A 72,089-nucleotide genomic window follows, 5' to 3' on the forward strand; every position below is an offset into this window, starting at 1 on the left:
TTTGGTTGCTATGCGGGTGCACGTAACTAAGGGTGTTTTGTTTTTCTTTTAGGAAATTGTCCCTATAGGAGCTCTGTATTGCCCTTGGCACATGCGCAGTTGCGCTGAATTTACACCATGGAGTCCAATGGTGGCTTTTGCCGGTGATGGGAAACACTTATATATGGGTGAGTATTAATGCATTTTAAAATTGATAAGTCTGAGGACAAGGGTGACCCCGAAAACATTTAATTAAATAAAGGATATGTTATATAACGGAGAGTGCCTTCTGGATTCAATTATTTTATATATATATATATATATATATATATATATATATATATATATATAAATATTTTTTTATACAGTATCTATAATAATTTATTATTAATATTTTTTAATATTTCAATAACACATCTTAAAAAAACTAATTCTTCATGTGCGCCAAACCCAAAGTGTGTTACGCGTATTTTACATTCCTATGTTCTTTACATATAATTTTTTTTATTTTATATATATATATATATATGAAGAGAGGAGTATGTGGGGGACCTCTAGTCTCTTGAAAGGAAGAGCAATAGAGAAGCACACCACACACACCAGGATTGGCGCTGTGTGTGTAGTTAGCTAAGATAGTGGTGGGGGATCCTATATAAGCAGCTGGTATCTCAGAAATTGGAAAGATGTCTCACCTGAGAAAGGTGAGAACATCTTAACAAGAGAAATAGGAGGAAGAGGATGAGAAAAGCGCTATGTGAGGATCAGGTCCCAGAATTCACTGTTATTGGATAATTTAATATAAATGTGTTATGATATGTATTGTTCAACAGAGACTGTGGTAAAAATTAGTGTTTCAACCACATTAGATAATCACTCCTTAAATAAAATCATATAAAATAAAATTAAAAGAGGTTTTTTGTTAAAAGAAACCAATATTCAAAAAAGTCCATTTAAAATATGTATAAAAGATAATGGTAATTAGGTTTATCACACTTTGATATCCGGTAGGTGTTACACTTACTAGAACAAACCTCAATCATATGAGGTAAGTTGCCGCCTCTGTAAGTGGGAAACTTCCAAAGATCTGGAGTGGCAAAGTGTACTTGGCTTTGTTTTTTGTTCTTCTCCTCTCAGAGTATGGAGTTGAGATCCAGATCGATCCAGATAGGAGACTGGTGGTGAATTTTTCTCCAAAAATCCAGCAGGATTATGCAGAATAAGAAACAGAAGAAAAAAAATACATAGTGTAATACTGTTTATTTAGATAAACGAAATATATTAAAACAGACAAGTGGCCACTCACATTTAGAATCCTCAAACCTATGAGGTATGTAAAATACACTTAGCAGTAGCCTGTGATTGGAGAGCTGTGTCTATGGGAAACCAGTAGTGTTGTGTCTCTGTCAGAAGAGAACAGTTCCTCCCATATGTAGATAATCGTTCCGTAATAAAGCACAAAACCCAAATGAATGTTTCAAGTGTGCATATGCTATACACAGTCCGAAGTGTATAAATAATATAAAAACACTCCAAATGGAGCAAAAAGTAGTCCCTTACGCGTTTCAAAGGTGTATTTCTCCTTCTTCTTCAGAGGGTATTGTGCCAAAATATCTTGATTTTTTTGAGCTATTCATTATCCCATCTATCTTGTTAAGAGCCCCTAACCCGACTGAAGAGGAGCAGCCCCTAAATATGATGCTACCACCACCATCCTCCAAAGTCAGTATGGTGTTTCATGGATAATGAGCTTTATTGGCTTTGCACCAAACATATCTTTTTTTTAATTTTATTTTTATTTAACCCCTTAACGACACGAGTCGTACAGGGTACGTCGCACACAACCTGGTCTTTAAAGACCAGCGACGTACCCTGTACGACTTTGGGGATTAAAGCGGCTGGAAGCGATCCTGATCGCTTCCAGCCGCTTTACGGTTATTGCAGTGATGCCTCGATATCGAGGCATCCTGCAATAACCTTTTTCCCCCATCCGATGCAGAGAGAGCCACTCTGTGGCCCTCTCTGCACCGGCATCGATGGCCGCAATCGTTGGTGGGTGGGAGCTGACCGTGGGAGGCGGGTGGGCGGCCATTGATGAAAAACTGAAGAGAGAGGGGGGCGGGATCGGGGGCGGGATAGTCGGGAGCGCGCACGGTAGCGCGCGCGTGCACGGGGGTGGCGGGCGGTTGCGTGCACGGGGAGGGAGCGGGTGGGAACCGCTACACTACAGCAAATACATGCTATATGAGTGGCAGTAAGGGGGGATAAAATCCCCAACAAAAGTAAATCTAAGGGATCTGGGAGCGGGTGGGGGATTGGTCTGTCGGGGGGGGGGGAGCTACACTACAGAAAAAATAAAAAAAAAATAAAAAAAACACATTTGTATTTGCAAACAGGGTACTGGCAGACAGCTGCCAGTACCCAAGATGGCTCCCAGTGAAGTAGAGGTGAAGGGTTAGAGAGCTGTTTGGGGGGGATCAGGGAGGTTGGGGGCCCTACACAGCTGCATATGTAAATATGCTATACAATTTTTTTTTAAAATTTTAAATATACCTTTTATTTTAGTACTGGCAGACTTTCTGCCAGTACTTAAGATGGCGGGGACAATTGTGGGGTGGGGGAGGGAAGGGAGCTGTTTGGGAGGGATCAGGGGGTCTGATGTGTCAGGTGGGAGGCTGATCTCTACACTAAAGCTAAAATTAACCCTGCAAGCTCCCTACAAGCTCCCTAATTAACCCCTTAACTGCTAGCCATAATACACGTGTGATGCGCAGCAGCATTTAGCGGCCTTATAATTACCAAAAAGCAACGCCAAAGCCATATATCTCTGCTATTTCTGAACAAAGGGGATCCCAGAGAAGCATTTACAATCATTTATGCCATACTTTGAAAAGTTGTTTGTAAATAATTTCAGTGAGAAACCTAAAATTGTGAAAAATTTTACTTTTTTTTTTATTTGATCGCATTTAGCGGTGAAATGGTAGCATGAAATATACCAAGATGGGCCTATATCAATACTTTGGGTTGTCTACTACACTACACTAAAGCTAAAATTAACCCTAGACGCTCCCTACATGCTCCCTAATTAACCCCTTCACTGCTGGGCATAATACACGTGTGATGCGCAGTGGCATTTAGCGGCCTTCTAATTACCAAAAAGCAACGCCAAAGTCATATATGTCTGCTATTTCTGAACAAAGGGGATCCCAGAGAAGCATTTACAACCATTTATGTCATAATTGCACAAGTTGTTTGTAAATAATTTCAATGAGAAACCTAAAGTTTGTGAAAATATTTGGGAAAAAGTGAACAATTTTTTTTATTTGATTGCATTTGGTGGTGAAATGGTGGCATGAAATATACCAAAATGGGCCTAGATCAATACTTTGGGTTGTCTTCTAAAAAAATATATATACATGTCAAGGGTTAATCAGGGATTCCTGAAAGATATCAGTGTTCCAATGTAACTAGCGCTAATTTTGAAAAAAAGTGGTTTGGAAATAGCAAAGTGCTACTTGTATTTATTGCCCCATAAATTGCAAAAAAAGCAAAGAACATGTAAACATTGGGTATTTCTAAACTCAGGACAAAATTTAGAAACTATTTAGCATGGTTGTTTTTTGGTGATTGTAGATGTGTAACAGATTGTGGGGGTCAAAGTTAGAAAAAGTGTGTTTTTTTCCATTTTTTCCTAATATTTTATCATTTTTTTAAAGTAAATGATAAGATATGATAAAAATAATGGTATCTTTAGAAAGTCCATTTAATGGCGAGAAAAACGGTATATAATATGTATGGGTACAGTAAATGAGTAAGAGGAAAATTACAGCTAAACACAAACACCGCAGAAATTTAAAAATAGCCCTGGTCCTTCAGGGAAAGAAATTGAAAAATGGCCTTGGTCCTTAAGAGGTTAATATTGTTTTTATTTAGACTTTGAAAAGAAATAACATAACCTTTGGGGACTCGCAGGACCCCTTTACAACGGAAAAATCAAATACAGTATCGGGCCTTCTGGCCCTATAAAACAAGCTTTGTTCATTAGAAAAAGAAAAACAAAACAAGTTGATCTCACCATGTGTGAAGTTAAATTGTAAGCTATAGTGTGTAGAGATGAGAGGATCAATGATTGCGTAGTAGAGCACTTCAACTTAAATGTATTGAGTACGGGGGGGGGGCACATATGTGGGGAATAGGGGGGAAGGGAAAATCATGCCTCAGTCAATGTTTCTGAGTATCAGCACACACTATCAGGGAAGAAAATTGGATGAGTCGTTAGTTATTAGGTTGGGCGTCATTCGTCACAGTAGGCGGATGCCATATGATATTATCTTTTACAATTTAGGCCCAAACGTTCAACCTTTGTCTCTTCAGACAAAGGCACATTTCCCCACATGATTTGTGGTGACTGAATGAATCTTTTGTCATAATTGGTGGCCTCCTTGATAAGTTTTCTCCTCGCCCTCTAATCAACTTTGGAGGGCCATCCTGATCTTTGAAATGTCTCTATGGTGCTACATTTTCTCCACTTATTGATAATGGTTTTGACCGTGCTAAATGATATATCCAATGTCTTCAATATTCTTTTATATCCCTCTCCTGATTGGTACTTTTCAACATTTAACTATTGCAGCTTCTTTGGCAACTACATGTGGATTATGGCTTTCCTAGTAGGATGCAACCACAAACATTTAAGCAAATACTACAGCAACATTTCATTTTAATCTGGGTCTAATAAGAATTACTTTAATTGATGGCAGGTGTATGCTATATACCTACAGGCATGCAGACATGTAGGGGCCAATTTATCAATGTCTGTCCGACATGATACGCTATAGCGTATCATGTTCGACAGACATCGCTGAATGCCGACAGCATACACTGTCAGCATTTAAAGAGACACTGAACCCAATTTTTTTTTCGTGATTCAGATAGAGCATGAAATTTTAATCAACTTTCTAATTTACTCCTATTATCAAATTGTCTTCATTCTCTTGGTATCTTTATTTGAAATGCAAAAATACAAGTTTAGATGCTGGCCCATTTTTGGTGAACAACCTGGGTTGTTCTTGCTGATTGGTGGATAAATTCATCCACCAATAAAAAAATGCTGTCCAAAGTTCTGAACTAATAAAAAAGCTTAGATGCCTTTTTTCAAATAAAGATAGCAAGAGAACAAAGAAAAAATTATAATAGGAGTAAATTAGAAAGTTGCTTAAAATTGCATGCTCTATCTGAATCATGAAAGAAAAAATTTGGGTTCAGTGTCCCTTTAACATTGCACAAGCAGTTCACCAAAACTGCTTGTGCAATGCCGTCCGCTGCAGATTCGCGGCCAATCAGCCTCTAGCAGGGGGTGTCAATCAGCCTGATCGTATAGGATCGGGCGCATTGCAGACCGCAGCCTCAGAGGCAGCGGACTAGTTATGGAGCAGCGGTCTTAAGACCGCTGCTTCATAACTGCTGTTTCCGGCGAGCCTGAAGGCTCGCATGGAAACAGGGGCATCAAGCTCCATTCAGAGCTTGATAATTTGGCCCCGTAGAATGTGATTTATTAACTGAGAACACTGCTCAATGTTCCTAATAATTAACTATTTTTATTGGAAGATCACTCTACAGATGGAAAAAGTGGAAAATATTAACGTTGTTATTTCTGTCTTTACATCAAAATAGATTCATTAAAAATGAAAGAAATTAAGGCATTCATGAAAAATGGTCAAAACACCCACAACATATGTTTGGTTTCTTTTTATTTATTTTTTTGTCTTGTTAAATGTCATGTCATGCTTGAATGAAAACTAAAGTACTTTTCCAATACATGATGAATATGAGATCAGAATATGAGCAGTATAATTGTCCTCTACACACGTAACCATAATATCACAAGGTTTCACATGACAATACAGAAGGGATATCTAAGCCAGCAACATTCTTCTCCAAGAAAAAATATGTATGAGAGATTGCTGTCACAGTTATTCCCTTCTACTACCACCAGCACGCACACAGTTTGACATATTCTGGAATAATTCCTAACAAAGTAAACAGTATGAGTTTATTGAGGGATAGTTACCCTGCTGATGGAAATAACTCTAAGGAAGCCAGAGAAAAAAACCCAGTAGGTAAGCCAGCTAAGCATGTGGTTATCTGGACAAGCAAAACGTCCTTGATTGCATGTTTCCAATCCCTGTTGCTAAAAGTGTATGTTGCTGTATAATAAAAGGAACGTTTTATGTAGAGAAAAAAAAAATCACTTCTTGTGGTTTTTTTTTATAGATGTAACTTTTCAACTTGTACAAAGATAAAAAAAAGATGTCTGTACTTACAGTATTATATTGCTTGACATGGGGAAGTTTAATAATAGGTTGTAGGGGATGCCTGGATCTTGTAATTGTGCACAGTGCTACCAATTAATACCATATTGCTGGCATAGGGGAAAGAACTTTTTTGTTCCATACTTGAACCATGCACTCAGGTTAACTAGCTTCCACGTGGCTATGCATCTCAGCATACCTGATATTCTTTAGGACTGGCATCCTAGAAACAGTTAGATACATTCCTTCGGGGGCGGTGAGTATGCTGTGTGCTGTAGGTGTAAAAGAGGCTAGTTGGGTAGGAACTGTCTTGATGTATATTTACTTTAACACATAGTCAACGGGACAGTAAGATTGATAAGTTACTCAGATAATTAAGACCACTCTGTATTATTACATATTCCTATATAGGCGCATATCGATAGTTGTAGTTCCTTGTGTAAATAGCGACTCACAATAGACTTGCCCAGAAGTCTTGAAGGCTTGTGTATCTCTCTTCCTGGGTGACAGCAAAAGTATGTTTATAAGGTTATGAGTGACTAATATGCTAACCCCTAAGCTGTTTTTCATGGAATATGCACTGAATACTTTATGTACCAATCTGCTGCTATCAAGAGAGAGTTTCCCTTCTGTTCCTGCTGAACTCTTATATAACTCACTAGTATATCATATCTGAAGAAGTTTTCAGCGAATCTGCCCTATTTCACTCACTCAAATTCCCTTCAAGTTTGCGAATATACACATTCATAAACCTAGTGTAGTAATGATTAAGTGATTTATTCCCTGTTTTATTCCTCCATCCCTGATTTGGCAGAGTTACGTAGTCTCTGCCCTGTCCAAAGAGTCTTAAGCGCTCTTTGGATCTTAACAAAAATAATATAGTTGTATTTACATAAATATTCTTCTCTGCATATAGTTTGTCAGTTATTGTATTCTTATTTCACTTAACCTTTATCCTGAAGATGCTTTCAAAATGAGACTTTTTTTTTTAACTATTCAGTTTCCTTAATGTTGTATGAGATATCACTGTTTTTTCTTAAAGAGTTAATGATGTGTCCTCAACTATACCCTGTTTTAAGATCCCTTGGGCGGATCTCTGTAGCATTGATGACACTATGTAGACTAAGTAATAAAATGAGGCATAAGGATGAAGGGTAGTATTTCGACCCGACTAGGCACATTGGATTTCCTATTATCTGGTATTTTGAAATATGTAATCAATGTTTCTTGCATTATTGTACTTGTGATGTTGCCCTTCAATGTGTAACCTTTTTGTGAATGTTTTGACTGCCTCAATAAAAATATTAAAAAAAAAAAGGCCTTGGAAGTGAGGAGGTTATGTGGGACTAGCTGCTCTGCTCTTTATTACAAGCTGTCGATTGTGATTTACAGCCTTTAGGGCACTTTGACAACAATGTTTGTAGACTGTAAGGCTATTGCTATAAATGAAGAGCTTGATTACTAAACGTTAACTAGCAAAATAAAAATGTGTATGTGTGTAAACCACTCACATGGCATATTTGTCTGTATATATATATATTTCTTTCATGTAATTAGCAAGAGTCCATGAGCTAGTGACGTATGGGATATACATTCCTACCAGGAGGGGCAAAGTTTCCCAAACCTCAAAATGCCTATAAATACACCCCTCACCACACCCACAATTCAGTTTTACAAACTTTGCCTCCGATGGAGGTGGTGAAGTAAGTTTGTGCTAGATTCTACGTTGATATGCGCTCCGCAGCAAGTTGGAGCCCGGTTTTCCTCTCAGCGTGCAGTGAATGTCAGAGGGATGTGAGGAGAGTATTGCCTATTTGAATGCAGTGATCTCCTTCTACGGGGTCTATTTCATAGGTTCTCTGTTATCGGTCGTAGAGATTCATCTCTTACCTCCCTTTTCAGATCGACGATATACTCTTATATATACCATTACCTCTGCTGATTCTCGTTTCAGTACTGGTTTGGCTTTCTACAAACATGTAGATGAGTGTCCTGGGGTAAGTAAATCTTATTTTCTGTGACACTCTAAGCCAGAGCTTTCCAAACTTTTCATGTTGGTGACACACTTTTTAGACCTACATCATTTCGCGACACGGTAATTAATTCAGTTGTATTAGCAAAAAGGATGTTAAACTAACTTGTTTTAAAATATACGGACACATACATAAATTATATAATAATATGTATTTACAAGTAACAGTATGTATGTGCAAGAATTAAAAAAAAGTTTAATAACACCAATAGCTACTTACTATTTTAATGGGATGTATGAGGTTGATGGGATGAACACAATTTCTGAATATTTGGTGGAATATTAGATAAAGACAATCACATTTCATCATCAAGCATTTTTAAGCTTCCACTTCCTATCCATATATCAAGAGCAGGAACAGCAATGCACTACTGGGAGTTAGCTGCAAAAAAAACCTCTGACTTCAGCTCAGCGTTTAAACTGCCGCCCTTAGAGCTCCGTGAGCCCTACTGACTACTGCCCGCGCTGCAAACACACTGCTGTCCCACTCACTGACTACACATGCAGTCACAAGCCAATTAAGGAGACTACACGTGCAGTCAGGAGCCAATGTGCCGCCAAAGCCGCCAATGGGAATAGTTTCAGTTCCCACTGAGCTGTGTTAATTGGTTAAGATGATCTGTGACCCACTAGGTATCAATCGTGTCAACCATGTGATATGCATAGCAGGCGGAAAGTCAGAAACCAAAAAAAAAATAAAAAATTAAATTTAAAAAATATTGTGCTGAAGCAGGGACACACCTACACACTGCTGCCGACACACTAGTGTGTCCCGACACACAGTTTGGAAAGCACTGCTCTAAGCTATGGTTGGGCACTTTGTTTATAAAGTTCTAAATATATGTATTCAAACATTTATTTGCCTTGACTCAGAATGTTCAACTTTCCTTATTTTTCAGACAGTCAGTTTCATATTTGGGATTATGCATTTCAATTATTCTTTTTTTCTTACCTTCAAAAATTTGACTCTTTTTTCCCTGTGGGCTGTTAGGCTCGCGGGGGCTGAAAATGCTTCATTTTATTGCGTCATTCTTGGCGCGGACTTTTTTGGCGCAAAAATTCTTTTCCTTTTCCGGCGTCATACGTGTCGCCGGAAGTTGCGTCATTTTTTGACGTTATTTTGCGACAAAAATGTCGGCGTTTCGGATGTGGCGTCATTTTTGGCGCCAAAAGCATTTAGGCGCCAAATAATGTGGGCGTCTTATTTGGCGCTAAAAAATATGGGCGTCGCTTTTGTCTCCACATTATTTAAGTCTCATTTTTTATTGCTTCTGGTTGCTAGAAGCTTGTTCTTTGGCATTTTTTCCCATTCCTGAAACTGTCATTTAAGGAATTTGATAAATTTTGCTTTATATGTTGTTTTTTCTCTTACATATTGCAAGATGTCTCACGTTGCATCTGAGTCAGAAGATACTACAGGAAAATCACTGTCTAGTGCTGGATCTACCAAAGCTAAGTGTATCTGCTGTAAACTTTTGGTAGCTATTCCTCCGGCTGTTGTTTGTATTAATTGTCATGACAAACTTGTTAATGCAGATAATATTTCCTTTAGTAAAGTACCATTGTCTGTTGCAGTTCCTTCAACATCTAAGGTGCAGAATGTTCCTGATAACATAAGAGATTTTGTTTCTGAATCCATCAAGAAGGCTATGTCTGTTATTTCTCCTTCTAGTAAACGTAAAAAATCTTTTAAAACTTCTCTCCCTACAGATGAATTTTTAAATGAACATCATCATTCTGATTCTGATGACTCTTCTGGTTCAGAGGATTCTGTTTCAGAGATTGATGCTGATAAATCTTCATATTTATTTAAAATGGAATTTATTCGTTCTTTACTTAAAGAAGTATTAATTGCTTTAGAAATAGAGGATTCTGGTCCTCTTGATACTAATTCGAAACGTTTAGATAAGGTATTTAAATCTCCTGTGGTTATTCCAGAAGTTTTTCCTGTTCCTAATGCTATTTCTGCAGTAATTTCCAAAGAATGGGATAAATTGGGTAATTCATTTACTCCTTCTAAACGTTTTAAGCAATTATATCCTGTACCGTCTGACAGGTTAGAATTTTGGGACAAAATCCCTAAAGTTGATGGGGCTATTTCTACCCTTGCTAAACGTACTACCATTCCTACGTCAGATGGTACTTCGTTTAAAGATCCTTTAGATAGGAAAATTGAATCCTTTCTAAGAAAAGCTTATCTGTGTTCAGGTAATCTTCTTAGACCTGCTATATCATTGGCTGATGTTGCTGCAGCTTCAACTTTTTGGTTGGAAACTTTAGCGCAACAAGTAACAAATCATGATTCTCATGATATTATTATTCTTCTTCAGCATGCTAATAATTTTATCTGTGATGCCATTTTTGATATTATCAGAGTTGATGTCAGGTTTATGTCTCTAGCTATTTTAGCTAGAAGAGCTTTATGGCTTAAGACTTGGAATGCTGATATGGCTTCTAAATCAACTCTACTTTCCATTTCTTTCCAGGGTAACAAATTATTTGGTTCTCAGTTGGATTCTATTATCTCAACTGTTACTGGTGGGAAAGGAACTTTTTTACCACAGGATAAAAAATCTAAAGGTAAAAACAGGGCTAATAATCGTTTTCGTTCCTTTCGTTTCAACAAAGAACAAAAGCCTGATCCTTCATCCTCAGGAGCAGTTTCAGTTTGGAAACCATCTCCAGTCTGGAATAAATCCAAGCCTGCTAGAAAGGCAAAGCCTGCTTCTAAGTCCACATGAAGGTGCGGCCCTCATTCCAGCTCAGCTGGTAGGGGGCAGGTTACGTTTTTTCAAAGAAATTTGGATCAATTCTGTTCACAATCTTTGGATTCAGAACATTGTTTCAGAAGGGTACAGAATTGGTTTCAAGATGAGACCTCCTGCAAAGAGATTTTTTCTTTCCCATGTCCCAGTAAATCCAGTGAAAGCTCAAGCATTTCTGAATTGTGTTTCAGATCTAGAGTTGGCTGGAGTAATTATGCCAGTTCCAGTTCCGGAACAGGGGATGGGGTTTTATTCAAATCTCTTCATTGTACCAAAGAAGGAGAATTCCTTCAGACCAGTTCTGGATCTAAAAATATTGAATCGTTATGTAAGGATACCAACGTTCAAGATGGTAACTGTAAGGACTATCTTGCCTTTTGTTCAGCAAGGGAATTATATGTCCACAATAGATTTACAGGATGCATATCTGCATATTCCGATTCATCCAGATCATTATCAGTTCCTGAGATTCTCTTTTCTGGACAAGCATTACCAGTTTGTGGCTCTACCGTTTGGCCTAGCTACAGCTCCAAGAATTTTTTCAAAGGTTCTCGGTGCCCTTCTGTCTGTAATCAGAGAACAGGGTATTGTGGTATTTCCTTATTTGGACGATATCTTGGTACTTGCTCAGTCTTTACATTTAGCAGAATTTCATACGAATCGACTTGTGTTGTTTCTTCAAGATCATGGTTGGAGGATCAATTTACCAAAAAGTTCTTTGATTCCTCAAACAAGGGTAACCTTTCTGGGTTTCCAGATAGATTCAGTGTCCATGACTCTGTCTTTAACAGACAAGAGACGTCTAAAATTGATTGCAGCTTGTCGAAACCTTCAGTCACAATCATTCCCTTCGGTAGCCTTATGCATGGAAATTCTAGGTCTTATGACTGCTGCATCGGACGCGATCCCCTTTGCTCGTTTTCACATGCGACCTCTTCAGCTCTGTATGCTGAATCAATGGTGCAAGGATTACACAAAGATATCTCAATTAATATCTTTAAAACCGATTGTACGACACTCTCTAACGTGGTGGACAGATCACCATCGTTTAATTCAGGGGGCTTCTTTTGTGCTTCCGACCTGGACTGTAATTTCAACAGATGCAAGTCTCACAGGTTGGGGAGCTGTGTGGGGATCTCTGACGGCACAAGGAGTTTGGGAATCTCAGGAGGTGAGATTACCGATCAATATTTTGGAACTCCGTGCAATTTTCAGAGCTCTTCAGTTTTGGCCTCTTCTGAAGAGAGAATCATTCATTTGTTTTCAGACAGACAATGTCACAACTGTGGCATACATCAATCATCAAGGAGGGACTCACAGTCCTCTGGCTATGAAAGAAGTATCTCGAATTTTGGTTTGGGCGGAATCCAGCTCTTGTCTAATCTCTGCGGTTCATATCCCAGGTATAGACAATTGGGAAGCGGATTATCTCAGTCACCAAACGTTGCATCCGGGCGAATGGTCTCTTCACCCAGAGGTATTTCTTCAGATTGTTCAAATGTGGGAACTTCCAGAAATAGATTTGATGGCGTCTCATCTAAACAAGAAACTTCCCAGGTATCTGTCCAGATCCCAGGATCCTCAGGCGGAGGCAGTGGATGCATTATCACTTCCTTGGAAGTATCATCCTGCCTATATCTTTCCGCCTCTAGTTCTTCTTCCAAGAGTAATCTCCAAGATTCTGAAGGAATGCTCGTTTGTTCTGCTGGTAGCTCCGGCGTGGCCTCACAGGTTTTGGTATGCGGATCTTGTCCGGATGGCCTCTTGCCAACCGTGGACTCTTCCTTTAAGACCAGACCTTCTGTCTCAAGGTCCTTTTTTCCATCAGGATCTGAAATCCTTAAATTTAAAGGTATGGAGATTGAACGCTTGATTCTTGGTCAAAGAGGTTTCTCTGACTCTGTGATTAATACTATGTTACAGGCTCGTAAATCTGTATCTAGAGAGATATATTATAGAGTCTGGAAGACTTATATTTCTTGGTGTCTTTCTCATCATTTTTCTTGGCATTCTTTTAGAATACCGAGAATATTACAGTTTCTTCAGGATGGTTTAGATAAGGGTTTGTCCGCAAGTTCCTTGAAAGGACAAATCTCTGCTCTTTCTGTTCTTTTTCACAGAAAGATTGCTATTCTTCCTGATATTCATTGTTTTGTACAAGCTTTGGTTCGTATAAAGCCTGTCATTAAGTCAATTTCTCCTCCTTGGAGTTTGAATTTGGTTCTGGGGGCTCTTCAAGCTCCTCCATTTGAACCTATGCATTCATTGGACATTAAATTACTTTCTTGGAAAGTTTTGTTCCTTTTGGCCATCTCTTCTGCCAGAAGAGTTTCTGAATTATCTGCTCTTTCTTGTGAGTCTCCCTTTCTGATTTTTCATCAGGATAAGGCGGTGTTGCGAACTTCTTTTGAATTTTTACCTAAAGTTGTGAATTCCAACAACATTAGTAGAGAAATTGTGGTTCCTTCATTATGTCCTAATCCTAAGAATTCTAAGGAGAAATCGTTGCATTCTTTGGATGTTGTTAGAGCTTTGAAATATTATGTTGAAGCTACTAAATCTTTCCGAAAGACTTCTAGTCTATTTGTTATCTTTTCCGGTTCTAGAAAAGGCCAGAAAGCTTCTGCCATTTCTTTGGCATCTTGGTTGAAATCTTTAATTCATCTTGCCTATGTTGAGTCGGGTAAAACTCCGCCTCAGAGGATTACAGCTCATTCTACTAGGTCAGTTTCTACTTCCTGGGCGTTTAGGAATGAAGCTTCGGTTGATCAGATTTGCAAAGCAGCAACTTGGTCCTCTTTGCATACTTTTACTAAATTCTACCATTTTGATGTATTTTCTTCTTCTGAAGCAGTTTTTGGTAGAAAAGTACTTCAGGCAGCGGTTTCAGTTTGAATCTTCTGCTTATGTTTTTCATTAAACTTTATTTTGGGTGTGGATTATTTTCAGCAGGAATTGGCTGTCTTTATTTTATCCCTCCCTCTCTAGTGACTCTTGTGTGGAAAGATCCACATCTTGGGTAATCATTATCCCATACGTCACTAGCTCATGGACTCTTGCTAATTACATGAAAGAAAACATAATTTATGTAAGAACTTACCTGATAAATTCATTTCTTTCATATTAGCAAGAGTCCATGAGGCCCGCCCTTTTTTTGTGGTGGTTATGATTTTGTATAAAGCACAATTATTCCAATTCCTTATTTTATATGCTTTCGCACTTTTTTATCACCCCACTTCTTGGCTATTCGTTAAACTGAATTGTGGGTGTGGTGGGGGCTGTATTTATAGGCATTTTGAGGTTTGGGAAACTTTGCCCCTCCTGGTAGGAATGTATATCCCATACGTCACTAGCTCATGGACTCTTGCTAATATGAAAGAAATGAATTTATCAGGTAAGTTCTTACATAAATTATGTTATATATATATATATATATATATATATATATATACAGTATATACATACACATCACATTAAAAATGGTTCATCTGTTCTTTTGTCAAGTGAGTGTGAATTTTCTGGATTATTTACTATAGATCTATATACAAATACCACTGTCTGGGTCCTAAAAGTAGAGCTCCTAAATATTCTTACTGCCTTCTAATTTTAAACACATTTGTTGGATTACATATAATCTACAACATTCCATTTTTTCCTTTGAGAGCAAAATCATATCCTATACTATAAAAGTCCAAGTGTGTTTGTCCGAAGCTGTCATGCGTAGTAGAGATAGCACGAGGACAAACACACCTGGCCTTAGATTCCCTACCTGATCTGCCGAGTGCCGCGAGAAGAAGTGGGCGTGGCGAAGCGTGCGTGGGGGTGTGGCCGAGCATGAAGGGGGCGTGGTCTATCACGGGTGGCCGTGAAGGGGCGGGGTCTAGCGTGAAGGCCCATGAAGGGGCGGGGCCAAGGGCAGGGCCATGAAAGGCCATGGAGAGAGCTCAAATAGCTCAAAAGAGGGGAGAGAGAGATAAAGAGGGGGGAGAGAGAGAGGGGAGAGAGAGAGAAAGGGGAGAGAGAAAGAGGGGAGATGTGGAGAGAGAGAGAGGGGAGAGAAAGAGGGGAGGGGGGGAGAGAGAGAGAGGGGAGAGGGGGGGAGATAGAGAGGGGGAGATAGAGAGGGGAGAGGGGGGAGATAGAGAGGGGAGAGATAGAGAGGGGGGAGAGAGAGAGGGGGGAGAGAGAGAGAGAGAGAGGGGGGGGAGAGAGAGAGACAGAGGGGGGAGATAGAGAGAGGGGAGAGAGAGGGGGAGGGGAGAGAGAGAGGAGAGAGAGAGAGAGAGAGGGGAGAGAGAAGGGAGATGTGGGGATAGAGAGAGAGGGGGGGGAGAGAAAGAGAGAGAGAGAGGGGGGGGAGAGAAAGAGAGAGAGAGAGGGGAGAGAGAGAGGGGAGAGAGAGAGAGAGGGGGGGAGAGAGAGAGGGGGGGGGGAGAGAGAGAGGGGAGAGAGGGAGAGGGGAGAGAGAGAGAGGGGAGAGAGAGAGAGGGGGGAGAGAGAGGGGAGAGACAGAGAGAGGGGAGATGGAGAGAGAGAGAGGGGAGAGAGAGAGGGGGGAGATGGAGAGAGAGAGAGGGGGGAGATAGAGAGAGAGAGGGGAGATAGAGAGGGAGAGATAGAGAGGGAGAGAGAGAGAGGGCGAAAAAGTGGGTGGGAGAGAGAGAGTGCAAAAGAGAGGGGGAAGAGAGAGCGCAAAAGGGAGGGGGGAGAGAGAGCTCAAAAGAGAGGGGGAGAGAGAGCGCAAAAGAGAGGGGGAAGAGAGAGCGCAAAAGAGAGGGGGGAGAGAGAGAAAGCAAAAGAGAGTGGGAGGGAGAGAACGCAAGGGGTGGGACCACTGTACTGCAAAAAATGGCCCGTGTGAACGGGCTTTAGGACTAGTTATATTTATATTTCAGAAGAAAATACATCTGTGTGTATTTGTACCAAAAATATCACAAGATTTTTGTGATGTGGTGGAAAAAAGACCTACATTTTATATTTTCTTCCACTGGCTGCAAAGGTTGTTGATGAGCTTGAATGCTGCTAGTTTTAATATTGCTATTGTTTACCCAAAACTGTGTTTAACTCCAACAAAATGTTAAGCACATAGTCAAAGTCATCTCCAGAAAAGCAATACACTAAAGGCTTGTCAGTAAACATGTCCTATGAGCCCATCTGGGTCTGCACAGATGTGTATTGCTGTCTCAGAACTGACATTGACTATGTGTTTAACTCTTTTGCAAGAGGCTAACACATTTCTGTGCAAGCACTAGTGCAATAATAAAATGCCCTAGCAAACTGTCACATTTTATGTCTCTTTAAATAGGGTTTTCTTTAGAATATTTTGCATTAAAAGTTTAACATGATTTGTTTTTGTTATACATAATAGAAATTGTATGGCCATTTGAGTTAAGTGAATATTGATTTTTGGTGTAGCTTCCATTGCAACAAATATTGCAATTGGTGTGTGTATTTGTGTATCTCCATAAAAGGGAAAATGTAATTACCTTAAGCTTTAATGTTTTACATCTAATATTTCTTTTTAGTTGTCCTAAATAATAATAAAAAAAAGTCCTCATTTTTTTTCCACTTTTTTGCGGGGTGGGGGGGTGCTTCAGGTTTTTGTGCCTACAGGCACCTGAGATGTAAATCCGGCCCTGCCGTGCACAAATTGGTGGAAGAGATGGAGGGCAGGTGGTAGAAGGTAGAATCCTTTACTGTGCATCATAATAGGATTATTTTAAGGGCAAACCATGGCAAATTAGAGCTTGGGAAAGAGAATTGGGGTTGACAATCTCTGCTAAAGACTTAGAAAAGGCCTTCATTTCTACAAGAAAGTCAGTCCATTGCAGTACTTTAGTGTCCGAGAAATTTCCCCCTGTCTAACTTCGGTAAACATAATCCATGGCTCCCATACGTTAAGAAAATAATCTTTAGACTTGTGCATGGCCGAAAAATTAGTTTCGGTTTGGTTCAGATCGATTCGGATGTTTTCGAATTTTGGTTCGGATCGATTCGAATTCGAAAAAATTCAAATTAATTTGTTTCGGATTCGTTTTGGATTCATTCAGATTCAAATAAATTCGGCTGGATTTGGTTCGGTTCGATTCGGAATTTCGGTATGTGTTAGGGGGGATGTGCTGTGTATTAGACTAGTATTATGTACTGTATATTAGGTGTAACCCATAGCAGAGTTATATAACCTAATACACTTTACAATACTAGTGTAATCCATGTCCATCCGAATGTAACAAATAAATCCGAACTAATTTGAATTTATTCAGTAGATTCGGTACTACCGTAATTTGGAAATTTGAATCGATCCGAATCTCCGAATTTAACAAATTCGTCCGAATTTCGATTCAGAATGAATCGAAACACACATGTCTAATAATCTTTAGTGGATAGTAGGTCAGCCAGAGAACTACTCAGTTGATATATGTAATCTATCCTGTTACTCTAAAGCTAGGGGTTCTGTTTTCCAGAATCTGGCGATGCAAATTCTATTTGCTGTGCAAACTAAAGGGATACTGAACCCAAATTTTTTTATTTCATGATTCAGATAGAGCATGCAATTTTAAGCAACTTTCTAATTTACTTCTATTATCAAGTTTTCTTCGTTCTCATTGTCTAGGGCGGATGCTGTTCAGGAGTCTTCTGACAATGTTCAAGATATCCCACAGCTTTCTCCTCAAATGTCCCAAAATTTATCGTCCACACATCCAGTGCCCTGCACTTCCTCTCTTACTCCACCTGGAGTTACGTTGCAAGACATCGCTTCCCTCATGTCCTCTGCGGTTTCTGATGCGTTGTCTGCTTTTCCCATGCTGCAGGGAAAGCACAAGAGGAAATGTAGTCAATCAGTAAGTAAGGTTGCTGACACAGTCGTTTTTCTCACCAAATGGACTTTCTAAAGATACTATTATTTTCATCATATCTTATAATTTACTATAAAAAATTGTTATAAAATATGATGAAAAAATTGAAAAAAACACACTTTTTCTAACTTTGACCCCCAAAATCTGTTATACATCTACAACCACCAAAAAAATAACCATGCTAAATAGTTTCAAAATTTTGTCCTGAGTTTAGAAATACCCAATGTTTACATGTTCTTTGCTTTTTTTTAAAAAAAATTATAGGGCAATAACCCTCTTGAAAAAGTCTGGTTGATACCAGAGGAAACGCATTGAGGTAAACGTGTTTCTTTACTGATGCAAGCTGTATACAAGTCTCCCTGCTGGTTGGTACTCCAGAGCTATTACGGCAAACTGCAAAGACGGACTCTTGCTTGCTGAGGAAAAACACATGGTGATATAATCACACACTGCTTTTTACATTTTAACTTTTTGTACGTGTATTTCTATGTATTGCGCTACTTTAAGTGCACAGTAAAACTTTTACCCTTAGAGTGGCTCTTTTGTGCTCTTGTCTTCTTTCATTTTTTGGTGTATATTTTAACATGTTCTATGATATTTTTATATTCATTCAATTTTATGCATTTCATAACAAACGCTAAGAAATTATAAGATGCACTCTTGCATGATTTCTCCCCTGTATCAGACTCACAGTGCTTGTATATTCATAGCTTGGGCTGTATAGATTGATGGAGCTGACTTAGGACTGTGCTGTGATTGAGTTAGCTACTCATAGACTGATCATCAAGAGTATGGAACCTTTTCTTTTTTGACTGTGCACAAGTTACATATATTTGGTGTGTCACTTGTTGAGATGTCATATTGTAATATAATTTATACAGTTTATATTTAACTTTAAAACTTAAATAAGTGAAACAAAATTAAGCTATCAGTTGCTCATAGTTTATCATTATTACTATGACAATAACTTCATATTTATAAGGACCTGAATGCCCCTTATTTGAATTGTGTAATCTCACTGTTGATATATTATTATAGTGAAAGGGTAATAAAGGCCTCTTATGAAAGCATAAGTGTGTTGTATGCTGTATTTAGAGGAAAGGGGCTCTGTTCCCCATACAGTAAATACATTAGTTAGTTGATTGGCATTTTTATGCCAATTGACTGCTAATGACAAGAGTATGACACCCCTCTTTGGAAAGATAGAGTTCCTATTTTCTAAGCTGGAGTCTCAAATGCCTCTGTGTTTTATGGGGATGGGAGCTGTAAAAATGCCCCCTACTCAAACACTGTATCAGTGTATACTTAGGGCAGGTGATCATAGTAATCAACTGAAAATTAGAGGGGGTTGACCCCTCATTTTACACAAGGAGTCTCATATTCCTCTAATTTAATCAAAGGGGTATGAGGACTCTGTAGTAGCCCCTACAAAGCTAGCAATCACCAGGTTTTATAGTGGGGGAGGAAATCAATGGTCATTATTTGTAACAGTTGACTAAATGAACTTTATATTTAGAATTTAACCACCATAAAATGTTTAATTATATAAATATATATATATACTGTATATATATACTGTATGTATATATATATATATATATATATATATATATTTATATATATATAAAACAACATTCCATTTTACCTTAATTATTTAATTTCCTTGCCGTTGTTGTAAAATATTTATCTGAAAACTATGTTTGCTCCACTGGAGCTTAAATTGCTAATATTTATTCCCATGCCATGTAACTGTATTGCACTTATATTAATTATTTATTTTGTTTACAATGGCTGCTAAGTACCTCTAAAAACGGTGTTTTCTCCATTGGGGTTATAATGTTATTAATTATTTATTCCCCACAATCTTCCTAGACATGAATTCTTTTAACCCCTTCACTGCTAAGCCATTTCACACCCCTGCGCTAAGGCTGGTTCTACCGATTTACACTGATTGCTTTTAAACCTTAAATTAATATTATAGTGCAAAAATGACATCTACTAATTTGTTTTAGCATGTCATTTTACTACTAGTGACCCTGAAATACAATGCGCACGAGCGATAAGGGGTATATCAGGAAGGTTTACCCTTATCTGGCTTACCACTTGTATTTCGAGTTGAAAGTAAACGCAATTGTGCTCACGCTAGAATCATTACCGCAACTTCAGAGCTCTGGTTAACTGTTTCGCGAAACATAAAAGTTGCACAAAACACATCAAAAATAAATTTCAAAGTACACTTACACTCATAATAACATCATCTGATAAAAATTATTAAAAAAATATTGCACTCAAAAGTGCTAAAAGGGCTAAAATATATGAGATCTCAGGTGTTAGAGAAAAAAAAGGCAGGCTAAGTGATTTAACATTGAGATACATACATATACATGTCTAAAGATGTACATGTATGTATATATGTACAGTATCTCACAAAAGTGAGTACACCCCTCACATTTTTGTAAATATTTTATTATATCTTTTCATGTGACAACACTGAAGAAATTACACTTTGCTACAATATAAAGTAGTGCGTGTACAGCCTGTATAACATTGTATTTTGCTGTCCCCTCAAAATAACTCAACACACAGCCATTAATGTCTAAACCGTTGGCAACAAAAGTGAGTACACTCTAAGTAGAAATGTCCAAATTGGGCCCAAAGTGCCAATATTTGGTGTGGCCACCATTATTTTCCATAATATTTATTTCAATTAACTTATTAAAAGCTAGGATACTCAGGCAAAAACGTGTACAAAAGAAGGTCAGCAAGCAACAGCTGACGCGTTTCGGCTAAGAGCCGTATTCGAAGCAGCTGGCCTTGTAATCTAAGACAGCCTTTTTAAAAACATGAGGACAAACCAAACGCAGACATGTTATCAATAAATAGTGTTAGCAACCTGTCAACTTATGAATTGAGTGTTACAGAAAAGAAAGTTTTAAGTTTAGGTTTGGGTTTTGTACCGACCCACTCATTTAACTTATTTAACACTCTTTGGGATGTTAACAAGTTCATAAGAAAAAATACAAACTGTGCCAACAATACAGATTCCACAGAGAGAAATACTCACTCTAGGACTTCTAACAGAATAGATGTAGACACTTTAGATTTTCAAGATCTCTGTGGGTTGACTGTATTGGAGTCACTGGATACAGAAGTAAATAATGTTAAAGCCCCTGGTTTGAACCATATACCAAAACTCAAGTGCCCCTCTGACTTCTACCCTATTCAGAGTAGGGGTCCCATAATTGAGAAGCTTCATAAGAGATTAGAAAGAGATTTAACTGACCTGTTTTACCAGCAGAGGAACTCCCAGTATAATCTTTCAAAAGCAGAAAGGGAAACTTTGGATAAACTAAGTTCCAATTCGGAATAAGTGACAAGGGGGGCTCGGTAGTGGTGCTGGATAAGGAAATGTTTGTCAGTGAGGCCCTATGACAGCTCACCAATCCACAAGATTATAGGGTTTTGAACACAAACCCAACCAGACTGTTTGCAATAAATTAAGAGATTTGGTGGATGATGGGCTGAAAAAGGGTTTTATAGACCCATCGACAAGCGAATATCTACTTGTCTAACACCCCATAGTACCAGTGTTTAACCACCTCCCTAAAGTACATTAGTCCTTGGACAATTTAGTTGGGAGACCAATAGTCAGCGGTATAGGGTCTTTACTTGAACACCTGTCAGAGTGGCTCCATCAAATTTTGCAGCCTATGGTGACTGATTTGTGGAGTCATGGGAAGGACTCCAAACATGTCCTCATCTTAACACTCTAATGAGGGAAGAGCCCTCTAGACAGGCTGCATCATTAGCACTCTTAGCCTGGACTATTATGTAGAGAAGAAAACTCATGTGATTAAATAAAATATAACTTTTATTAGTATACCATTAAAATTAGGGACCCAGTGTGAAACCACATAAAAATAACAAGAGACCGGTTGACTTTATTCCTAGTATTAGGTTAATATTGCCTTTGAGATATATTATATATGTGTAGGAATAGCATTGAATTGTTCTAAATGATAGTTACTAGTGTCTTTTCAAAAACTGGTATTCACATATCCTTATGGGCTATGTTGAGGGGCAAGAATGTATGGGAATGTTGGTTACAGGTTCATGTACTATGTTATGCTTAGACACGTGATAAATGTGCTGTTGGTGTAAGAAGTTAATGTTAGGTGACAATTTTCTGCTATTATATATATTATTATTTATGAGCTCAAAAGCTGGTATGAACTGTACTTACTTGTGAGTAATATCACAACCATATGAATTTAGTCACAGAAACATTGCTACTATCTAATAGTTTCCCATTGTGTGGGAGATAGAATCAAATATCTATCACATGCACTTTCTAGTGATAAGAAAGTCTTGGGTGAAATTAATATAACTTCTGTAACATATCGAGCTGACTTTGTATTAGATTTCACCAGGCATGTTTGTACTAAGTAAGGAGCTGGCAAAATTTACTCAGCAGAGTTTAAATCAAATGGGCTAAAACTAATCATAATATCATCTTAAAATAATGTATGTTCCTTAGTGTACAGTGCATGAAGGTAAATGTGTATTATTAACAATATTTGTTGCAGCACAATCATGTGCCACTTTCTATAGTAAATATAATCCGAGTTCTTATAATTGTCACTAGCTTATTATATTAAAATTTGCGTTAGTATGTATCTTGCTATGCTGCAGCACTGAGTATAGACTATATTATTGGTGTGTTATCGAAACAGTATACAAAGAATATATATTAGTATTCTAAATATGGTGAGCTCTTAATATTGAATAGGAATCCTCCTAGAAATTATTCTGCAGTACTATGTTCTTGTGTATAGTAGCGTATACTTATGAGTTCTAGGTAGATGAATTGATCTATTATATGCGAGATATGCTTTGTGCAAAGTACAGAAAGTTTATAAATATTGCTGGCCCAATTTGCACAGTAGCTTATAGTATATATTGTCTTTGTGTACTGCTAATTGCTATTTATTGCTAATGCCTACTATATTAAGATCAATATCAATTTTCAGATTTTAGGCATGTTGCTGCAATGATTTAAGCCGCAGCAAATCTCTGCCTAACCCAACGCTGAGGATACTATAGTAGTTACTGAATTGTCCTATTATTAATAGCTCACTATATGCTTTCTTATTCTAATTTATGATTGTGTTCAATATTAAGACCCAATTCAATGCAGCATTAACTGGAAAAATATTATTAGAGGCCCAGTATTATCTTAGTATTCACACAATATGATGCTAACTAATATACAGGTACATAAAATAGTTCTAACATTATTTGTGTAAATTCCTATGACTGATATGCTGGATAACATAGATATCAAATGGCTAACATTCTGTTCAATCAAGATTTCCCAGAGGATATAGTTCAAATCGGTGTTATAAAAGTGATACAATTTAAACCAATATGGCAATTGTTTGTTGTGCAGCAAGTGGTATAATGCTGTGAGCAACTCACTTAACACTAATAGTCAGGCTATGTTTTTGGTTATCGTATTTTATTCCTGTATAGGAGAATAGGAGCCTCTAGGTTCGTAACGAATGCTGCCCCCCATAGCGGCTAGGCTTGTGTATCAGAAATAAGTAAATAGTTATTTATGTATTTGTTAGATTCAATTAAAGTACCGCCAATGCGGTCAACAAGTCTCAAGTAATATTTAAAAATGGAGCTCCCTTTAGCTCCCAACCCCCTGACGCGTTTCGCCCAATAGGGCTTTTTCAAAGGCAGCGAGCCGCCGGATGTATGGGCTTAAATGAGCGCACTAATCCCGGTCAAATGGCTTTCTTCACTGTGATTGGATAAACTCCTTGTCGATCAAATTAAGTTACTCCAATGACAGGAGCGAAGCAGTCCGTATGTTATGTATATGACGCTAGAAACTGACAAGCAAAAGGGGGAGACTAATTGTCATATAGAATGTTATACAATGCTGTGACAGTATACATGATACCGCGTTATTGTTAAAGGGGTGAGCATCTATTGTGAGTTACAGTAAATCTGACAATTTATTGATACTATACATTTTGGTGAAAAATAGGGTAGTTGGCGGACCAGAAAGAATATTTTACTGAATTGCCACTCATTGATAAAATATAAAAGAGTAGGATTGCTGTATCAATATGGTTAAATCAACTCCTAGATCTATATATTCAGATGTATCATGAAGAACATACCTACACATTGATATATTCTTACCATACTTTCAAAGTATAGAAAAGGTGGAGTGTATCTGTCCACTTTGCAGTGTAACAGTGTGTGTGACTCTGTGATTTGTGAAATTGTGAAAATGTTTACACAAAACAATTCTAGAACAATAATTTATTACAATTTTCCCATGTCACGTTTTTCCACATAAGGTTTTTAATAGTATAGAATTCTAGTACCTCTAAAAACTTGGTGTAAAATAGTCACCAATCGTTTATAACTTTATTAAGTACAGGTATTGTCACATTCACTAAGTATGTCATATATTTTTATAGCACTAGATAATATTAGTAGCATAGCACTCACATGCACAATCTCTTTACAAGATAGCAGGTATTATTACCCTTATATTAACACTTGGGTTATTTTTTCCCCTGTATTATTATTTGTCACCTCAATATTATTTAAATTTCTTATTACTCCGAATGGGTTAATTTTTTATCACAAGTTAGTAAGTATCATTTCACAATTTCACAAATCACAGAGTCACACACACTGGTACACTGCAAAGCGGACACATACACTCCACCTTTTCTATACTTTGAAAGTATGGTTAGAATATATCAATGTGTAGGTATGTTCTTCTTGATACATCTGAATAGATAGATCTAGGAGTTGATTTAACCATATTGATACAGCAATCCTACTCTTTTATATTTTATCAATGAGTGGCAATTCAGTAAAGTATTCTTTCTGGTCCGCCAACTACCCTATTTTTCACCAAAATGTATAGTATCAATAAATTGTCAGATTTGCTGTTACTCACAATAGATGATCACCCCTTTAACAATAACGCGGTATCATGTATACTGTCACAGTCATAGCTGGTGTTTTCTGCAGTCTGTCGGTGCAGCTTGTCTAAACGTGCTTTTTCCTCTGCGCTCCTCTTCTCCTTCATCAGCGCATTGTAACGGGACTTCCACGTATCAATAGCGGATAGAGATTTACTGAGCTCAGCGTCCTGGGGCTTAGCAGCAGGGGGGTCAGTCTCTGCTGCACGGATCTGAGCACGGGTAGTCACAGGGTTAACATCAGCGGGACCCATGGGAGCATAGGCAGAAACAAGGGGAGCCAAGTCATTTCCAAGAAGAACATCAGCAGGTAAGTCCTTCTTGACCCCCACATTCACAGGTCTAGCGCCCACTCCCCAATCCAAATGTACCCTGGCAACAGGTAGGCTGAACACATCGCCCCCTGCTACCCTCACAGCCACAGTGTCTCCAGTGTACTGTTTCTCAGACACCAAGTTCTTTTGAAGCAAGGTCATGGTAGCACCAGTATCCCGTAGACCACTGACCTTCTTCCCATTCACTTTAACCAGCTGTCGGTTATTCCGGTGGGCAGCTTGCACAAGGTCTGCCTCATGTAGGATGCTCCAGCATTCATGCGCCTCTACGTAGCGGGCCGCAGGCTGAGGGTTACGTGTGATTCCGCCGGCAGGTCTTCTCCAGGACTGTGCTTGGTTCGCTGCATTTAGGGGACACTCTGGTCTTTTGTGCCCTAGTTGCTTACATCCAAAGCATCGAATCGGTTGTGAGTAGCCCCGCGAATTGAACCGGGCTCTCTGAGGGTAGTTCGTGGCCAGATGCCGTGTGGTATAGCGGTGCGCCGGGGGTTGGTAACTGGCAGCTGCTGGGGTGACTGGGGGTCTGTACTCCACTCTAGCAGGGGGCTTAGTGGTAGCAGTGTCCAGTTTGCGGGCATCCGTATACTCATCTGCCAAGCGAGCCGCTTCATGCAGGGTGGAGGGTTTACGGTCCCGAACCCACTCTCGAACTCCTGCGGGTAACTTGTCGAAGCAATGTTCCAACAGGAATAGCTGCAGCACCTCTTCCCCAGATACGGCTTGGCACCCCGCTATCCAGTGAGCTGCTGTGCGGTGCACCTTACATGCCCACTCAAGGTAGGAATCTCCAGCTAATTTAACAGTGTCTCTGAACCGCCTCCGGTATGCCTCTGGTGTAACCGCATACCTGGAGAGCAGAGCCTCTTTTACAGTATTATAATCCCCGACTTCCTCATCTGGAATGGCCCGAAAAGCCTCACTGGCCCGGCCGGATAATTTTCCGGATAATATCGTGACCCAGTCCTCTGCGGGTACCTTGTGTAGTGCACATTGCCTCTCAAAATCCGCAAGGTACCCATCAATCTCTCCTTCTGTTTCCAGGAAGTTTTTAAAAGCTGCAAAATTTACTTTTCTCTTTTCCACTGGGTTTGCTGCAGCGCCGCTTTGGCGAAGTAGGTTGGCCTCCACAGCTGCTATGACCCGGTCGATAATTTCCGCAGATGGGTTGGGGCCATAATATGCCAGTCTTATTTTAACCGCCCGATCAAAGCTTGCTTCTTCAGGGGTTCTGTCTGCTATGCTGGGCCCATTGGTTCCTTCTGTTCCTGGTACTCTTTCCATCTTAGTCAGTATTGTAATAATCCCCCTCTTCCTGAGGTTACTGGCTTGTGTAGTTGCTCTTCTGGGCGATAAGGTTCATTCCGTCGCTTGCCACCAATGTTACGGTACCAACAGTGTACCAAGGGTTAATACCAGATGAACAATGTCCTGCATAGGGAATCAGCAATTCACAACCCAGCCAGTTTCAGGTTTAAAACAGAATGACATTTATTAAAGGCTAGATGCCTAGTATTTATACAGGTTTGACCCCAGATGGGGGGGTTGAAAGACTCTTGTACATTTAGATAAAAAGGTTAAGACGCCCTTTTATGAAACAGTAGAATTACATTACTTAAATACTTTACTTAGGCAGATAAAAACTTAAACACATTTGGCTTGTCTTATCACCTAGCGTCTGCTCGCTGAGGGTGATTAAACAATGGCCTGTTTATTACTTAAATGTAATTATAGCACACAATAGCTGAGGCCAGAAAACCTGTCTTTAGAAATTAGTTTCTTAGCTAAACACAATTAACTCCTTCAGTCCTGACAGAAGGGTCTGTCACACTACACATATATAGTATATCTCAAAGGCAATATTAACCTAATACTAGGAATAAAGTCAACCGGTCTCTTGTTAATTTTATGTGGTTTCACACTGGGTCCCTAATTTTAATGGTATACTAATAAAAGTTATATTTTATTTAATCACACGAGTTTTCTTCTCTACATAATAGTCCAGGCTGAGAGTGTTAATGATGCATCCTGTCTAGAGGGCTCTTCCCTCATTAGAGTGTTATGTTTAACTGCTGCACAGCACCACTCCCCTTTCTTAAAACATTTATAAGGCTATGATTGAATAGCCCCCAAATTATTAAACTATTAGGAGAGCTAGCCACTTGGGGTGCCACTGTACATTGGTGTGTATATATATATATATATATATATATATATATATATATATATATATATATATATATATATATATATATACATATACTTCCATTATCAAATATCCTTTTGGTCTCCTTAGTTGAAAATTATACCTAGATAGGCTCAGGAACAGCAATGCACTACTGGGAGCAGGTGATTGGTGGCTATACACATATGCCTGTTATCATTTCATTGGCTCACCAGATGTGTTCAGCTGTGTGGTGCATTGCTGCTCTGGAGCTGACTTAAGCTATGTGTTTAGACTTTTTGAAGGGATTAAACATATAGGGGTTGATTCCAATCCTACAAATTTACTATTTTTGCAGATAAATCATTTCATAAGCTTTACTAAAGAATTGGGATTTACCCCATAGTTATATTCAAGCTGTAGTACAATAATAAAATGCTGCAACACATTACACATTCCATTCTTTCTTTTACTACTCAAAGTGCAGCTTCTTCAAAGTTTTAAACACAGCTTAACAATGAAAAAATAACATTAAAACAGTAGAGAGAACAAATAACAGCAGTAAGTAGCCAAGGAATAGGCTATCTTATAACACCATGAAAAAGTGACCAATCAAAGTAATATAGTGTCCATAAACTGACCAATACGTTGCTAATCCTCCTCTTTCTTTTGCTGCTCATCTCTGAGATAAGTATTGCAACATTTAACATCCTCTTTCAGTTTTTGATTCTTTCCAGACTTTTTTTTTTTTATCTCTAATTATTTTATTATTTTTTTTCCTCCGACTTCTTTTATATTTTTTTGCCTTACAGGACTTTGTTTTCCGGTCAAATCCTGTTATGTATTTTAGATTACAATATTAATTATGACTATCTCCGCAGTAACCTCTAACCTGTTATATGTATATATAAGGTTACAGATATAATTAAAACTTTCTCAGCGGTAACCTCCAATATATTTGTATTTTTTTTTTGTAGTTCTAATCAGGTGATATCTTTTTAAACACGGCAAATTATGTTTGTGGAGTAAAGAGGATACAGTTTGGAAAAATATATACAGATTTATTAAACATTAAACAAGATATTAACAAGCGATACACCATTTAATTATACACAAAGCAAACTAGCTGATACGCTATGAAATTAAATATGCTACCACACTTCGTTTTTATCCTATAGGTACAAATCTAACAGTGATATCTATAACAAGGTAAAATAAACCATCTGAACTAATTATGCAATATGTTTTACTAACAACGGTTATTTAATACAATCTTAGCCAAATATTACCATTAAAATTATACCCGGATACTTAGCAATTTATAGCAATTAATCAGATTCCAAGGGTATCAGATTCCAAGGGTATGGCTGTAACCAGTAAACAATTTAAAAAAAAAAAACCTTTTATGATGCCTTAACAAGTCTCAGCCTTAGAGAATACAATACCACTAAAATTAAATATATTTAATTCTAATGCCCGGGCTTTCCTTACAATAGGCTGAATTAAATGCTGACATGGGGCCTATAATCATCTAATATAAATCTTAATAAGGACCTTAAATGCAACAAACTGCTTAAATATAAGTAAAGACTTTTTATACTTCCCCAAATGTTTGCTCCTCCAAGCCCTGTTTCATCACTAGTCAAGCTGTGTTTCTCCTGCATCTGGTCCCACAAAATCTCTTAATCCACAGGAAAAATAGGCAAAAAGTTCCCAAGGATATAAAAAATATAGAATGGGTGCCACCAGGATTCAAAATTTTTGTTCAAGGGAAAATTGGACAGAGTATCCACTCACTTTTCTCCAACCCAGAGTGTCCTGTGAGTGCTCGGTGATCCAATTTATCCTGAACTTTAACTCCGCCCTAATCTCTAACAGCCATTCACAGATGTGTGAGGATCTGTAGTGCTGTGATTGGATGGATGCTAATTAACTTTTGGGAATTATTCACCCAATGTTAAGTATAGCTGGTTGTACTTTTACTAATTCACCACAAGATGGTGATGGTGAGTTGTGCTATGAAAGTGAACTAATTCTTACAGTTATCCTTCTTAGAATTCCCTTTTCATATATCATACACACACACATATATATATATATATATATATATATATATATATATATACACACACACACACACATATATATATATATATATATATATATATATATATATATACATACACACAGATATACACACATTCATTTATCTCATTTGTGAGCTAGACTTCATAAATTTACCAAAAATATTTAAATAAGTATTCATGTCTTTATGGCTTATAATTAGGGATGGGCGAATGTGTAAATTTTCGAATTTCGAATGTAGAACGAATGTTATTACCGAATTCTAAATCCGAATGTCGATAAGAACGAATATTCTTAAAAATTCGAAAATTGAATGTTATTTACAGTTTTCGAATGTCACTTTCAAATTCGAATGTTTATAATTATATTGAATGTCCACATTCTAAATTTCGAATTTAACATTCTATTTAACAAATACTATTCAGAAGTTAAATAGTTCATGTGGTAGGGCGGGAATCTAGTAAATTGATACATAATAGATACAAATATATCATTTCGAATGTTTCCATATAGAATAGTGCATAATTCGAATATTACATTTAAAGAAAGCATTAGAAATACTATTACAAACATATAAATTTGAATTTTTTGAATTTGAATATAAATTCAAATTTTTCGAATTCGAATATAAATTCGAATTTTTCGAATTAGAATATTGCATAATTCGAATATTACATTTAAAGAAAAAGCATTAGAAATACTATTACAATCTAAATTCAAATTTTTCGAATTCGAATACACGTATTGCATAATTCGAATATTACATTTAAAGAAAAAACATTAGAAATACTATTACAATCTAAATTCGAATTTTTCGAATTCGAATATTGCATAATTCGAATATTACATTTAAAGAAAAAGCATTAGAAATACTATTACAATCTAAATTCAAATTTTTCGAATTCGAATACACGTATTGCATAATTCGAATATTACATTTAAAGAAAAAACATTAGAAATACTATTACAATCTAAATTCGAATTTTTCGAATTCGAATATTGCATAATTCGAATATTACATTTAAAGAAAAAGCATTAGAAATACTATTACAATCTAAATTCGAATTTTTTGAAAATTTTTTTTTCCAATGTTATCGTAAAATTCGAAACCGAACATTCGAAAATCGAATGTTAGAATGTTATGTAAACATTCGAAATTCGATTCGAACGAACGAATGTGTTAAAATTCGTGCCGTTTTTCGAATGTTGCGTAACATTCGCCCATCCCTACTATCATGTGTGCATTGTCCTTTAAAGTTGGGCATATGGGTTTTAACATAGGGAGATAATTTATATATACATCAATCTCCATGTCTTTTATTTATCTGTATACATACATACACCTACATATATTCACATATACATATATATATATATATATATATAAGTAGAAAGTGGATATCAAAATAAAAAGGGCGCACTGCTGCACAGAAAAGAAGCACTTATGGTAGTATTATCATTTTTTTTTTTGTAAGCACTAATTGATGTATACAAAATGTTCAATAAGTATCTTAAGACAATTAGTAGTTTTCTTTAGTTTTCAACAAGTCTTTGTCTAAGGTAAGTATATTGTGCTTACCAAGAAGTACTTCAATCATATGAGGTAAGTTGTCAGCTCTGCAACGATAAATATGGTCCCTTGGCTCTTGGTGGAATGGTATCCTGGGGTATCTTTGGAGGATATCTTTATACCAATGGGAATCCTGGACTCTCTTTCTTTGTTTGCTTTCTCCTGGTGGTGTTGTCTTTGTACCAATGGAAATCCTGGACTCTCTTTCTTTCTTTGCTCTCTCCTGGTGGTGAGGACCCCAACTCTGCCCTAATCTCTAACAGCCATTCACAGATGTGTGAGGATCTGTAGTGCTGTGATTGGATGGATGCTAATTAACTTTTGGGAATTATTCACCCAATGTTAAGTATAGCTGGTTGTACTGGTTGTACTTTTACTAATTCACCACAAGATGGTGATGGTGAGTTGTGCTATGAAAGTGAACTAATTCTTACAGTTATCCTTCTTAGAATTCTCTTTTCATATATCATACACACACACATATATATATATATATATATATATATATATATATATATATATATATATATACACACACACACACACACACACATATATACAGGCAGTCCCCGGGTTACGTACAAGATAGGGACTTTAGGTTTGTTCTTAAGTTGAATTTGTATGTAAGTTGGAACAGGCACTTTTTTTAGGTGAAACTCTAGCCAAACATTTTTTTTTTGTTTTGGATAGCATAGGATAAAGTTTGTTTTGCTATCTGTGCCCCTGTTCAGAAAATTTCACATCACTTTCTGTCCTTGTGACAATTGGATTTTCAGTATTTTGGATTATCCTGGAAAGAAGGATTGTCGATAAAGCTCTATTTTCTCTGTATGTAAGTACGAGTTGTACTTAAGTCGGATGTCTGTAACCCGAGGACTGCCTGTATATATATATATATATATATATACATACACACAGATATACACATATTCATTTATCTAATTTGTGAGCTAGACTTCATAAATTTACCAAATATATTTGAATAAGTATTCATGTCTTTATGGCTTATCATTAGGGATGGGCAAATGTGTAAATTTTCGAATTTCGAATGTAGAACGAATGTTATTACCGAAATTCGAATTCTAAATCCGAATGTCAATAAGAACGAATATTCTTAAAAATTAAAAAATCGAATGTTATTTACAGTTTTCGAATGTCACTTTCGAATTCGAATGTTTATAATTATATCGAATGTCCACATTCGAAATTTCGAATTTAACATTCTATTTAACAAATACTATTCAGAAGTTCAATAGTTCATGTGGTAGGGCGGGAATCTAGTAAATTGATACATAATAGATACAAATATATCATTTCGAATGTTTCCATATAGAATATTGCATAATTCGAATATTACATTTAAAGAAAGCATTAGAAATACTATTACAAACATATAAATTTGAATTTTTCGAATTCGAATATAAATTTGAATTTTTCGAATTCGAATATAAATTCGAATATTTCAAATTAGAATATTGCATAATTCGAATATTACATTTAAAGAAAAAGCATTAGAAATACTATTACAATCTAAATTCAAATTTTTCGAATTCGAATACACGTATTGCATAATTCGAATATTACATTTAAAGAAAAAACATTAGAAATACTATTACAATCTAAATTCGAATTTTTCTAATTCGAATATTGCATAATTCGAATATTACATTTAAAGAAAAAGCATTAGAAATACTATTACAATCTAAATTTGAATATTTTTGAATTCGAATATTGCATAATTAGAATATTACATTTAAAGAAAAAGCATTAGAAATACTATTACAATCTAAATTCGAATTTTTTGAAAAAAATATTTTCGAATGTAATCGTAAAATTCGAAACCGAACATTCGAAAATCGAATGTTAGAATGTTATGTAAACATTCGAAATTCGATTCGAACGAACAAATGTGTTAAAATTCGTGCCGTTTTTCGAATGTTGCGAAACATTCGCCCATCCCTACTATCATGTGTGCATTGTCCTTTAAAGTTGGGCATATGGGTTTTAACATAGGGAGATAATTTATATATACATCAATCTCCATGTCTTTCATTTATCTGTATACATACATACATGCTATGATTACGGCTCTATAGCCGAAACGCCCTGGTGCTGCGCCTGCACTTGTGTCTATTTTGTCTCTCCATGTTAACGCTTTTAATACAAAGAATCAATAAATTTTTGTCACTTTTTATCGCAGAATCCAGTACTCTTTCTTTGATGTACATACATACACCTACATATATTTACATATATATATATATAAGTAGAAAGTGGATATCAAAATAAAAAGGGTGCACTGCTGCACAGAAAAGAAGCACTTATGGTAGTATTATCAGTTCTTTTTTGTAAGCACTAATTGATGTATACAAAATGTTCAATAAGTATCTTAAGACAATTAGTAGTTTTCTTTAGTTTTCAACAAGTCTTTGTCTAAGGTAAGTGTATTGTGCTTACCAAGAAGTACTTCAATCATATGAGGTAAGTTGTCAGCTCTTCAACGATAAATATGGTCCCTTGGCTCTTGGTGGAATGGTATCCTGGGGTATCTTTGGAGGATATCTTTATACCAATGGGAATCCTGGACTCTCTTTCTTTCTTTGCTTTCTCCTGGTGGTGTTGTCTTTGTACCAATGGAAATCCTGGACTCTCTTTCTTTCTTTGCTTTCTCCTGGTGGTGAGGACCCCAGTTTTCTCAGGCAATCACAGAGGTCGTGGTAGGGAAAGAAAAAACATGAAGAAGTGACTATTCACTTCGAAACGCGTAAGGACGATTTGTAAGTGGGCGGACAGGCCCTGTTCCAATACGGCATCTCTCCATCGTAGATTTACTATCTATACACGAAACTGCATGGTGGTACAGTACTTTGTATATCGTTTTATATCATAGCCGCTTTTTCTCCTCTACAGCCATTGGATTAACGAAATATATCAAACTGTATTCAGGTACCCTAGCAGAGAGAGTTAAGCTACAGACTATACACAGGATAGTTTTATAAAAAATCCCAAAACGTACCACCTTGTTATTACTTTATATAACAATCTGTCTCCAGTTACATATATTTGTTATACATCTAAGGAGACACAGCACCAATATAATTGTTTGGATACTAATTGCTGCAGCGTTTGCAGATACTTTACATGCAGTCTACTTACCTCATATTTTGATTGAGGTTGTAAAATGTAAGCATATTTTATTTGTACATAATAAATTCTTGTTTTATATAACAGTATGTTTTTTCTTTCCCTACCACGACCTCTGTGATTGCCTGAGAAAACTGGGGTCCTCACCACCAGGAGAAAGCAAAGAAAGAAAGAGAGTCCAGGATTTCCATTGGTACAAAGACACCACCAGGAGAAAGCAAACAAAGAAAGAGAGTCCAGGATATCCATTGGTACAAAGATAACACCACTAGGAGAAAGAAAAGAAAAAAAAAAAGAGAAAAAAAGAGAGTCCAGGATTTCCATTGGTTCAAAGATAACACCACTAGGAGGAAGAAAAGAAAAAAGAGAGAAAAAAAGAGAGTCCAGGATTTCCATTGGTACAAAGATAACACCACTAGGAGAAAGAAAAGAGAAAAAAAGAGAGTCAAGGATTCCCATTGGTATAAAGATATCCTCCAAAGATACCCCAGGATACCATTCCACCAAGAGCCAAGGGACCATCTTTATTGTTGAAGAGCTGACAACTTACCTCATATGATTGAGGTACTTCTTGGTAAGCACAATATACTTACCTTAGACAAAGACTTGTTGAAAACTAAAGAAAACTACTAATTGTCTTAAGATACTTATTGAACATTTTGTATACATCAATTAGTGCTTACAAAAAAGAACTGATAATACTACCATAAGTGCATCTTTTCTGTGCAGCAGTGCGCCCTTTTTATTTTGATATCCACTTTCTACTTCTATTTACAACAGTGACAACGGTACACTGTATCAATACACAGGCAGCACTCATACACATTATTGAGAAAGTCATTGATTACACTATACCATCATAGACTAATATACAGTGTTAGAGTTTTTAACGCTGGTGCCCCTCCTTTACTTTATATATATATATATATATATATATATATATATATACACATATACATATATACATGCATACATACATCCATGTCTATTTACATGCATGCAAATATATTTATCAATATCTTTTTATGCATTACTGGAAGGGGCAGTTCTCCAGTATTTTGAAAACAATGATTAATTTGGGTTTCATGCGTGATCCTGATTACACAAATATATATATATATATATATATATATATATATATATACATATATACAGTATATATATATATATGTATATACACACACACACACCTACATATGTGTTTCGCTTCCTATTTTACTTATTTATGCATTTAAAACATGTGATTTTATATACACATAATGCAATACTGGTCATTTTTACATGTCCTTCCTTACACATTTAATTTATATATACATTTAGATACGTGGGACATTATTTATCACAATTTTATGTGCCAATTCTTATATACACCATTCTAACCTTTAATTTCTTATATTTCACAATTTTATTTATTTTCCTAACAAACATTCGGCTAGATTACGAATTTTGCGGTAAGAGGGGTGCGGTGCTGCACGTTATTGTCACCACTTATATTCCTCCCAAATCATAAATAAATATACAATTGTAAAATAAATATTGCTTATATGATAAATATTAGCAATATGATGCTGTGTCCCACTTTTCAATATTTTGAATTATCCATATTTTACATATTTCACGGGCACTGTGACTTGGCAAGGATGTGGCAAGGATGTGGCACTGGGCTATTTCCTTTATTCCAGTGACCTTTAATTTATGACAGTGGCATTTGGCTATGTAAAACATTGATGTGACAGATAGTGACAGATGAATATATTTTATCCTTGCTGTGACCTCTCTTTAGGTTTCGAAAACAGAAATTCGCAAACTGTCAAAATTGTCGTGCTGGATTTCTAGAGGGTGGTAATGTCATGGCAGAAGGACATCCTTTAGTTAAAGCTAATTTAAGGCATAAATTAGCCAGATGGTGTATAGTTTAATTTCCCTCTCAGGGGTAACCCTGGCAGCTCTTTTTTTTTTCCAAATGCCTTGTCTGTTTTTTGTGTTTTCTGTTTTCAGTGGACATAAAGGAATGAACTGTTCATCTTCATGGCCTCACTAAAATCCTATTTTCATAAACAGTGCAGCTACAATTAAACACGTTTTTTCGTAGGGAAACTCAAAGAAAGGTTACTAAAAGGACAGTTAATTTTGTTCTTTCATTTTTATTTATAATTATTTTTTAAAGGGATGTTAAACAAAAAAATTAATTCTTGCATTAAATGATTAAGCAATTTGTTTATTACTGACCTATTTCACACGCCTAATGTTTTAGTAATTTGCACTTACTGCATTTAAATATATTACTCTTTTTGTTTTCTTATGTGAGGTATCCAGAAAAATCATTCACACAAAATTAATTGACGCTAACAGCCCTTGCTAGATGGAATCCTTTTAAATTATCTAATGATTCACTACCTTAACCTTTAAAATATAAAATGCTAAATGTATCCCTTATGACAGAACACAAATAATATCTATAATCAAACTATGCAGTATATACTAAACATAAAATAATATATACACAATCTATGTTCAATAGTGAGGGCGCGAATAGTTCGCCGGCGAATAGTTCCCAGCGAACATAGCTTGTTCGCGTTCGCCGCGGCGGGCGAACATATGCGATGTTCGATCCGCCCCCTATTCGTCATCATTGAGTAATACTTTGACCCTGTACCTCACAGTCAGAAGACACATTCCAGCCAATCAGCAGCAGACCCTCCCTCCCAGACCCTCCTACCTCCTGGACAGCATCCATTTTAGATTCATTTGGAAGCTGCATTCTTAGTGAGAGGAGGGACAGTGTAGCTGCTGCTGATTAATAGGGAAATCTATAGCTAGGCTAGTGTATTCAGTGTCCACTACTGTCCTGAAGGACTCATCTGATCTCTGCTGTAAGGACAGCACCCCAAAAAGCCCTTTTTAGGGCTAGAACATGTCTGCTTTTTTTTTTCCTGTTTAATCTAATTGCAGTTGCCTGCCTGCCAGCGTGTGTGTCAGGCTCACAGCGTATACTGTGCCCACTTGCCCAGTGCCACCACTCATATCTGGTGTAACAGTACTGTACATTTAAAAAAAACAACACTTTTTTGACTGTGTTAAATAATATCAGTCAGTTTCCTTCACACGTGTGGGTTTCAGTGCCTGCCTGCCAGGGCACAGTGTCACCCCAGTGCAACTCATATCTGGTGTAACAGTAGTGTACATTTAAAAAAAACAACACTTTTTTGACTGTGTTAAATAATAGCAGTCAGTTTCCTTCACACGTGTGCGCTTTTTTCTTCTAGAATTCAAGCTTCTGCCCTACTCCATTTGGTGTGAAGGATCCAGAAAAATCATACCTTGTTTTTTCAGTAAACCTGGTATTTAAAATTTCTAGAAACATCCACATATTGGGGGATATTTATCAAAGCATCAATCTCGGTGCATTTGCCGGCGTCAATACGCTCGCCAGACATCGCTGATGTGGATCTGCATACAAAGCCCTTATTTATAAAAAAAAACTGTCAAAAACACGCATGTCAAGTACGGCGCGATGAGCATCGAACTGTTGTTAACTAACAGTCATCAATGTCGCGGTTATTCTGTTTTTTCCCAACTTTATTTAAAACAATTTCATTACTGTCCATAAACAAGCACATTTCTCTAAAGCTAATCTTTTATTTTTCATCTGTTAATGTCCAAGAAATAGCTAGATTTATACCTGAACAAACAATATCTCATAGAAAGTTATTCTTATATTTATTTGTTATACCAAAAAATCTGTTATATGATACTGTCACATAAATTAATGTGTATTTGTATTTCTAGAAGACATGATATTCTTTTATCTCATTTTTTATAATGATTATTAATGCTAGATTTTGTACATATATCTGCACATATTTATTTATTTATTTATGTATATATATATATATATATATATATATATATATATATATATATATATATATATATAATATATATATGTGTGTGTGTGTGTGTTATGTCAGGAATCTTTTGCAAACATATTTACATGTCCCTAAATTCCTTCTTTTTTTTCTAAACAATGTTGTCTTTCATATCTCTGTGTTTATTTATACCACTATATGTATATAGTGTAAATGTATTATTATTCTGAGTAGGAATAATTGTGAATATAACATGTAATCAGGATATCATATGTATTCATTTGCAATCAATGGATATTTTAAGAGCTGGGCCAGTTTTCTCTCTGTACCTGTGTAGCCACTCCTGATTGCAATCTAGTTTTAAAAACAACCCTTACACAGGTGTTACAAAATGGGCTGGCATATAAGATGACATTTCTTACTGAAAAATAAATTTAAGAGAAGGAAGAAATACACTGAAAATAGCATGACAGTAAATAGTTGATTTTCATTTCTGCTATATTTGATTCATGACAGTTTAATGTTAGTTGGGCTATCCCTTTGAGCTATCAGCTTAAGATGGAATTGAATCAAATATCATTCAAATTTTAAAATCATGGTCTAAAATATTACACTGTACGTCCTAATGTCAGCATCAATGCTTATCTTTAATGCTAATATTACATTTACATACTTTCAAAGTATAATACACAATTTAACAAATGGCACTTACAAGTTATGATGAGTGATCAATGATACAAGTATCAAACAATTTGATTCGTTAGTGATAGTTTAAAATGTATATTTAAATCAGAATGACTGATGTCATAAATCATGTGATTATGCATATTCCAATCAAAAGAGGTTGAAAAATTCACTAGTGTATAGGTTGTTTAGGAGTTTGTGTCAAATTTGGTGCGAAGTGGAGAGTGGGACTTATATTGTATATATGTATTATATGATAAACATGATGCAAATAGATTTATCAAAAAAATAAAAAGGAAGATAGCTATATTATGTTGTGTATTTTTTTTTTTTATATATAAATGGTTTTTATTGAGGTTCAGTTCAAGGTTTACAACTAATAAACGTCATTACATATGAAACAATGCAGCAATAAATGGTTACATAATTGCCATCTGACACATAACAGGATAGATATATGTATAAAATACTTGTATTTATGACTTTTACATTCTTTATATATGAAAATAATTACCATACAAACTGTATACCAACTCCATGTTATATGAGTTCACTCTTGGACCCCAAAACTGTATAGATAGTATGTCGTTATAGCTGGTAAACTGAGACAAAGGAAGACCACTCATGACTTACAGAATCTTGTTATTTAACTTCATATCATAAAGATAAGCAACTGAAACGTAAAAGAATGAATAACTTGTCGTGTCGAGTGAACTGATATCTATTAAACTAATGTCTCTAAACAAAGTCAAGGAACCTCTCATCAGGCTTAGATCAGTTAGCCTACTCCACATCTTTTTTTTTGTGGCACTGTGATAGTTTATCTCCAATTCTACGGAGGATCTCTTGTTGCAGATCAGCTGCCCATGGATATATCCCTGAGAAGATATATAGCGATGTCCTTGAGGTCCCCACGATTCGGAAGTCATATTCTGTCGTTACCCAGCTTCCATAAACATCTGGGCTTCCCAGCAACTGCAGTGATGAGTCCGTTCGGGAGGGTTCACTCTGCCTTTTCAGTTCCGTTATGGAGGCCGGTGCTGCTGTTGTAAACATGGGCATAACAGCTGATACAGTTATATAATCCGTAGCTATAGCCAATTTCTCTTTTGGCTCGTAACTAGAAGCAACCGGTAGTTTGGGGTTCTGACATAGGAAGGCCAGAAGTGTCGCAATATCCTGTCTAAAATCTTCAAAACATGTAGATAACTGGTCCTGTAAGTTACTGTCCCATCTCTCCATCGTCGGTATTATAACCGAATCAGTGTCGCTGGGAGCCGGACCCATCATAGTCTAGGTGGAGCGATGAACTGTTTGCAGGGTCGTAGGGTCTCTGAATTAAAACACAGCATATATGTCGGATAGCTGGGTAAAATGGCGCCGGTCAGAGTGTCGCATCTACTTCCATCTATTACTTCACTTCTCACGGTTCTTCTCACACAATATCTACTCCATACTCGTCACCAACGAGTCTATACACTTAAAACTCACTATTAAAGACAAATTTAGGCAGTATCTAAAACTTGGTATATTCTTTTTGATCACTTTTCACAGAGCGCGACGGACCTGCATGTCTGCTCCTGCTGCTGGCTAGCTCCGCCCCCTTATGTTGTGTATTTATTTCATTTTTATCTCTATATCTATTAGTGCAACAAGTTTGGGGCAAAACTTTGCACCAAATTTGGAGAAATAATATTGTCCCCTTGCTTTGTAATGAGGGACAAAAATGTAACATAATCCATAAGTAGTAATGTATTTTTCATTTTTATTCCTATATCTACTAGGGCACCAAATGTGGAGCAATAATATTATTTGATTTAGAAAGGGTATACAATTTTAATAAAGTTTCTAATTTACTTTTATTATGAAATATGCTTCATTCTCTTGCAGCATCGAACATAAGCTTTCTGTGTTTTCAAAATCCCATTGATTTCTATGGCATCCGCGGCCTCAAGGGTGGCGGTTTGAAAACTAAGTATGCTGCATCAGAATAGACGCGAGTGTACCTGTTAAATGTTTGATACATTGGGAAAAGGGTAAAAAAGAGTTGAATGTGAATTCGAAACATCTGTAATGACACAAACATCGATCTGCTTCAGATTGAGATTGTGGGAGCGTATAGTTCGTCACACATTTCAACATTTGATGATCTTGATGCTTTAACTACGGCGGATCAATCTCGCGTCAAATACGACGCGAGATTCCAGCATATTATCAGTTGACGCTTTGATAAATATCCCCCTTAAAGTGATGGTAAACTTTCCACTTTTAATTATCAGATCTGAATGTTAGTGATATTTTAGATGGACTTTAATTGATCACTTGTAATAAATATCTAACTTACTTTTTAATCTAGCCGTACCATTCTATATATTTCTTCAACAAGATACGATGAGTCCACGGATTTCATCCTTACTTGTGGGATATTAACCTCCTGCTAACAGGAAGTGGCAAAGAGCACCAAAGCAGAGCTGTATATATAGCTCCTCCCTTCCCTCCACCCCCAGTCATTCTCTTTGCCTGTGTTAGTAATAGGAAGAGGTAAAGCGAGGTGTTAGTTTTAGATTCTTCAATCAAGAAGTTTTTTATTTTAAATGGTACCGGTGAGTACTATTTTCCTCAGGGAGATATGTGAAGAAGATTTCTGCCCTGAGGTTGATGATCTTAGCAGATGTAACTAAGATCCATGTTGGTTCCCACAGAACTTCTGAAGGTAGTGCAAGAGAAATCTTCAGTGTGGAGAACGGTGTCATGCTACAAGCAGCATTGAGGTATGTTCAGTCTTTTATTCTGAGGAGACTTGGTATATCAGAGATGGCTGACATTTTTTCCCAGCAAGGGAAGGGGTAAGCAGTAGACCTGTTCACTAAGGGTCTTACTGAGAGACCTATGTTTATTCATAATGCCTTACCATATGATTTACACTGTATGGGGCTTGACACTGGGAGAGGCAGCTTAATACCTTATAGTTTATTAAACAACATAAGCTAGGAGGGCTGCAAGTTTATTTATTATAAGGGACCACATGGCTTGTTTTCAGACCGCTTCCCATGCGGTTATTCAGACTATTAGGACGACGTCCATGATGGGCGGGGCCTATTTCACGCGCTCAGACACGCAGTTTACTCTGACTGAGAAGGCAGCAGGCATTTGCTCTGGTGGGGCCTAAACTTCTGTTCTGCTCACCGGATCGTTGTCGAGTCTTTTTGCAGTACTCTGGGGGCAGGCAGGGGTAATTTTTTTCAGTAAAAACATACTTTTTTGCTTAAAAATGTCTCTTAGAGGGTAAATTTACATTTTCCTTACAGGGTGCAATAATTTTTGGGCCAATTGAATATAAATATTTAATTGTGTAGCATTTATTAACTTTTTTTGACGATCTGAGAAAAATTGTGCGCTTTTTATTTCTTAAAGGCGCAGTACACATTTTTCAAAAAGTGGTTTAAATCAATAAATAAGGTGATCTATGACTATTGTGCTTATTGCTAGCCTATTCAACATGTCTGACATTGATGAAACTAATTGCTCTATGTGTTTAGAAGCCATTGTGGTACCCCTTCTTACTTTGTGTACCTCTTGTACTGAAAGGTCCTTACAATGTAAAAAGCATATTTTAAGTAATAAAAGTGTGCCTAAGGATGATTCTCAGTCTGAAGAGAATCAGGATATGCCATCTAATTCTCCCCAAGTGTCACAACCTTTAACGCCCACACATGTGACGCCAAGTACTTCAAGTGCATCTAATTCTTTTACTCTGCAGGATATGGCTGCAGTTATGTCAACTACCCTTACAGAGGTATTATCTAAATTACCAGTGTTACAGGGTAAATGCAGTAGGTCAGGTATTAATGTGCATACTGAATCCTCTGATGCTTTGTTGGCTATTTCCGATGTACCCTCACAGGGCTCTGAGTTGGGAGTCAGGGAATTATTGTCTGAGAGGGAACTTTCAGACCCAGGAAGTATGTTACCTCAGACAGATTCGGACGTTATTACTTTTAAATTTAAGCTTGAACACCTCCGCCTGTTACTTAGGGAGGTTTTAGCGACTCTGGATGATTGTGACCCTATTGTAATTCCTCCAGAGAAATTGTGTAAAATGGACAAATATTAAGAGGTACCTACTTACACTGATGTTTTTCCGGTTCCTAAAAGAGTTTCGGAAATTGTAAAAAAGGAATGGGACAGACCGGGTATACCGTTCTCTCCCCCTCCTAATTTCAAGAAAATGTATCCCATATCAGACACCATTCGGGACTCTTGGCAGTTGGTCCCTAAGGTGGAGGGAGCTATTTCTACCCTGGCTAAGCGTACAACTATACCTATTGAAGACAGTTGTGCTTTCAAAGACCCTATGGATAAGAAGTTAGAGGGTCTTCTAAAGAAATTATGTATTTATCAGGGTTTCCTTATACAACCAACAGCTTGCATTGTCCTAATCACTACTGCAGCAGCTTTTTGGTTCGATGCTCTAGAAGAATCTCTAAAGGCTGAAACCCCTTTAGAGGACATTTTAGACAGAATTAAGGCTCTCAAGCTAGCTAATTCTTTTATTACAGATGCTGCCTTTCAAATTGCTAAATTGGCGGCGAAAAATGCAGGATTTGCCATTTTAGCGCATAGAGCATTATGGTTGAAATCATGGTCTGCTGATGTGTCATCAAAATCTAAGCTCTTAGCTATTCCTTTCAAGGGTAAGACCCTATTCGGGCCTGAGTTGAAGGAAATCCTTTCTGACATTACTGGAGGTAAAGGTCACGCCCTACCTCAGGATAAGTCTGTTAAGATAAGGGGTAGACAAAATAATTTTCGTTCCTTTCGAAATTTTAAAGGAGTACCCTCTGCTTCCTCTTCCTCCACAAAGCAGGAAGGGAATTTTGCTCAGTCAAAGTCCTTCTGGAGACCCAACCAGGCTTGGAACAAAGGTAAACAACCCAAGAAGCCCGCTGCTGCTACAAAGACAGCATGAAGGGGCAGCCCCCGATCCGGAACCGGATCTAGTAGGGGGCAGACTTTCTTTCTTTGCCCAGGCTTGGGCAAGAGATGTTCAGGACCCCTGGGCACTAGAAATTGTGACCCATGGTTATCAACTGGAATTCAAGGATTTTCTCCCAAGAGGGAGATTTCATCTTTCACGATTGTCTGTAGACTAGATAAAAAGAGAGGCGTTCTTATGCTGTGTAAAAGACCTTTCTACCATGGGAGTAATTTGTTCCATTCCAAAACTGGAACAGGGACAGGGGTTTTACTCAAATCTTTTCGTGGTTCCCAAAAAAGAGGGAACTTTCAGACCCATTTTAGATCTCAAGTGTCTAAACAAGTTTCTCAGAGTCCCATCGTTCAAGATGGAGACTATACGAACAATCTTACCAATGATCCAGGAGGGTCAATATATGACTACCGTGGACTTGAAGGATGCATGCCTTCATATCCCTATTCACAAGGATCATCATCAGTTCCTAAGGTTTACCTTCCTGGACAAACATTGATTTCTATGGACCCAGGAGGGTCAATATATGACTACCGTGGACTTGAATCATGCATGCCTTCATATCCCTATTCACAAGGATCATCATCAGTTCCTAAGGTTTACCTTCCTGGACAAACATTTTCAGTTCATGGCTCTTCCCTTCGGGTTGGCCACAGCACCCAGGATCTTCACAAAAGTTCCACGGTCCCTTCTGGCGGTTCTCAAACCGCGGGGCATAGCAGTGGTGCCTTATCTGGCAATATTTTAATTCAGGCGTCGACTTATCATCTGACAAAATCTCATACAGACACAGTGTTGTCTTTTCTGAGAACTCATGGTTGGAAGGTGAATCTAGAAAAAAGTTCACTAGTTCCACAGACAAGGGTTCCCTTCTTGGGAACTCTGATAGGCTCGATAGACATGAAAATATTTCTGACGGAGATCAGAAAATCAAAGATTCTAAATACTTGCTGAGCCCTTCAGTCCATCCCTCGGCCATCAGTGGCTCAGTGTATGGAGGTAATCGGATTAATGGTAGCGGCAATGGACATCATTCCATTTGCTCGTTTTCATCTCAGACCACTGCAGCTGTGCATGCTCAGGCAGTGGAATGGGGACTATGCAAATTTATCTCCTCAGATAAATCTGGATCAAGAGACCAGAGACTCTCTTCTTTGGTGGTTGTCGCTGGATCATCTGTCCCAGGGGACGTGTTTCCGCAGACACTCATGAATGATAGTGACAATGGAAGCCAGCCTCCTGGGCTGGAGTGCAGTCTGGAATTCCCTGAAGGCTCAGGTTGTATGGACTCAGGTGGAGTCTCTACCTCCAATCAATATTCTGGAATTGAGAGCAATATACAATGCGCTTCAGGCATGGCCTCAGTTGGCTTCGGCCAAATTCATCAGATTCCAGTTGGACAATATCACGACTGTAGCTTATATCAATCATCAGGAGGGAACGAGGAGTTCCTTAGCGATGATAGAAGTATCCAAGATAATTTGATGGGCGGAGGCCCACTCTTGTTATCTGTCGGCAATCTACATCCCAGGAGTAGAGAACTGGGAAGCGGATTTTCTAAGTTGACAGACTTTTCATCTGGGGGAGTGGGATCTTCACCCGGAGGTGTTTGCCTCACTGATTCTCCGATGGGGCAGCCCGGAATTGGATCTGATGGCATCTCGTCAGAATGCCAAGCTTCCAAGATACGGATCCAGGTCAAGGGATCCCCAGGCCGAACTGATAATTGCTTTGGCAGTGCCTTGGTCGTTCAGCCTAACTTATGTGTTTCCACCGTTTCCTCTCCTTCCACGCGTGATTGCTCGGATCAAACAGGAGAGAGCTTCAGTAATTCTAATCGCACCTGCGTGGCCACGCAGGACTTGGTTTGCGGATCTAGTGGACATGTCCTCTCTGCCACCATGGAAACTTCCTTTGAGACAGGACCTTCTCATTCAAGGACCTTTCCAACATCCAAATCTAAATTCTCTGCAGCTGACTGCTTGGAGATTGAACGCTTGACTTTATCTAAGCGGGGCTTCTCAGATTCAGTCATTGATACTTTGATACAGGCACGTAAGCCTGTCACTAGAAAGATCTATCATAAGATATGGCGTAAATATCTTTTTTGGTGTGAATCCAAGGGTTACTCATGGAGTAAAGTTAGGATTCCCAGGATTCTGTCTTTTCTCCAAGAAGGATTGGAGAAAGGATTATCAGCGAGTTCCTTAAAGGGACAGATTTCTGGTTTGTCAATTTTGCTTCACAAACATTTGGCAGATGTTCCAGATGTGCAGTCTTTTTGTCAGGCTCTAACCAGAATTAAAGGGACATGAAACCTAAAAAATTTCTTTCATGATTTAGAAAGAGCATGCAATTTTAAACAACTTTCTAATTTACTTCTATTATCTAATTTGCGTCATTCTCTAGATATACTTTGCTGAAAAGCATATCTAGATAGGCTTAGTAGCTGCTGATTGGTTGCTGCACATAGATGCCTTGTGTGATTGGTTCACCCATGTGCATTGCTATTTCTTCAATAAAGGATATCTAAAGAATGAAGCAAATTAGATAATAGAAGTAAATTGGAATGGGGGGGCGGAGCTAGCCAGCCTAGGAGATGGCTGCCTTTTCCTAGAGCTCCTGAGCCCTATCTGCTTGAGAACGTTTTTGGCTACTGCCATACAATAAAAAACAGCCAAACTTGGGAAGATATGTGAGGAGAATTCGAGCTGATCACACAGAGAGCATTCTCCTATAAATCGCCAGCTGCTCTCATTACTTTACACGCGCAACAAGCGGTTGCGGCCTCCTCATAGAGACCTACATTGCCAGCTCAAGAGGTGCCCCATCGGGTCTACCGGAATAGCGCATAACAGCAGCCTAACTGACCCTGAGCAACCCGGTGGGTGAGAAAGCAGAGAGGACCGAGTGGCTCCGTTTTTCAAATGCGGAGGTGAGTTCCGTTGCAGGCCAAAGCCTGTGCTAAAGTTGACTACGAAGCTTACATAAGTGGCAACGATCGATAATAAGTTAGGCTTACAATTGCTAAAAGCACATCCCTAACACACAGATTTATATGGGGCCAATAGCGGAGGTGAGCTGCCTGTAAATACTAAATTTGCTTATATAATACTAAAGCTAAATTACACCATGCTGCCTTGCGAATGAACCTGCCTAAATATTAATCCCTGCACATCCACCTTTAGCACTTATATGAAGAGAGTGCTGCAGAGTCGTCCTACCTATCTCACTAAATAATTGAATTGCTTCACACAAAAGATCTATAACCAGGACTGCCTGGGTGAAACTGTCATTGCTCTCTAATAGTGGGACACAGCTAAATAATAAACAAAGTGTAGGAAGCTTCTTGCTTCATGCTGTTTACTGTAAAAAAAAAAAAGAAGCCAGTAATCCCCTTGTCACTGATATTTCATACCTAAGCAACGGTTCAGACCTGAAAAAACAAAAAAAAAAAAAAAAATGTCACCAAAGAAAGGTAATAAACCTAGTAAGAATATCAAGCAGCTGAAACCTGTATCACATACAGTGAACACTTTTTTCAAGGCCTTGGAAGTTAAAACTAACACCGCTGAGGAAACTGATCCCCCTGATCAGGTGTCATGTCAAAGCTCTTCAGAATCTGACTGCGAGCAAGCGGCTGAAAACATCACAATACCTAAAGCTCTTTTTAATTCCATTCCCTCAAAAAAGGACTTTTCTTTGTTGATCACTCAAGTCAAGCAATGCATTAGGGACGAAATCTCAGACCTCAAGAAAGATATATCAGAGATCGGTCACAGAGTTGAATCACTTGAGGGTGCTCAAGACGCTCAAGCAGAAGCTATCTCAGACCTTCACACCACTATCCAACGACAAGGAGCTAACATCTCAGAGCTCGAAGATAAACTGGATGATGCAGAGAATCGCAGCAGGCGACACAACATAAGACTGAGAGGTATCCCTGAAACTATCTCTTCGCAAGATCTAGATCAATATCTACAAGAATTCTTTAGTGCCTTGAAGGGAGAAGAAAACCCAATGAAAATTGAGATTGACAGGGCTCATAGAGCTTTACGCCCTAAGCCACAAAATGACCAACCGCCGAGGGACATCATTGCTCGAATCACTAACTACCAAGTAAAAGAGGAATTGATGAAACTGGCAAGGGAACACCAGCCCATCAGGCACAAAAATGTAGAGATCCAGGTGTTTGCAGATTTATCCCAAAGAACTCTGGCTAAACGTAGAGACCTCAAGCCGCTCACTCTGCTTCTAAGAAAAAGGAATATACCATATAGATGGGGTTTCCCTTTCCACTTGATAATAATGTGGAAGGGTAGACGCTTGTCCTGTTCTTCCACTGAAGATATCTTGCCCATTTGCAGGGACTTAGACTTACCACCACCTCAATTAGATGACACAACCCATGCACCTGACAAAGAACACAGATCCAAAGGTCCCCTACAGCTGCCACAAAGAAAAGAATGGATTTCAGTTCGCCAAAGAAGGGCACAAAAACCCTCATCTCCTCAACTTCCTCCTGTGGGCGATAAAGGATGACTTTGGACAATCCTGGTAACCCTCTTGTTTCACATTAGATTTTTTCATAATGCATAGAAGTGTCACTTACTACTTTAACAACATGTATTTTAGTTCAAAATAGTTAAGGTTGTCTCTATTTCTGCTCTAAAATGTTTTTTTCAGGTCACAGTAACTGTATTAACCTGATAGATTGATGATAGCTGATAGCTGACTGTTAATTATCTCCAAATGTTTTATTGTTCTCATTCAGTTGGGAGAACATCTCCTTCTAGTTAAGAATGTTTTATATGTTACTAACAAAGATTGTACTTTATCTATTATTTGTCTTTAAATTTGTCTTTATTTTTTCCTTTTTCTATAAATTCTCTACCTCTTCTTGCCTCTTTTATCTGCAGAAAGCTGCCACTCCGATCTACATAGCTTGCCCTACTCCATTTGACCTGACAAAGCCAACACCCCCACTCCATAGAAATGGGTAACCACACACCTCAGGATTTAGTCATTTTCACACAAAATGTTAAGGGATGGAACTGCCCCCATAAAAGGAGATTGGCCATTAATGACCTCCAAAAAAAAAGGTGGACACATATTGATGCTCCAAGAGACGCATTTCAAAGCCAAAAATATCCCCAAATACTTTTCCTTGCACTACCCACAACACTACCATAGCACTAACCCCAACAAAAAAATTAACGGAGTCAGTATCTTAATCCATAAATCCATACCATTCACTAAAACAAGTTGTATCTCAGACAAAGAAGGCAGATATATTTGCCTAAAAGGCTTATTATATGGTAAACCTGTAACACTAGTAAACGTGTATGCTCCCAATTCCAAACAAGACAAGTTTGTAAACGCCATCTCAGATTTAATCGTGAAAGAAGTAAAAGGCTGCCTTATTGTTGCGGGTGATTTTAATTTTCCTTTAGATCCCAAAGTAGATAGTTCAAATCCAGAATCTAGAGCCAAAACCCCAAACCTCACCAAAATATGGCAGAAATTTAAAATGCTAGGTTTGCATGACATGTGGAGATACTTTAACCCCCAAAAGCTTGATTACACTTTTTTCTCTCATCCCAAACGCAACTACTCTAGGCTAGACTACATATTAGTTGATCACTTAGTCCTATCACACTCTAAATATTCACAGATCAAACATACCTCATGGTCGGACCACTCCCTTGTCTCATGTGCGATTAGCTGGCCTTCAGCCCCCCTCAGGGCATACCAGTGGAGTCTTGACGACTCTATGTTACTAGACCCAGCCCAGACCGAACTCTTCTCAAAATATATTACAGACTACTTTGCGCACAACACCACACCAGGAATGAATGTGGCGACCATTTGGGAAGCTCATAAGAGCACCATAAGAGGAGAATTTATCAAAGCTAAGGCGCAACTCAGAAAGAAAAACAGAGCAGAGATAGAACTTGTCATATTCCTGTAGCTTTAAGAACTAAGACCAACCCACTCCTTCACCTCCCTTTAAAGGTGTGTTCAGTACACCTGTGCTTTGCTTGATAATTGAAGTTTGTAGTTCCCACTCTGCTTCAAGCTCTAAAGCTAAAATCTACAGATCCTGTGTTTGTACCTGTTTAAGGAAATCCTTGTTGTCATCTCTCCAGCTTCTAAACCTAAGAAGCATTTCCTGCCGCTTTACACTTCAAGAAAAAGACTTTGGCAGCAACTCTTGCAATTCTGTGTTAACTCTGCAGTCTGATTTTCCAGCCAGCTCCGTTACTGAGTGTTTACCTCAACCAGGAAATAAGAACAGCTTCCCTGCTGTGATCCATTTTGACTCAGTGCCAACTTCGCTCTCTGCAGATCTAAACTCACTCGCAAGTATCATTAATTTTATATACAATTGTCTCAAGCTGTATATATTGCTATTCTAAGTTCTGCTGACATAGAAACTGTTAAAGTGCTTACACCTGGTTAAATCTGGCTCTCTCCTTCTCTCTGTATCACACACTTTGCCTGCTGTAACCTGATACCTCTTGCTATATGGACACTGCAGACTGCAAAGCAGTTTCTCACTTCTAAGCTTAACTAAAAAGAGACTTTGCTATACAAATCTGCATTTCTCATACAAGTACCAATAAGCTGCTTGTTTGCTGCCTTCTATCTTTAAAGAACACAACTCTTTACAATTGTGTAAAACATACAAAGGCTACTTTTCATCTGTTTTATTCACTTTATTTTGATTCTGTAAAGTGTTATAAAAATAACTTATACTAAGTAAATCAGCTATCTCCCTTGGTAATAACCTTTTGTATAAGCCTGTTTCACTTAAGGTTCTTTGGGAATAGCCACATTATACAAGCTTATAACAGAACTACTATCCACGGAGATATCTAACCTAGATTATGCCCACAAAGTCAACCCCCTAGATAGCGCTGTTCTAGAAGAACTTAAAGCAAAAAGGGACAAACTAAACTCCATACTCCAAATTAAGTCTCAAAGACAATTACTTTTCCTCCAACAAAATTTTTATAGAGAGGGCAACAAACCAGGGAAATACCTAGCAAGAGCCCTAAAAAAGCAACAGCAGAAAACATATGTACATTCCATAAAATCAGCCCATGGTAAAAATATTGAAGACACCAATTCCATAGCAAATGAGTTTAAAACATACTACCATAAACTTTACAACCTATATCCTAACAGAGATCCACTAACTAGAACAACCCATTCAACCAGTGGAAATACAAAAAGCAATAAAACATTTAAAACAAAATAAGGCCCCTGGCCCAGATGGTTTCACGGGTCAATATTACAAAACATTTGCTAGCCTATTCCACACCTAATAACCCTATTTAATTTAATTTCAACTTTGAAGCCCTTCCCTGATAGTATGTTACAGGCCAACATTTCCGTTATTGCCAAACCGGGCAAACCTCCTGACTCCCCATCCAATTACAGACCTATTTACTTACTAAACGTAGACCTTAAATTATATGCCAAGATTTTAGCCACTAGAATTAATCACCTCCTACCGTTTTTGATCCATCAGGACCAAGTTGGTTTCGTGCCACAAAGAGAGGCCAAAGATAACACAGTTAAAGTCCTTAACCTCTTAGAGTTCATTTCACAGACTAAATCCCCGACTGTTTTCCTATCGACTGACGCCGAAAAGCCATTCGACAGACTTGACTGGACATACCTTCAAGAAACCCTGACTCGATTTAAGTTCCCAGACCCTTTCATTCAAAAAATATTAGCACTATACACAAACCCGACGGCACAAGTAAGGGTAAATGGCACACTCTCTGACCCTTTTGAAATCAGAAATGGATCTAGACAAGGTTGTCCCTTATCCCCTCTCCTATTTATTTTATCTCTTGAACCCCTAGCCATTAAGATTAGACATAATGACCAAATCCAAGGAATCGATATAGGCGAAGACTCCCATAAATTAGCTATATTCGCGGATGATATACTCCTGACTCTCATAAACCCCCTCTCCTCACTCCACTCAGCCATAGTAGAATTAGGCCTCTATGGAAATGTATCTAACTTCCTAGTCAATATGACGAAATCGGAATACCTGCCTATAAACCTCCCCAGCCAATCCTTGGATTCATTAAGACAAACCTGCCCCCTTAAGCAGCAGACAAAATACTTGAAATACTTAGGCATTCGCATCACCCCTAATATGACAGATCTTCGCCTGCACAATTATAGTAGCTTAATTTCGGAATTTAGATCCCTTATATATAATTGGCTCCCCAAAAACATATCATGGCTAGGCAGAATACACGCCACAAAAATGACGCTACTCCCAAAAGTACTCTACGTACTTCAAAAAAATCCCTATCCCAGATACTCGGAAAGACTTAGATATACTGCAAAAAATCATAAATGACTATATATGGAGACGCAGACCTCCAAGAATTAATAAGAACACGCTTTATAAATCCCCAAGTGACGGAGGCTTGGGGGTCCCTCACCTCCAATCCTATAAGCTAGCAATCTCATTGCAAAGAATTACTGAGTGGTGCAGGTTGGAGGGTCCTAATTCCAAAAAATGGGCTCAAATTTAAAATTCGCTATCATTTTCTCATAAATTGGATGATATCTGCTGGAACCCGGCGCATTTTAATAAATATACAATTTCATCTTCTTCAATAACAAATGAAACTTGGTCAGACTGGAGACTGATTTGTAAGTGCCCAAACAAAATATCCTCCAGATACTCTCCCCTAACCACAATTATTAACAATCCAGAATTCCCTCCAGGCCTCACTCAAGCCCCCCCACAAATATTGTACCCTATTAAATCTCTCCCTATGCATCTTCTAACGGACACTACTCACGTTCTTAAAACCAAAAGTCAATTAGACACCTTAAACCATCCATTCCTATCCTCATGGCTGAGGTTACACCAAGTGAGACACTATGTAGCTACACATAAGCACATAAAAGACCTAACACGAACACCTACCCCCTTTGAACAAATCTGTATAGCCAGAGAATTTATTCCAGGAACAATCTCCAAACTCCATAAATTAATACTCTCCAATACTTTCCCGCTCCCCCCCTCGTACACGAAAAGATGGGATCTAGAACTTAAAGTTACTACCTCACCCAAAACTTGGGCGCGCAGGTTTGATAACCTGAAAAACTCAGCACACTCAGTACAAGCAAAGGAGACCAACATTAAAATAATGATGAGGTGGTACCTAACCCCAACAAGGTTAAAATTCATATATAAAAACTCCACGACTTCTTGCTGGAGGGGTTGTAAACAGGAAGCCCACATCTCCCACATTTGGTGGGAATGTGATCTCATAAGACCTTTTTGGTCAGTAATCTTCCAACTCATCAACAAAGTACTAAACACAAATATATCCCCCAGCCCGGACTTAGTTCTACTAAGTCAACCCCCTAATATCTCTTGTAAAATACGAAAACACCTCTATCAAATAATGCTAAATGCAGCTAATCAGCTAATCCCTAAAAAGTGGAAATCCACGCTGATACCCTCCATACAGGAGTGGAAAGCGCTAGTGAACAGAATCCTCCTCTTAGAACGATTGCATTATTTTAAGTTAGGCCAACTCTCCCTATATCAAGATATGCAGTTTTTATGGGAATCCTTCACATTCACAGATATGCAGGCTTAACCCTATCTACAGCTTACACATAGCACTAAGCAGGAGACCTCCCAATTCCCCCTTGTCGAAACATGCCTCCACACTGAGATTAATTCTCCTGAGAAGGGAGTATATTGCATAACAACGAGACGTGAGCGGAAACATAAAACCTAAAAACTTAAAACCTCATCACTATAATACTGCAGATACCCATTCTTTTTCCTTTTCTCTCTATTCCTTTTTCTCTCTATTTCATTATTTCCCTTTTTTTTTTTTTAACATATGTTGATTGTTACCTATGAGATAGGTTCTATTTGTATTATGAAAACAGATGATGTCCACAATACAGTTTAAAAAGAAGAACTCATATCGAGAAAGGACCACCAGCAGCCCGGTTTGGAAAAATCTGGGGTTCCATTGTGCATAACTCTCTCTAATTTCCTCCACCCCTTGGAACCCTACTGTCTTAGCGTTGGATGAAACAAATATGGACAATGGGCTGATGGGATATTTCAGACACAGGGGAATTTCCCCTCTCATATAAGCTGTCCTATTATGGCACCATTCTGTCACAGTTCTTTATGTTAAGATCTGTATTTGAACTGTCTCTTCATTATGTGTTATCCTCTTGTTATAAATTGAAAATAAAAAGAAAACATAATTAAAAAAAAAGAAGTAAATTGGAATGTTGTTTAAAATTGTATTCTCTACTTAAATCATGAAATATTTTTTGGGGGTTTAGTGTCCCTTTAAGCCTGTATTTAGACCAAATACTCCTCCTTGGAGTTTGAATTTAGTTCAGTATATTAATCAGGAAATTGTTGTTCCTTCCTTGTGTCCTAATGCTTCTTCTAAGAAGGAGCGTCTGTTACATAACCTGGACGTGGTCCTTGCCTTGATGTTTTACTTGCAGGCAACTAAAGATTTCCGTCAATCATCTTCATTATTCATTGTTTATTCTGGAAAGCGTAGGGGTCAGAAAGCTACGACTACCTCTCTTTCTTTTTGGTTGAGGAGTATCATCCGCCTGGCATATGAGACTGCTGGACAGCAGCCTCCTGAAAGAATTACGGCTCATTTGACTAGGGCTGTGGCTTCCACATGGGTTTTTAAAAACGATGCTTCTGTTGAGCAGATTTGCAAAACTGCGACTTGGTCGTCTCTTCATACTTTTTTCAAATTTTCCAAATTTGATACTTTTGCTTCTTCTGAGGCTGTTTTTGGGAGAAGAGTTCTTCAAGCAGTGGTGCCTTCCGTTTAGGTCTCTGTCTTGTCCCTCCCGTTTCATCCATGTCCTGTAGCCTTGGTATTGTATCCCACAAGTAAGGATGAAATCTGTGGACTCGTTGTATCTTGTAAAAGAAAAGTAAATTTATGCTTACCTGATAATTTCTTCTACGATACGACGAGTCCACGGCCCTCCCTGTCATTGTCAGACAGATTTAGATTATATTTTATTTTTTATAACTTCAGTCACCTCTGCACCTTTTAGCTTTTCCTTTCTCTTCCTAAATCTTTGGTCGAATGACTGGGGGTGGAGGGAAGGGAGGAGCTAAATATACAGCTCTGCTGTGGTGCTCTTTGCCACTTCCTGTTAGCAGGAGGTTAATGTCCCACAAGTAAGGATGAAATCCGTGGACTCGTCGTATCGTAGATAAAATTTATTTATCAGGTAAGCATAAATTTACTTTTTTTGTAAACTAACAGTTTGAACTGTTCTCTAATTAGCACTCTAGCTACAATAAAAGTGCCATACAGATAGAGCACTGATTGGAGAACAGTTCAAACCATTAGCTCACAAAAAATATTACTTTTGAAGTAAGCAGCAGGAGAATGCGGTATTAGATTAAAAAGTATGTTACATCTTCATTAAAAGTGATCAATTAAAGTCCATCTAAAATATCACTAACATTCATGATCTGTTTATAAAACTTGGGAAGTTTACCATCACTTTAAAAGAAAATCCACCATGATATATGAAAAAAAAATAAGAAGAAAGAAAGAAAAAGTATTTTTTTAAACACACAATTTATGGGTCCAAGTTTAATATCAGTTCACCTTATCAAAACATCAAACGTTAGAATTCTATAATTATGTATTTGATTAAAAATGACTAATTGACATTTATAAGATAAAGAGGCCTATTTATTATTGTGCAAGCGGACATGATCCGATATTGCACCAGCAGTTCTGGTGAACTGCTGGTGCAACGCCGCCCCCTGCAGATTCGCGACCAATTGGCCGCTAGCAGGGGGTGTCAATCAACCCAATCGTATTGGATCAAGTTGATTTTCAGCAATGTCTGTCCGCGGCCTCAGAGCAGGCGGAACTGATTATGGAGCAGTGATTCATAACTTGTGTTTCTGGCCATACGGAGCTTGATAAATATGCCCCAAAATGTGTGATTTTGGTCATTGCACATCCTCTTGCAAGTTATGCAGAAAGTAAGTAGGAGTAAAGGGCAAATAGAGCGTTAATTACCACTCCCACTCCCACTCGCATATTAACTCTGCTCGACTTCTGCTCTTTGTGCACGTTGGGTAGCACGCGCATTACCAGTTGAAAGTAAATCTTTTCTACTTGTGCGCAAAGAGCAGAAGTTGAAATATCGCAACCACGTTAATGTACTCTCCCATAGACTTCAATGGAGAAAGAAAACAAGGAAAAAACACCCATACTCATATGACAAATCGCCACAATCCACCTACTCTAATAATCCCTAACTAGCTGCATAGCCCACTGCAAAGTAACCCATTACACAATTGAACCCTAAACCGCCATAACCCCCACTGCAAAAGAAACTACTCTATTAACCCCTAAACTACAACCCCTACTGCAAAGTAACTCACTAACATCTAAACTAGATATGTGCGATTCGTTTCGGATCGATTCGGAAATTCGGAAAATTCGTCAAATTCAGCAATTCGAATCGAACCGAATTTCCGAATTAAAATTCTGCCGAATTACCAAATAAATCCGAATTACTTCGGATTTATTCGGTAAATTCGGATGGCCATGGATTACACTAGTATTGTACAGTATAAATTTAATCCCACCTAACACTTACCGAAATTCCGAACCGAAACGAATCAAACTGAATCCAGCCGAATTTAGTACATAATACTAGTCTAATCCCACCTAACACTTACCGAAATTCCGAATTTCCAAACCGAACCGAATCGAACCGAATCCAGCCGAATTTATTCGAATCCGAATGAATCCGAAACAAAACTGAACCGAATTTATTCGAATCCGAATGAATCCGAAACAAATCCGAACCGAATTGATTCAAATTTTTCCAAATTCGAATCGCTCCGAACCGAAATTCAAAAAAATCCGAATCGATCCGAACCGAACCGAACCAAATTTTTTCGCCATGCACATGTCTAATTTAAACTCACTGACCTATTAACCCCTAAGTTACCCCAAAAAATACTTTTTTAGGGGTTAATAGTGTAGTGGGCTAGTGTGCAATGTGGGGGGGTAGTGCTTTAGGGGTCAATAGTGTAAAGGGTTAATTTGCGATGTGAGGGTGTGTCAGTTTAGGGGTAAATAGAATAGTTTAGTATAGTATTTCCTCTGGCCAATATCTTGTTAAATTTGATTGCATTCGAGCGATCACATTTACATTTACTTTCAACTTGTAATACAAGCGGACATTGCCTCTCAACACCGACCATAAAAAATATTGGGAGCATAAATAACTGCAAGTTTGTGCAAATTAGTTTGAAGTAATTTAAACCGTGCGCCACTTGTAATATGGATTCAAGTGTAAAGAACACCGCAATCTTGTGATCGCGTGTAAGATCCTTGCGCTAGCGATAGCGCTCCACTTGAAGTTTGGCAAAAAATGTCTCATCATAAAAATCCAAACTTTACATCTTCCCTACTTGGCCACAGCAAAGCATTCTTGAAACATGAAAGCCATGCTTTTAATTTTGTACTGTTGAACTAATCTTGATTTACAAAACCTATCAAATTTTTTGCAAGATAATGAGTGTCAAGTGTTAAGTTCCTGGTGATACATATGGGGATATACTCTACACCAGGGGTAAGCAAACTATGGCACTCTCAGTCATTTTTAATAGCACTTGGAGTGGCACACTGAAGCCTGACCCAGCCTTTGGTTCCACCCTTGTCTAATTTCTGCCAGGTCCAGGGCTACCTTCCTCTTCACTTCCCCTACACACAGACACCATGCACAGAACATAGGAAACAACACACTTCATGATAGGATCCAAAAGCAACAGATTGCAACTTGGGAGGTTTATAGGAAATAAGGTTATGGGTGGGGAGAGAAATTTTAGGGCCAGGAGTCTATGGGCTCGATGATAGAAAGCTCGTTTGTAAAATTATATGATGTAAAGATGTGCGCACTGGGGTGCGAATATAATATCGTAATGATTGAAAGTGTTTGAAATTGATTGCGTGTATGTATTCGAAATGGGCATGTTTTCTTCATTTGACATACGTTGCAAATGTTTTTTTTGGTTTGCGTAATGTTAAATACCCACTTCGTATGTGTAATTCTGTATTTGTAATTTCTTTCAAAAGTGTCTATTGATCAATTGTATTATCAACTTTGAACTTAGAATTTCAGAAGTGTATATTATAAATATTAAATGTCCAAACCCATGTATTAGTTCTGACTTCTGTTTATTTTGAAATAAAAAGAAAATTAATACAATTGTATTCATAAGTAAAGCAATGCAATGTAATTATACATTTTTAAATAAAAAAATAATTATTAATCATGTGTTTCCTCACACTGGTGTTTACAGCAGGGTCCAGTGGAGGCTCCTCTATATGGAGCATTTGAGCACGTGAACCCCCTGACCCCTGGAACCCACTGACCCCTGATGAAAAAAAAAAAAAAAAAAAGAGTGAGAAATAAAAATAAAAAAATACATTTTTAAAACTTTTTTGCTGATAAAATAAAAAAATCTTGCAGGCTCCACTGCAGTTTTGAGTAAAAAACATTAAAACTGCAGTTTTTAATTCCTAAGGCTGAAAGTGGAAAGGGCTGTTTTGCCTATACTTCTATCTATCGCACATGATGTGCAGTGCGATAGATAGACGTATAGGCAAAAGCTCTTTCCACTTTCAGCCTGCATTGCATGCAGCGCCACCTACAAGCCATCCCCTAGCCTTCCTAACCGCACAGCTCTTAGTGTGCGAGTGAGAGCCAGCCAGCTGTCACGTGACACTCGCACACTAAGAGCTGTGTGTGTGGGAGGTGCTGGAGGAGCATCTAAGGCAGCAGCGAGAGCAGGCAGAAGATAGCAGCCAGCGTGTGCAGGAGTGGACTTACTGCCAGTGCAAGGGGGCCTGAATCAGAGCAGCTAAGTAGAATCTCAAGCTAGCACAAAATAAAATTAAAAATTGTGCTTTTTATTATAAAAAAAATAAATCTAAATGTGCTGTTTATTTTTATTGTTTTAATTGTGCTTTTTTTAAAAAAACATTTTATTTTTGGGGGGCAGCGGCATGCAGAATCTGAGTTAGGGAGTAAGTAAGATTTCCTGGTAGTCATTTAGGGTGGGAAATAGGGCTACTGCCTGAACCATGCTGCTTAGGTAGTCACTGAGGGGGCGTTCTGCAGGAGTACAAGTGCTAGACTGGGGATCTCCTGAGCAGCTTCCTGATACTAAAGCATAAGGTAGGGGAGATTCTGTCATGGATTAGAGACTTCTTTCAACTATAAATGTGCAGATGCCACTGCAGTAGAAGCAGGCATCCTAATTTGTGTAGAGTTCTGAGGGCTTGGAACTGATTAGTTTATTATATGCATTTTAAATTATATGCACCATCATTATGGTAGGAAAACATTATTTTTTATTCTCAGGGGGAAGTGGGAGGTTGTTGGAGCAGGGTATTTAACTTTATGGATCCCTCTGATGCTCATGTGATTCACTGGAATACAGTGTCAGTCTGACTGTCAGAGCACATGGAGACCGGGGTCAGAATTTTAAGATGATTCCTCCCCCACCTCAGTGACTGCCTGCTGTTTATTTTAACCTCAGCAGGCTCAGTCCACTGTAGAGACAAAAAAAAAAAAACTTCCATTCACTTTTAAACCCTTAATTCCAGAGAGGACTGCAATTGTATTGCATCCTTTCTGGCAATCATGGGGTTAACTGGTCTTCACATTCTAGCGACCGGGACAGTAGGTTATGTGGGAGGGGCTGTATCCCTGTGTGCTTCACTTGTTAATCATGGAAGTGTAACGCTTACAGGAGTGAGTCTGCCCTCATTTGTATTTTAATTTATTATGATCTAGTGTAAACTAGTTTTTTAACATGTATGTCATTTTACCTTTGAATATCTATTTTTTTATTTTATTTACAATGGTCTAGCAAATAAGTGTATATAAGTGTATAAGTGAACTTGTAAATAAGTGCATATTGTTTAAATAAGCAGTGTCATGCATGTATAGGTTTATTTTTGTAGCTTATATGTATGCTCCCCCCCCCCCATATGTTTTAATTAAAGTAGAGATCCAAGAAAATTTTTATTGTGGGAAAATTAATTTATTACTTTGAAATAGAAACAGCCTATGAACTTCCAGTCACTCTACCTTTTTCTGAGCAACCCCCATAGCCTAGTTTTGAGCTGCCCCTTTACACTGCTGCCACCCCACCTATCTCTCTTAGTGAATATAGCCTCTTATTGGAATGTTTGTTTTTTGCTTGCATTTGCCTTTAAAGGGACATTAAACCCAACTTTTTTCTTTCATGATTCAGATAGAGAATACCATTTTAAACAACTTTCTAATTTACTTCTATTATCTAATTTGCTTAATTCTCTTGATATTCTTTCCTGAAAAGCATATCTAGATAGGCTCAGTAGCTTCTGATTGGTGGCTGCACATAGATGCCTCCTGTGATTGGCTCGCCCATGTGCAATGCTATTTGTTTAAAGGGACACTGAACCCAAATGTTTTCTTTCTTGATTCAGATAGAGCATGCAATTTTAAGGAACTTTCTAATTAACTCCTTTTATCAAATTTTCTTTATTCTCTTGGTATGTTTATTTGAAAAGCAAGAATGTTAGTTTAGATGCCAATAAAAAAGTGCTGTCCATGGTACTGAATCAAAATTTGCTGGCTCCTTAGCTTAGATGCCTTCTTTTTCAAATAAAGATAGCAAGGGAACAAAGAAAAATTGATAATAGAAGTAAATTAGAAAGTTGCTTATAATTGCATGCTCTGCTGAATTATGAAAGAAAAAATTTGGGTTCAGTGTCCCTTTAACAAAGGATATCTAAAGAATGAAGCAAATTAGATAATAGAAGTAAATTGGAATGTTGTTTAAAATTGTATTATCTGTCTGAATTATGAAAGAAAACTTTTGGGTTTAATGTCCCTTTAAGGTAACTGGCAGACTGTGTGTGTGTGTATGTATGTATATATACACATATACACACACACATTAAAATGGGCGGAGCCATCTGAGGTGCGGGGCTAGTACTCCCCCATCTTCAAAAGTCACCAGTCGCCACTGGCAGGGTCCTGTGAAGAAAATTTGTTTTGAATTATTCCATGTTCATAATCATAATCTACAACAATATCTAGATTATTTTCAATGGCTAAATTATGAAGCATACAACACAAAGTTATTATGTCTGCAGCCTTTGTCGGTTGATATTTCAATGCTCCTCCAGTTTTATCTATACAACGGAATCTACTCTTAAGAAGTCCAAATGTACGTTCAATACTTTTGAGTGTGCGTCATTGAACTTCATTTATTTTCTGTTTGCTGGTTTGGAGACAGGTGTGATTAACCATTTGTAACATGAGTATCCTGCATCTCCTGTTGGATGTATGATTTATGGTTAGTATTACAAATAATTTATTTTATGTATTAGACAATTAAACATCTTAGTACATAACTTACCAAGTATCAAACCATTTCCACAAATTCCTGCACTCATATTTTCATAAAGGAGTGATTGCTTTAGAATATAAGAATCATGTGCACTCCCTGGAAAAGCTGACAACAGAGAAATAATTTTGTATTTGTGGTCACATACTACTTGAGTGTTTAGAGAGTGCCACCCCTTTATGTTAAAATATGTTTCTGGATGATTAATTGGTGCACAAATTTGTATGTGTGTGCAGTCAATACATCCTAGAGTATTTGGTATTCCATAATGTTCACAGAAATATTCCTTAATTATATTTTTTTCATTTTCAGTAATTGGAAATTTAATAAATCTGTCGATATTCTTCTTGAAAACATTAATAACCTGGTTAAGAAATCTGGAAAAAGCACTTTGTGACACACCTGTAATTGAACTGGTGGTATGTTGGAAAGAACCTGTTCCCAAAAAATGAAGTGTGGTCAATAATTTAACAATTGCTGGTATTGCTCTATTTCTCCTTGTTCTAGGATCCAAATAATCTTTAAATAATTCTTAAAGGGTAATTATAACTGATTTGTAAAATTGAAATCTTTGAAATACAATATCATCATCATGAAATCTTCTATGTTGAAATAATGCATAATAAATATATTCTGCCATCTGTAATTATAAATATAAAATCAAATTTTAAATTAAATATTTTAGTAAATTTCAAATCATATTTTTCTAAATCATTTTCGTAAACTTACCCTTGTAAATTTAATTTTGCGCACTTTTTTTAAAAATTACGGCAAAATATTTATAGTCTAGCAATTGCTTATTCTGACGCTCTTTGATCACGTCATTTTTGATCATTGCGCATTTTGTAATAAAGTTTTACGGTGAAAACATATGCAATCATCCTTCACTATTTCAATATAAACTTCTTAAATTTTTTTGTGAATATTCGTAACTGCAATCGTTACGTAATTCGACATTATAAAAGTCCCCTTTTTATGGCGCAAAATTTTCTATGCTACTTTCCTGAGGAAACTAAAAATTCGATTTGCATTTTCCAAAGAAAAACAAGTGTATATAAATTCTGAAAATATTAACAATGGTAAGTACCTATAATCCACCATATTATATATTTATTGTATATGTTATTTTACATTTCCTTTTATTTTTTAAAATAAATATGACACATTTAATGCTAGTGATATTTTATAAAATATTTTTAAAATACTTTATTCATAGGTTCCACCAACTGGAGTATCATCCCAAAATAGTGAGTCTGGTAGAAACCCTGCATCCACAAAAGAGGAAAATCTTGTATTAGCACAGCAAATGCAAATGTATTATGATAAACTGTTTGGATCCATGTCTGCAAAAACTTCTAATTTTGAAAAGAATTCAATATGGGAAAAAATTGCAAAATCTGTATCAGCTGTAGGCGTTAGGCCCAGATCAGTGTCCAAATGCAAAAAAAAGATACTCTGATTTAAAAATTAACGTTAAAGCAAAAATGCGAAAAGAAAAAACTGAAAGAAAACAGGTGGTGGAACATATGTACCAATCACATACTCTGAATCAGAAAAAATAATTAGCAAATTAATCCCAGCTGCAAAGGTTTCTGGAGTTCCTGGACTTACTAATATTGGTGTAAGAACAGGTAATTTTGATTATGTTTCTGGATAATGTAATTTAAAATATGTATGTGAAATAAGAAATATAAGCAAAAATAAAAAACATTTATTTTTTAGTGGCAGAAGAACAAAATGAAAGCTCACAAGAAAATATTGAGACACCATCATTGGATCGTAATGAATCTAATATTAATGAAAATGAAATGTTTGATAATTTAGAATGTAATATAATTAATAAAGAAATAAGTATTGAAAGTGAACTACCACCCAACAATATATCATCTCAAAATGAAATACCAATAAATGTAGTGTTGGATTTATCACAAGCCACATTTTTAAATAGTAACATAAAACAGGAGGAGGAAAACAACATTAGCAATGAAGCTGAACATACAATTATTTATTTACAAAATGAAAATAAGTCATTGCCATCAGAAAATGAGAACAAACCTGAGGACAATGAATTTTATAAGGATGTTGGTGAATTTAGTTATAAATTAATACAACATAATGATTTATTACACGACAGGCTTGAGATTATGAATAACACAATGCTTGAATTTAAGGAAGAAATAGTTCAACAAAATCATGCTATCAAAAAATTAAATGATTCTGTTGAAAAAAGTAATACACATTTGGAACATATTAGTGAGTCCTTAAAGGGACAGTCAACCCAAAAATTACTGTTACTTATTTAGATTAATTAATTAACAATCTTTACATCAAACTCTAGCCCAATTTTCATCTAAATAAACTTTGGCAGAAAATACACTTACTAGATCTCATCTCTCCGTTTTGAAATTCCCACCTGACTCCTCCTTCTCTGACATCTCCCAAAAGCTTGAACTGCAGCACTAGTACAGGATCCTCTCGTCCCTGCACGCTCCTTTCATTCAGTTCATTGAGACACTCATATGGCACCCCCCCTCACACTATCTCCCCTCACTTTCTTTCAGCACAACGTTCTGTCTGCACTAACACACCCACACGCTTAGCAGCAACAAGATACACTAGAGATATCAATCTCTAAGATGTCACAGTTGTATTCCCACAAAAAAAATGTAACTGTGGATACATTTAATGAAACATCTATTTAAAAAGCATCCCATTTTCATACAAATGTAAATCAATATATGCTCCAACTAAACTAAACAGAGCAGAAGTGTATGCCCAACCGTCCATCTATTTACATAACAAACCCATTCTAAGCCATCCCACATACAACGGTGCTTTTCAGTAGTTAACGATCTCCAACCACCACTGCTGTTAAAAAGAGCCCCACAAGCCAGAACTTCAGATTCTCATAGCTAGTGCTCCCCCGACCACATGCTCACCGTTCTCCAGTGCTTGTGCTCTGTGATCTTCGCTCTGTGTGCGGGGGTGCTGGCCGAGGAGGACCGGAGAACGGTGAGCATGTGGTCGGGGGAGCACTAACTATGAGAATCTGAAGTTCTGGCTTGTGGGGCTCTTTTTAACAGCAGTGGTGGTTGGAGATCGTTAACTACTGAAAAGCACCGTTGTATGTGGGATGGCTTAGAATGGGTTTGTTATGTAAATAGATGGACGGTTGGGCATACACTTCCGCTCTGTTTAGTTTAGTGGGAGCATATATTGATTTACATTTGTATAAAAATGGGATGCTTTTTAAATAGATGTTTCATTAAATGTATCCACAGTTACATTTTTTTTGTGGGAATACAACTGTGACATCTTAGAGATTGATATCTCTAGTGTATCTTGTTGCTGCTAAGCGTGTGGGTGTGTTAGTGCAGACAGAACGTTCTGCTGAAAGAAAGTGAGGGGAGATAGTGTGAGGGGGGGTGCCATATGAGTGTCTCAATGAACTGAATGAAAGGAGCGCGCAGGGACGAGAGGATCCTGTACTAGTGCTGCAGTTCAAGCTTTTGGGAGACGTCAGAGAAGGAGGAGTCAGGTGGCCATTTCAAAACGGCCAGATGAGATCTAGTAAGTGTATTTTCTGCCAAAGTTTATTTAGATGAAAATTGGGCTAGAGTTTGATGTAAAGATTGTTAATTAACTAATCTAAATAAGTAACAGTAATTTTTGGGTTGACTGTCCCTTTAAAATCAATAGCTCAAGAAAATGATTTTTCTATGTCAAAAAATGATTGTACTAATACTCCTTTAAATTTAAATGTTAGTTCTTCAGAAAATGCTGAAAATTTAAATTCATTTGTAACCGAATCAGCCAATTTAGGTAATTCAGATATTGGTGGAATAAATTCTGATGTTATAAAAAGAAAAGGAAATCAGAATAATTCTGATGGTAATTTTCCAGCTAGTAAAAAAAACAATAAGAAAATATAGAAAAAGAAAATAAATTTAATATGTGTATATTATTATTCTTTGAGTTAAACATAGTAATTTAAAATAAATGAAGATAAAATACTCATTGTAAAATATTTGTAAAGTTTTTTTAATAAATATTAAAGGGACAGTGCACACAAATATGCAGACAACTATGTGTATTATAAACTAATATAAGTAAGAATATGATTTGATAATGATATAAACATCCATGTTCATTAATTATATAATCATACTTGTGAACACCCCACTCTGAAATCATAAATCAAATGTACATGTCCTTTTAATACATGTGCGAAAAATATGTACTGTGTTGTATGGTGTATAACTTAAGAAAATAAAGAGACCAATTGTAAACATTCTTTTTATTAACTTTCAAACAAAAAACAAAAACAAACATAAGATATTAATGTGGATGATAAAATGGTCTTATTCTGGGGTTTTAACCCCAGAATAAAATGCCCTTCCCTCCCACCTTCTTTCTCTGAACATCATAGCACGCTGTTCTTTTTGGTTTTCAATAATTCTGGTTAAAAGTCTTCTTATTTTTTGGTTGTGCACTTTATTTTTTCGAAAATGGTGAAGCATTGAGTCTTTCAAAACTGTGATATTAGTGTTTATATTTTCAATCAAATCACACATTTTATCAAATGTATTTTCTTCCCATTTTCCTGTTAGAAATAAAACAAATATCATATTAAAATACATTAAAAAAATAATTGCACTATGGGGGGGGGGCGGAGCCAATCGCCGAACAGAGCAGACGTGTTTAAGCAGAGCTCCTGCTTAATGGACTGAACAAATGAATATAATTTAATATTGCAAGTTTGGATTTTCTTTACTGGGACTCATTTCTTCATATATATAAGGGAAGTGAACTATATGCCTATACCCTGATCGCTTTTGGTACCGGTGGCGTAGCATTGCAAAATGCACAGTATGGAACTTCCTCCTGGTTTTATGGAGGCTTTACGTGGGATACTAAATGAGCAACATGCTGCTTTGGAGGATCAGCTCTGCAAGGCGTTCACACTTGGCACACACAACGAAGTTCCTCTGGCACCTCACTACAGCACCCAGCTTGAGCGAGAGCGAGAGACGCAGCGCTTTGGGGCCCCGGTGCTCGCTCTCTAGTTGTGACTCACCTATTGGGAATGAGAAGCCTAGTGGTGTGAAATCAATGCTATTGTGTGTGCACGCAGCAACTGGAGACGGTGTGTGGAATACAGTGAAACTCGTCATTTCACCCTAGCCACATAAGACTTCAGCCACGTGGCCGTGTTTAGGCCTACTGCAGATGCAAGAGTTGGTGAATTGTCCCAGCGTGAAGAGCTCAGTTCGGAAATTTACCTGGAAGGAAAGTTGCACTCTAAAAGATGCCTTAAGCTGCTCGGCAGCCTTCTCACAACCTCAATGGGACCCGGGTGGCCCTCTCTGATGAGATCTCCAAGATGGAAGCTAAGACACCCGACTTCTGGTACCACTAACTCTGCTGTCACCCTGCCGCCGCAGAGAGACCCCGAGAGATAACCAACAATACATGGTATGAGTGTCCTGATTGTTGGGGGTCGCAGCTTCTCTGGGAAGTGGACAACTGGACCCATAGTGTTCTTTTGATTAGCGCCGGTGTAAAGCACTGCATCTGACCACACTAGGGTAACGACCAAGGACATGCGGTCAGTTAACATTGTGGCGCCTGAAATGTTCCCTAAAGAACAGATTTCATAATCCCTCAGACTAAGCAATTCTCTCCTCAGTTTGGAGGAGGACTCCGCATAAAGTTTATTTCAGTTTACCTGCATTAATATGTTAATAAGTTGTAAGCAAGCATAGCAGTTTTTTCCCATACCGCAGTACTACATGTAAGTGGGGCTCTAGGCTCTTTTGTTCTTTGTATAATGATGCAAGTTTGTTTGCTGGTACACGCTCTGGTGGATGACCCATCTAAGTTAAACAAAAACCTCACCTATACTGTGGGAACTTCCCTATTAGATAATATTTTGAACACCCTGATACCTGGTCAAAGCGGCCAATGTGCCTGTATGTGCATAGCGTTTTCTATGTACAAGTTACTCTGGATGGCCTCTATTATGTTATTGTACCCCATGTTTTCCTATATATGCTCAGAGAAACCTTACTACATTTGTAAAAATCTAGCTCTAAGTTGATGCTCTTATAACAATTAATGGCCTCTTATATAATGGGGGAGACTTTTGAGAATAATGGGTATCTCATATGTATATTGTATCTTTCAAATGTCTTTCTGATATATACAGGGTACCTATAGATTTGTACCGCATGAGGTTTGTGTGTTATGGTAGCTTTGCCCTGTATGCCCCGCCAAGTTTATACTCTCTGCCATTAGCTCATCGTGACACCTACTGTACAGTTCTTGACAAGCTGGTCCTGCGTTCATCATACAAAGCGAGGCCATAGTACGCGCTATACAGGGAACAAACTATCCTCAACAGAGCAATTTTGAGGACACCAGATTGGACACCCTCACATATAAGAATCCACATTAGTTCAAAATATACCTAGCTTACTTATCTTTGTTATACGTGCACTCTTTAGATTATATATTTGGCTCTTACCTTATCTACATACCACCTCCCCTCCCTTTACATAATACACCTCCTATAACAGGAGGGTTAACTAGGCCGTTCCTCTCGACAATACCGCACCCTAACTATACTCTTTATTATATATTGCAATATACCTATATATTTTACTCCTCAACTCTACCATACGAAAGATTGCTAGAACAGAGTCTCTAACTCTCATATGCACATTTTTACTCTTTACTCTACTTGTTGAGAGGCTAGAATTCAAATAATTCAAAATTTGAGGTAAACAGCATTAGACCCATGAGTGGTCTTCCCTATTTCAGGTAGCCTTCTACTATTGCAACAACTACAATTGGTTAGGGGGTCCAAGAGAGGCCCTCAATTAAAAGAGAAGGCTTCAGCTTGTATCGGCATAATTCAATTATAGCTCTACATATTATTCTAATTGTTCCTTATGTTTGTTATCTCGCTAGTTGATGTTATTAATAATGCTCGCATTCACATTACATTCCTTGTATATCCAGTTTCGCACTATGTTTCTGGCGATGACATTTAAGGTGTGTTTTAATGATATATCTGTATGCCTTCTTTTACCTCAATAAAAATTATTAAAAAAAATAAATAAAATTAATTGCACTATGCACAAATTTAAAATATTGTTTTGATAAAGAAAATAAAAAAAAATGAATTGATAGTTCATGTGTTAAAAATAAAAACTGTCAACAGTTTTTATTTTTAACACAAATGTAAAATGCACACACATAATACATACATTGTTCGTGTGGTTGAAAATCTTCTGCATTGTCAGCATCAACCACATTTGCACTAATTGCATTTTAATTTTCAGCATCTTTAAAAATAAAAAAATAAATTTAGTTATAACAAAATGATATATTATTTTCTATATTACAAGTAGTAAAAATAAAATATTGTGCATCCATTAATGTATAACAAATCCCTTTTATGAATGCATAATTAATAACCATCCATTGCAAGTGCTTTTAACATTATTTACAAATCAGAAGCAGGTTTTTGGGGTTAAACTTTGCAGATGTAAGGAGATATCCTATAGATCAGGGGATTTACATATTGGTCTATAGGTAACTTTGTCATCAAAGAAAAAAAAAATATACAGTATATATTCAAAAATTACAATGCTTAAAGTGACACTGAACCCACTGATAGAGCATGCAATTTTAAGCAACTTTCTAATTTACTCCTACTATCAAATTTTAATTGTATTCTTGCTATCTTTATTTGAAAAAGAAGGCATCTAAGCTAAGGAGCCAGCAAATATTTGGGACAGCAGTTGTTTATTTGTGTGGGATTTTATCCAACAATCAAGAAGAACAACCCAGGTTGATTGTCAAAAATGTGCTAACAACTAAACTTACATTATTGCTTTTTGAATAAAGATAGCAAGAGAATGTATCAATTTTGATTATAGGAGTAAACTATTGCATGCTGTATCTTATTCACAAAATAAAGAATGTGGGTTCATTGTCCCTTTAAATTGATGTTTAAATTTACATGCTAAATGATTATAAAATAAAAATATACACATATATACCGGTAATGAGGAATTCCAATTCTTGAATTTCTTCAATTTTGAATTGGTCACTTTCATGTGCTGCCTCAGTGCTTTCAGCAAGTAATGCTGGTGATGTGGTTACTTCTTGCCTAAATTAAAATAAACTTTATGTATTTTTTTATAAGGAACATGATATGTTAACTAAATTAAATTTTTTTTTTTTTAAATTACCTTCATCCACATCCTCAGTATTATTTTGCTGTGCAACATCACTTTCTGGGCCAACAGAGACATCTACATGTTCTTCACACAAGGGTTCTGTCTGGGAAGATGATGCTGAAGTAGACTGTTGCTCAATGTCCACATTAGGGTTTACAGACATTAAAAGTTTAATAAATATTTTTTCATATTTTAAAAATCGCCTCCTCCTCTTATTCTTTCTTTGAACTCTCCTTTTAATGTCTGCAACCCTTTTGCGACATTGAGCCACAGTCTTTATATGTGTGCCATTTAAATTGACCATTTCAGCAATATCTTCCCAGATTGCATCCCTTGTCTTTAAACTAGTGTCACGCCTCTGTGGTCCAAAAAGCATGTCATAGTTTGGCTCCAAAGCAGATACAAGGATTTTGTTCTCCACAACTGAAAACCTCTCAGCAACCATTTTCACAAATCTCATCAACTGCCTCACAGAATAAAATATGCTATACATTAAGGAAATATACATGTAACCAGAGTAAAATGTAAAATACGCTGAGATTGGAGAATATTAAGGAAGTACTCATAAATATGCGTACATAAATGTATTGGAAGGTATTATGGTAACAGAAATAATATAACAGTAAATATGATTGGTTAACAAATATTGCACATTGAACATTTTTTACAACATATACGCAATTTCATAATAATACAAATGAGTGAAAATATTAAATAAATAAAGAGCGTAAAAAAATTTGTTGTACAATTTCAATAAAAAGAATAACAAAATATAACCAGAACAGTAAAAGCAGAATTCATTGCAAAGGAGAGGGCGTAAGATGGGCGTTCCATGGGTGTTACCTGAGTAAATCTCGCAAGTTTCGCAGATATGTTACGGTGATATAAAAACATACGCCATACGAATCGCACATTTAACACACATACATGTCTCGCCGCCCATCCTTTGGGGAATTAACATGAATAACATTATTTACAATATTTATTTCATTTAAAAAATATTACAATATAACGTAATTAGACAATATACTATAACTGTAGTTTTACATTTTGAAATATGCAAACACAAACTGAAATAAAGTGAATCATTAAAATTACGAAGCGACGCAATGATATTTGGAAACCCATTTCGAAGTTTGTGAAATGATATAAGGAGGCGAAGCCTATAGTTTACTATGGACAGCTTATCGCGTAACGTATTGTTTACAATGGACTGCCCACTTTATACGATAATCACGCAAGGCGTGAAATTTGCGAGATAGGCGTGTCAGAAATACACATTTCTTGCCGCCAATGATGAGCTTTCTATCATCGAGCCCTATGACTTGAGACAAAATACACACAGAGAGAAGTGCACTCACAGGAACGAACAACCAGCTCAATACCATTGTTAGCCTGCTCTATGGGGATTTACCACCTGGGTGCAACTTCTTTTAGCCCAGTAATGCTTTTAACAGAGTAGAACTTTCCTGTAGTATATTAGTCTGATCCCGTCTATTACAGTCAGTCCAGCACCAAAATACCAGGCAATTCTTCTCTGAACAAGGAACACAGCAACCCCAGATCATGGTTTCAGCCTTCATTGGGCCTCGTTAGTGAGATGTAGCAGTATTCCTCTAAGCAAAAAGAGGCTGCTTCTGTATTCCTCTAAGCAAAAAGAGGCTGCTTCTTGAGTGGTAACTAGCCATAGAACAAGCTATTATGCTATTGTTCGTTCCCAGGTTGAGCGCTTCTTTCTTTTTATTTATGCAAATTATGACACTTAGGAAAGTCTCTCTAAGTGTGATGCGGGAATCCAGACGTGGACCCGTTGCTCAGTGTGTCTAGAGGGATATGGCTGCACCTCAATGACGAGGCCCACACTAGGCGGAAATGTACGTCTGGGGTTTTGCTGTTTCTCTCGTTCAGAGAGGGATTGCCTGGTATTTCGGGGCTGGACTGTACTGTGAAGTCAGGATCAGACTGATATGCTTAAGGAAAGTTATTAGCTGTGAAAAGCACACGTTGAGCAAAAAGAGGCTGCTTTTTGGGTGGTAACTAGCCATAGAACAAGCTATTATGCTTTGTTCGTTCCCAGGTTGAGTGCTTCTCTCTTTTTATTTATGCAGACTATGACTTGAGGTCTGATATGGCAATAGGATGACAGAGGGCCAAAGGTATGATCTGATGTTATTATGTGGCTAACATAATAGCTACAGACCCATTAGTCTAATCTGATGTTTAGTCTTTATTATTATTATATAAGCATTTGTTCTTTATTTTAAAACAATACAAAATATAAGACTGTAACTCAAGGTAACATTTTAGTATTATTTTGGTACAATGCTCAAAAAGGGTTGCCAGCACTTGCATACCTCCCAACATTTCAAAATTCAAAAGAAGGGACCCCCCCCCCCCCCGCGGCAAAAAATTGAAATGTGGTGTGCGAGGCTTAACAAAATCATAAGATTAAAGTAATATAAATAAAATTCTAAATAAAGTCATATAGTTTAATACACATAGGCCTAGATTTAGAGTTCGGCGGTAGCCGTCAAAACCAGCG

This window comes from Bombina bombina, chromosome 5, assembly GCF_027579735.1.
Source record: "Bombina bombina isolate aBomBom1 chromosome 5, aBomBom1.pri, whole genome shotgun sequence".
Lineage (NCBI taxonomy): Eukaryota > Metazoa > Chordata > Amphibia > Anura > Bombinatoridae > Bombina > Bombina bombina.